This window comes from Akebia trifoliata, chromosome 4, assembly GCF_017979445.1.
Source record: "Akebia trifoliata isolate Shusen 1 chromosome 4, ASM1797944v1, whole genome shotgun sequence".
NCBI classification, from domain to species: Eukaryota; Viridiplantae; Streptophyta; class Magnoliopsida; order Ranunculales; family Lardizabalaceae; genus Akebia; species Akebia trifoliata.
Window position 1 is genome coordinate 2,211,926 of NC_141378.1, and position 69,450 is coordinate 2,281,375.

General features: G+C 36.3%; 9 protein-coding genes and 2 non-coding genes across 16 annotated transcripts in view; 4 read left to right on the forward strand and 7 right to left on the reverse strand.

The window, feature by feature from the left end:
- Positions 1–1,734, reverse strand: part of LOC147402886 (F-box/RNI-like superfamily protein) — a 1,916-nt gene extending 182 nt beyond the window's left edge. Inside the window, exons 1-3 of the mRNA XM_086438270.1 lie at positions 737–1,734; positions 353–633; positions 1–243 (exon numbers count right to left, since the gene is read on the reverse strand). The exon at positions 1–243 is cut by the window's left edge and continues 182 nt beyond it. Of these exons, the coding sequence (XP_086294396.1) occupies positions 7–243; positions 353–633; positions 737–1,484 (1,266 nt within the window). The 5' untranslated portion in view covers positions 1,485–1,734 and the 3' untranslated portion in view covers positions 1–6. The remainder of the gene's footprint in view (positions 244–352; positions 634–736) is intronic.
- A 2,501-nt stretch (positions 1,735–4,235) lies between these two features.
- TRNAE-UUC (transfer RNA glutamic acid (anticodon UUC)) lies at positions 4,236–4,309 on the forward strand. Its single transcript has one exon. It is a non-coding gene; the product is annotated as a tRNA-Glu (tRNA).
- A 1,587-nt stretch (positions 4,310–5,896) lies between these two features.
- Positions 5,897–11,972, reverse strand: LOC147402888 (hydroxyproline-rich glycoprotein family protein). 3 transcript variants are annotated; one of them, XR_015177351.1, is made up of 6 exons: positions 11,570–11,972; positions 9,290–9,399; positions 8,830–9,201; positions 8,054–8,744; positions 6,872–6,992; positions 5,897–6,661 (listed from the first exon to the last, which is right to left on the reverse strand). XR_015177351.1 is itself a non-coding variant. In XM_086438271.1 (5 exons), exons 1-5 carry the CDS (start codon positions 11,820–11,822, stop codon positions 6,570–6,572), a joined length of 1,518 nt encoding a protein of 505 aa, XP_086294397.1. In that variant the 5' UTR covers positions 11,823–11,972; the 3' UTR covers positions 5,897–6,569. The 3 variants fall into 3 exon arrangements, 1 of the variants encoding a protein (XP_086294397.1); XR_015177352.1 differs by having other exon boundaries at positions 6,862–6,992; XM_086438271.1 differs by lacking the exon at positions 6,872–6,992.
- Positions 11,973–15,836: 3,864 nt separating this feature from the next.
- On the forward strand, positions 15,837–15,908 carry TRNAQ-UUG (transfer RNA glutamine (anticodon UUG)). Its single transcript has one exon. It is a non-coding gene; the product is annotated as a tRNA-Gln (tRNA).
- A 244-nt stretch (positions 15,909–16,152) lies between these two features.
- On the reverse strand, positions 16,153–23,583 carry LOC147402890 (TRAM, LAG1 and CLN8 (TLC) lipid-sensing domain containing protein). The gene is made up of 3 exons (XM_086438272.1): positions 23,300–23,583; positions 18,582–18,859; positions 16,153–16,570 (listed from the first exon to the last, which is right to left on the reverse strand). Exons 1-3 carry the CDS (start codon positions 23,544–23,546, stop codon positions 16,277–16,279), a joined length of 819 nt encoding a protein of 272 aa, XP_086294398.1. The 5' UTR covers positions 23,547–23,583; the 3' UTR covers positions 16,153–16,276.
- Positions 23,584–25,765: 2,182 nt separating this feature from the next.
- On the reverse strand, positions 25,766–27,728 carry LOC147402891 (NAC domain-containing protein 2-like). Its single transcript, XM_086438273.1, has 3 exons — positions 27,475–27,728; positions 27,076–27,356; positions 25,766–26,729 (listed from the first exon to the last, which is right to left on the reverse strand). Exons 1-3 carry the CDS (start codon positions 27,635–27,637, stop codon positions 26,322–26,324), a joined length of 852 nt encoding a protein of 283 aa, XP_086294399.1. The 5' UTR covers positions 27,638–27,728; the 3' UTR covers positions 25,766–26,321.
- Positions 27,729–33,425: 5,697 nt separating this feature from the next.
- LOC147402892 (auxilin-related protein 2-like) lies at positions 33,426–41,904 on the forward strand. 3 transcript variants are annotated; one of them, XM_086438274.1, is made up of 9 exons: positions 33,426–34,368; positions 36,257–36,662; positions 36,758–37,858; positions 37,935–38,073; positions 38,201–38,298; positions 38,542–38,607; positions 38,828–38,917; positions 40,391–40,567; positions 41,436–41,904. In XM_086438274.1, exons 1-9 carry the CDS (start codon positions 33,719–33,721, stop codon positions 41,472–41,474), a joined length of 2,766 nt encoding a protein of 921 aa, XP_086294400.1. In that variant the 5' UTR covers positions 33,426–33,718; the 3' UTR covers positions 41,475–41,904. The 3 variants fall into 3 exon arrangements, with proteins under 3 accessions (XP_086294400.1, XP_086294403.1, XP_086294402.1); XM_086438277.1 differs by having other exon boundaries at positions 37,962–38,073; XM_086438276.1 differs by having other exon boundaries at positions 36,275–36,662.
- A 1,137-nt stretch (positions 41,905–43,041) lies between these two features.
- Positions 43,042–47,332, forward strand: PTAC6 (plastid transcriptionally active 6). 2 transcript variants are annotated; one of them, XR_015177353.1, is made up of 7 exons: positions 43,042–43,709; positions 43,793–43,861; positions 44,011–44,115; positions 45,137–45,256; positions 46,482–46,571; positions 46,654–46,901; positions 47,024–47,332. XR_015177353.1 is itself a non-coding variant. In XM_086438280.1 (6 exons), the coding sequence occupies exons 1-6, from the start codon at positions 43,221–43,223 to the stop codon at positions 46,768–46,770; spliced, it is 990 nt and encodes a 329-aa protein (XP_086294406.1). In that variant the 5' UTR covers positions 43,042–43,220; the 3' UTR covers positions 46,771–47,332. The 2 variants fall into 2 exon arrangements, 1 of the variants encoding a protein (XP_086294406.1); XM_086438280.1 differs by having other exon boundaries at positions 46,654–47,332.
- A 3,508-nt stretch (positions 47,333–50,840) lies between these two features.
- LOC147402894 (F-box protein At5g39450-like) lies at positions 50,841–55,335 on the reverse strand. The gene is made up of 2 exons (XM_086438278.1): positions 54,992–55,335; positions 50,841–54,848 (listed from the first exon to the last, which is right to left on the reverse strand). The coding sequence occupies exon 2, from the start codon at positions 54,791–54,793 to the stop codon at positions 52,859–52,861; it is 1,935 nt and encodes a 644-aa protein (XP_086294404.1). The 5' UTR covers positions 54,794–54,848; positions 54,992–55,335; the 3' UTR covers positions 50,841–52,858.
- A 2,058-nt stretch (positions 55,336–57,393) lies between these two features.
- LOC147402895 (Lung seven transmembrane receptor family protein) lies at positions 57,394–63,178 on the reverse strand. Its single transcript, XM_086438279.1, has 5 exons — positions 62,723–63,178; positions 60,958–61,894; positions 60,768–60,863; positions 57,927–58,063; positions 57,394–57,838 (listed from the first exon to the last, which is right to left on the reverse strand). Exons 1-5 carry the CDS (start codon positions 62,953–62,955, stop codon positions 57,661–57,663), a joined length of 1,581 nt encoding a protein of 526 aa, XP_086294405.1. The 5' UTR covers positions 62,956–63,178; the 3' UTR covers positions 57,394–57,660.
- A 3,459-nt stretch (positions 63,179–66,637) lies between these two features.
- LOC147402896 (Acyl transferase/acyl hydrolase/lysophospholipase superfamily protein) overlaps positions 66,638–69,450 on the reverse strand; it is a 5,606-nt gene continuing 2,793 nt past the window's right edge. Inside the window, exons 4-7 of the mRNA XM_086438281.1 lie at positions 68,285–68,390; positions 68,102–68,198; positions 67,615–67,710; positions 66,638–67,529 (exon numbers count right to left, since the gene is read on the reverse strand). Coding sequence (XP_086294407.1) covers positions 67,386–67,529; positions 67,615–67,710; positions 68,102–68,198; positions 68,285–68,390 — 443 coding nt within the window. The 3' untranslated portion in view covers positions 66,638–67,385. The remainder of the gene's footprint in view (positions 67,530–67,614; positions 67,711–68,101; positions 68,199–68,284; positions 68,391–69,450) is intronic.

Below are 69,450 nucleotides of genomic sequence, written 5' to 3' on the forward strand. Positions count from 1 at the left end.
ACAGATTTATTCGATCCGAACTATCTTATGGTTCATGTATCTGAACCTGCAAATCTCCTCAAAAAAGTCATCTGCAGAGTTATGGGAGTTCTTCATCTGAAGAATCCTAATCGCCATCTTCTTTAAGTTCTTTCCATACTTCAACAACGACTCGAGAGTGCTAATCTTCTGCTCAGCATTTAGCGGCGACCTCACAGTGATCACCACCTCTTCCAAACATGGAATCACAAACCTTGAATCCACCTAGAAATTTTTTTTCTTCTCAAATTTCAATGTATATATGAATTGTCTAATAAGCCAAATGCAAAATGCCAAAAAAAAAAAAAAAAGAGAGAGGAAATTAAGTACTAACGCTTCTTAAGCTGTTCTTCTGGCACAAGGCAGCAAACATGGCTCCATGGATTTCAAAGCGTTGGAGCTTCGGATGATTATTAAAGAAATCAACCAAATCGATCTCCGGAAAGGGTTGAAGGGTGTCAAAATCCCCGGTAAATTCAATCTTCATGACCAAATTTTTAACTTTATTAGCACATTGAAGGATAGTGCTCACAGCATCCCAACACCATTGAACCCCTCTGATGGACAAGAACTCTAGAGCCTCAAGTTTCCTAAAATCAACCTTGTAAACTCTACCTGTGAAGATATTTACAAAAAAAAAAAAATCTAATAAAATCAGCAAAAATGGAGATAAACCCTAACCCCATTAACAAAATTGATTTTCTAAGTTAAAGATTACCTGTATTATTGGCGATTGAGAGATTTTTTAAGCAATGGGTCTGATTAACTCGAATCCAACTACAACCTTGGACCTCAAGAACTTGAATTTTGGGGGAATTTAAAAAGAGAGAACAATTACCCAACCCATAAAAATCCAATCTACACTGCTCCAGCTGTTCCAATTCAATCGAAACAGATCGTAACCCATCGCATCCAAGCAAAGACAAATTCGTAAGATTTGGGCAAGCTCGAATCGCATCAGACAGTGGAGTATCCTTCAATCTCGCCCCAACAATTTCGAGACTGCGAAGCTTTTCAAAAGAACCCCAGTTAGGGGAACAAATCATGAGGACACCCCAGAGCTTCAAAGACTCCAAAAGTTTTCTTGAAGAATCGATGCAGTCCAACTTTAAGGGATCTTGGTGAGAATCACCTTTTTCAGAAAGATTATCCATGCGAAGCTCGAGATGGCGAAGAGAATGGGTAGTTGTAGACAACCAGGAAGCAAGACTTGTGCTTGAGAAAGGGCAATAAACAACGAGATCTTCTAAAGAAACGGTTGAAGCTATCATTCGACCAACAATGGCGTCTGGGTTTTCATCTATGGAGTTGAAATCGTCGAAGGAGTTGCGAGGGAAGTAGAGGCTATGGATGTAAGGCATGGATTCCTTCCAACGTTTGGAGACACAGTTGCAGATTGATACATCTCTAGCGTTCTTCATGTCGGAGAGGATGTATTGGAGGATTGCATCTGGTAGAGAATCCATGAGAGAGAGAGAGAGAGTGGCTGGACTGTTGGAGGGATTATATGAAGGGGGCTTGAGGGTTAGAGCCTTTTAGACGCTTATTTGATTTGATTTTTCAAAATTCAAAAAATTTTCTCTAACGGGAATTTGACAGAGGGAGGCCCGCTTGTTTCAAACTTTGAATTTTATTGAGTGATACAGTTTTGCGCTCACTTCAAGGTTTCAAATGCTTGTTTAGGGTTTTTGTCCGCTCGAAGCCGCCTCACCTCACCAACTTTCTCCCACAAATCCTTGAAATAAAACTAGAGTAGTGGGACCCACATCTTATCAGATTTTCTATTGCCATGTAAAGAGCCACGTGGCATAGATGTGGGTCACGTTTTAGTGAAACAATGGGCGCAAAGATGTTAGAGTAATGCTGACCTTCCTGAACTTGGTAAGATTTCAAATCCTACTAATGGCTGTTGAGCTCACCTTGTGGCATTCATAGATGATGTGATGCCACAAGAATATAGAAAGACAAAATTCTATTAATTTTAAAATTAAAAAAAATCATTTTTAATCATTAAATTTTTATTTTAAGTTTGGGAGTTTGGCAGTGATGTATTTTCCAAATCTAGGATCAAACCCCCAAGATTTTTTTTGAAAAAAAAAAGAGAGTAGAATTTGAAATTTTCCTTGAAATATAAAGGACTGTGGTGTTGAATTGCTAATGTAATAATTCATTTCACCTCAATAACCCTTTGTAATAATTGAACTCTCACTAAGATAATAAGGAAAGTATTTTTCAAGATTTCATACGGTAGTGGCTCTCCCCTACACCATCCTTCATGATTTATCCCCCAAATATTGAAGTAGGGCACATGAATTGTTTCTCAAAAATTGATCTTAACTTATGTACTTACATCTTTGGGGTTAGGGCGTAATAGAGGAAAGACAATAAAATTATAATAATATTATAAAATAAAATAAAAAAACAATAAATTTAGAAGAGTATTATTAAAAAAATTGGAAGATAGAAAAGACAATAAAATTGAAGAGTATTCTTGGAAGATTCGTGATAAACTAACATTCTGTATACGCTCTCTTTATGTGGAAATGCATAGAATCGTAAATCTTTTTTTTTTTCAAGATACACAAAGAAAAAAAGATCTATGATTTTGTTCACGTGCCACATTATAAATCGTTAGTTTTTAGAAAATCAACTTATCAATAGTATTCTTGGAAAGGGAGGATAGGGAAGGGAATAAAGTTGAAATTATTTCTTTAATTACGTATGGGATTGAATCTAAAGCACATTTTATAGGGGAAAACAACTATTGTGTTTTATTATATGGATATTTAATCAGATCACTTGTCTGTATATTTGTTACTAATGTTTTTTGTCAAAAATGTTTAAGTCGATTACGTACCACACGATGATATCTTCAGCAAGGTCAATTCATTTTTATTGTCTTCTTTATCTTTGAGCATTGATTAGGGGTGTCAATGGGGTCGATTCTAATTCGATTCCTAAGGATCTTAGAACTGTAAGCATTATATTTATTTCGATTCCAGGACCAGTTCTAAAACAAATGGAATCGAAGATCGTCAAAAAATGTAGGTACTCATCGATTTCGGATCTTAAGAATCAAATGAAAAAAAAAAAAAAAAGTATTTCAAATCTTTAAATATAAATAAAAAAAAAAATATATATATATATATATATATATATATAATCATTTCAAAAAATTAACATATTATCCATAAAATCATTAACTTAATTATAATTTGTAATAATATAAGTGATTTTTTCTAAAAATAAAATTCTATCTTATTTAAAAGTAATAAATTTTTAGAAGAAATAGCTCGTATTAAGTTCCAATCAATAATTTATATATAAAAAATTGAAAAACTTTATATAACATGCACTTATTTTTAAAATAAAAAGATACCTTAAATCATCTAAAGTATAAAAAGAAATGACAAAATAAATCGGTTCCGAGTACCCATAGGTTCCTCCTATTCAATGGAACCTAACGGTTCTGGTTCGTATAAGTTTGATTTCATTTTAGACCCAACTTTGATCGATTCCATAAAAAGAAAATCAAAAGGGAAAAACTATCACTTCTTTTAATGCCTGGATAAACTACGATCATACACATGTCCTATCCCAAAACAACCTATTGTCTCAGGAAGGGTCCTTTCCATGACAACCGTTTAACGATTATGTGATCTTGTAATAAGATAGAAGGCAAGTAATATACGCATATGGTTTAGGAAACTCATCTCAATCATGCACTTCAATTCAAGCTGGTTGACACAAATACCACTTGAAGTCGAACATGGTATCTATCTTCTTAAGATGGTTTACTTGGCCGATTGTAATCAACTCGAGAGATGACAAATAGTACTTAGTATTTGGAAAATCACATCAAAACAATGATTCACTTTGATTTGTAATGAAATAGGTTCCATGAATGAATTATTGGTTTTTGTGACTATTATCCTTTTATGAATATGGGTAAGAGGTAAAAAAAAAAAAAAAAATTATATATAAAAATTGTATTCATGTTTTCGAAGTTTTATTTTTATTTTTTTTACGAACATAAATCTGTCCAATGAAAAATCTTTAGTCCTATTTGAGTTGATTTTGAAAATATTATACCATAAAGCAATGATAAAAGTAGAAATTTTATGACGCTACAATATAAAAAGGCATGTCAAAAAATGACATTGTCACTCATATAGGTAAAAGCTTTATTAATATAAAACCGTTATAATAATCACAAATCCATTGTCGTCTAGTCCGGTTAGGATACCTGGCTTTCACCCAGGCGACCCGGGTTCAAATCCCGGCAATGGAAGACTCCGATTTTTTTTTTAATTTCTAATGTTTGGTGTCCACACTTAAAACGCAGAAATCAGTTTAATTTCTAATGTTTGGTGTCCACACTTTAAACGCAGAAATCAGTTTGATATCATTGGAATTGTAGCTCACTGAAAAACAAATCTTTGGCCCACTTTTATTGCATAAAGTCAAATTGCTAAGCAACGTAGTTTAAGTTTTTTTTATCAGGGCTTAAAGAGTCGTGATCCAAAACGGGTACATGACTTGCATAGGAGTTAACGTGTTTTAAACACCAACCAACCAGAACTTAACACGTAGACTCCATTTCGATAGAACATAAACAATCGTTCTAAATCCTGACTCAGGCCTAAACCCTAATATGATCTATCGAAAATGATCTCGTAAACAGGCTCGCTGGTTGAACACAACTGAATTTTATCAAAATTTACCTAAAGGTGGGCCAGAAGATCATATGGGGCAGTAGATTCAATAAAAATGGATTACGTGGAGCAATATTTAGAGTGACTAAATTGGTGGCTCTGAAACGCGTTGAGTAATAGCTGACAGCGAGGTTCATGGAAAGTAATGTGTACCTAAGAGGTGTAGACCCATCTTATAAGTTTGACTTGTATTCATAGATATTAAAGTTAGTTATAGTTTTCAATCAAACAATCCAAACCCTCGTGTATTATAGTCATCAGAAGTCAGCTTGTTAGATTACTACTATTGATTGGATTTGAGCAATTTTTAATCGTAATCCTCATGAATATTGTGGATATTATTTTTGTCCCTACTTGAGTCATCCCATGTTAAAAATGCATAAACCAAATGATTCTCTCCAGATTCCTCCAACAAACATTCATTTTAGGGATCAATTCTCTATTAATTAAAAAACAAAATACAGTATATTTGAAAAAGAGAAAATTATTTACAAGGTTCATCGCAAGTCTGATGTCATTAGTCTTGAAAGTCCAAAGAGCCCTTCCACTAATACCCAAGCAATGTTACATGCCTCTCTTATTCCACCTCTTTATATGCGAATTGCTATTGGCACCTCAATTTTTTACTTATTACACTCTAATTTCTTAAATTATTTATCACATTTTACTTAAAGATTAAGAAACACCGTTCAAACATTACAAAAGTTTGGTCGAAGTTATTACTTAAACATCTAAAAGTTTCATAACACATTCAAACAACTTCAACAGTTGAGGAAGAGAGATTTTTTTATTCATACCCCAACTTTTACTTATTCTAAGCCATTGACCTTTTTTATTATTATTTATTATAATTGGGATGTTTAAGTAAAAGTTGGGTGCCAATAGCAGCTCTGCTTTACATTCAGATAAAAACCAGTCCCAAAAAGAACGTAATCAACCTAAACCAACGCAAATCTCAGGATGGGCACTTAGATTATCCTTGGACATATTGAAATATGCACAAGACCAATCCTAACATCGAGATACACACTGTGAAGTCACATGCGAATCCAAATCTACCATTTTACAAACCCCCCCCCCCCCCCCCCCCCCAAATAAATAAATAAAAAAATCAAATTAATATTATTTGGTTGGATCCCAAGGTTTAAATAGGAAGACCATCATGAGTAAATCATCATCAAATCCTTATCTCAAAAATTCATATTGCCTAACAAATCTTGCATCTCCATTAATGACTGAATGAAAGAAGAGAAAGAACAAGATTCATTTCAGAATGGTGTACCAGGTCAATTGAACTTGGCCCAGTTTAAAGACTTCACATTTTTCAAAATAGAGACAGAAATGCACAAAAAATGATGAAAAAAAACTTGCCACTTTCAGATTTTACACTTGAACAAGTGGTATTTCTTTCTTTCTTTCTTTTTTTTCTTTTTTTTTTCCCTTTACAACTTCAAAAGATCAAAAGCTTCTCAATTCATCATCCCCTCAACAACTATTCCCCTTTGGGAACAACAAGTTTCTTTGGACAACATAAGGTAGGACTGAAAGAACTGAGGCCTACCACCTTTGTGGCTTTTTGACCTGAAGAACAACATCCTCCAATATATACACAAAACACATGTAAATTGCTTACCTAGAAAGACCCCCTTTTTCTTACCTCCATGGGGGTTTCTACCATCCAAAGCTTAAATTGATTCCAATAACTACTGGAGAAGAGCAAAACTGTTTCTTAGCCTCAAACCTTACTTCCATACTCTGCAGTGCTTACTTGCATGGGTGGTGGCCAAAACCTGGGACTGAATCGGAAAGCTTGATTATAACAGCTGTGGAACTGATCTAACAATATGGTCTGCAAAGGAGATGGAATATCAAGAACCCCAACAATCCAACTAGCCACACCACCTTGTAAGGCCGATCAGCGACAAAAGCTGCAGCAAACCACACAGGAATATGAATAAGACTTAGCAATCAACGGGAAACCCACTTCAGCGAAATCTTGCAGAAAAGAATACACAATACATTTGTCTTTTATCTTATAAACAAGAACTTAAACCAGTATATGGACTAGAAACACTAGCAAAAGCATTCACCAACTAGTGAAGGAAAATCAGCTACGGAGGTTTCTCACGGAATCATACCAGCTAGAACAGAGAAAGTCAGTCAAGACTTTAGATCAGGTCCTCCAACCAGATTTAGCTTCAAATATCTCCAGGTTGCAGATCATGCTCACTGTGAGAACTACTCAAGTATCCATCCAGGCTACACGTTTCATTGATACGAGAAAAATATTATAGACAAAAATGGGTGCCAATTGCTGGATTCGGAAAAGTCTCAAAAGGGATTGTAAATAGTTCAAAGGGAATATTATAATATTAAGGATCATAAACAGGACATATCTTATGAGTTGAATCACACACCAATGGACAAAGAATATATGAATGGGTTTTAAAATTTCCAACAAGAAAATTCCATTGGAAAAGGTAGGGACTCCCCATATATGATGAATATTAATTAATGTTGTGAAGGAGGGGGCAGATTTGGTGGTACATGGTTTGTTGTATTGTACGAACCCAAACAAACCGTACGCGAACCAGCTCACTTTGTACCGGTTCGCAGTTCAGTGTACTTCGAGTGAATTTGGTAACTTGGTTGCAGGATAATCCAGTAATGTAAAGGTCTCTTTTAAAGATTTTTGTTCTTAGGTGATATCTCTCGGGTCTCCCCTAATTTTTTCTGTGTATGTGGTATGCCTTGTTCGTTAGGTTGTTTTTTTTTTCTTCCATTGGGATTCATCCCTTTGATAAAATTATCCTTATCCAAAAAAAAAAAAAACCAAAACAAAAAGAAGAACAAATAAACCCTCAGCCTACTGAGACACAATTATATCAATACCAATCAGAATAAAATAAATCAAGTGGAGATGAATGCATTAATCAGTAAAAGAACCTGATTAAATGCGATAAAAGATAACACCAACGATCTAGGCTATTTATAATGTTTAGCTTCAGATCACGGAGCCTATCCATCAGCCAATAATGTACTGGCCTATGGAGTGCCTGTTTAACACTCTTGGACATGGCAAACACCCGAGCCTTACCATGTCAGGCCCAAGCGGTCTGTGATAAATATTAAAAATCACAATGATGGGAATATGTTTTAATTTATCCCATACAATATTTGAAATTATTATGTGGATCACTAAATGAAAGAACAAGGACAATCGGTGAACTTGATAGGTAAATATCCAATTTTACAAGCATAACTAAGATAAGCATCAACTTAAAGAAACAAGAAAGAATATATTGGCAGTAGTAACTCACAAGATGAGGATGATGATATTGGGTATGAGGCAGAGGCAATTGACGGAGAGATGGAAGCTTTTCCACTTCTCCTGTCCCGACCTGTACTGGAGCCAGATAATACAGTAGGTGAAGGCGAGATATCTGGAGCCAACTGCAGCGTGGGACCCAACGGAGAATGAGTGGTAGTGGCATGAGGAGAAAAAGCTGGAGCAGTCAGAACGGGGCTTGGTGAAATTGTGAAACCATGGCATGGACTACGTCTAGGTGGATGAGTAGTAATCACCGAAGGTGTTGGAGGTTTTGAAAGTGAGGGTGAAGGTGTTTGGGGCCCAATTGAAGGAACTGGAGCATACGGGTAGGTATCATAAGATGGAGATGGAGCGGGGTACGGAGAAATATATGGTGCAGCGTAGTAATTTTCTTCTGATGGAGATGGGGATGGGGATGGCGAAGGAGTTGGAGAACCCTGAGACGTAGTGAGTGTACGATTTAGAATGGATGATAAACTAATCTCCTTCACCTTACCAAAAACTGAATGATCAAGGCCAAGATTCTTTGCAGAAGGAGATCGTGTGATGATCTGAGCCAGCTGTTTCAATCTTGCTGGCACAAGGATACGGGCCTCTCCACCTGTTAGAACAGATGCTTGCACTACAACCGGGGGATCCAATGTAGAACCATTTTCATTCGTCAATTGCACGTATACATTCTGCATGCAAAATAGAAAATTAGACATTTTGGTAGCCAATTGAGTGTAGACAGTTTAAGAGATTATTATCAAAAAAGGGTAAAACCTCGTAAGGCTTCAAATGCAACCCAAACTTTAACTCGTCCTTCAACTGGTCAAAATATTCTTGTATTTGAGAAATTGAGTTGTTTAGTGTGAAGTTGAAAAGGATTTGGGGCATCTGCCATAAGGAAGCAGATTGCACAGGAATCACGGTGATCCCTCCAGAGAACTTCAATATCTCAAAGGAAGATGGCTGCCCAAAAATTGTTGTTGTCAAGGATAAATTCAAATGTTGAAGGAACAATTCTAGTAAAGATGATCTCAGCACACTTAGGGACACGGGATTTATTGGAACATTCTTTGGATCTGGAAGGACACCAAACACCACATCAGTCCAGTTTGATGTACCAGCTTGGTGCACAGATAGGATAGAAACCTGTCACAAATATTTTTGTTGTAAGATTGATAGTTCATCGGTTGAAATGGATACAATGAAATACATAATCTGAGGCTATAAATAATACCTTTGTGTTTGGCACACCTATTTCTCCCAAGATGTCATTTTCTAGTGTTTTAGCGCGTGCAACAAGCAGCGAAGCTTCCTTTTGCAGTCTGAAGCTTGCTTGCACTGTAGCTGAACAGAAACAGTTTCAAAACAGGAAACCAAAACATTAGAAAAGTTTTAAAAAAAGAAGAAGAAGAAACTCCCTCAGCTCAAAAGACAAACAAATGGAGCTTGTAAACAACCATGGTGAAGAACGTTGAAAACAGATCAGCCTATTTTGATTTATTATCTTTCCTTTGTTTTTAAGAATGCGCTAATTCATTTTACCTTTTTATTCGAATTTCAGTTTTGAAATTGGCTTTGATAATAACGCCTCTTACCCAAAACCAAAAATTGTGGTTCACAGTTACGCACACAGGTAATTTACTATAAAATATCATAAATTAACCTTCAACCAGAATAAATTATTTACTACACCATCTCCATTTCCTCTCCACTTGTTGGATGGCCTAATCTTCACGGCCACCAACCATGAGGATGGTGATGGAGATCGGAGACAAATGGAAATTTCACTGCTTCCTTCACACTCCAGGTAATAAAGTGATCTTTTCCCCTTAATTTCTAGGTGTTTTTTTTCTTCTTCTTATTCAAGTTTGCTAAAACAGCGAAAAACAGAAGAAATTACATTGTATAAAACAAATTTTAGTTTTCCCTATTGCTGCCCTTTTTGGGTCACACTATACAAAAATATGTATATATATCAGATGGTTGAGACTAGAAATACACATACCATTCCTTATTTCCTAAATAATACACCCATATAATATGTTTTTTCAGGAAAAATAATTGAAAAACGATTGTATTAAATGTGAAGTTGCCAATGAGGGTCCCATCCAAGGGAAGCTTATTTGAAGCCTTATTAAATACCCAAACGATGATAGTAACAAATTTTCTAATGACATTGCTTTTTTCCCATTATTGGATCCATGAACAGATTGTACATCTTGTAGGAGGCATTATTAGGCCTTATCCAACTACCCATCGTAGTATCAAAAGGTCAAATATTCACGCCAAATACATTGTTAACCAAAATGAATCAAATTCAATGAATTTTCATTCCACAAACATACTTAGAAGCTTTGGTATGAGACGATCCTCTTGGTGGTAGATCATAAGAAAAAAAAGTATCACTTCCCTATATGTATCACAATCCTCATGAGCTCTTCATCCTTATCTCTATTATTTAGTTTATTTCTTGATTCTTTATTTATTTATTTATTTATTTTTATTTTTATTTTGCGTCGTGAGCAATAGGGCTTTGGTGATGGATCTTCTGACGTAGAATTCTCAATTTATAAGATGTGTGGTTTGTGGTTAATTCACGTACGAAAACAGCTCGGTGAAGGCATGGTTCCAAATATCGTATTGTGTCGGAATGTATCGGTCGAGAACGATATGAAACATTGAATGGTTTGGGAATGTATTGGTCAAAACAGTCTCAATTTTTCTCTTGACCAAAACATTTCATCGAGACAAGACTTTAAACCTTGGGTGAGAGAGGGGGATCGATCATCTCATTGAATGCTCAAAGAATATAACGAAATATTGACCACCTCAGCAGTCGGCACTAACACATGATTGTGACTAATCTTCCAAAAGCTTCCACCTTGCAACAAAGCATTACCGATGCCATTAATTTTTGTTCCAAAATCAAGACAATAAACTACACATATGCATGGAGAACTCCTCTTCTCCATGAACAAAAATTCAACTCGCACTATACAGAAACAAATGATTTTTTTCCCTATTTTATTGTCTAACACATAATATTCATAAATTAATATACTGGAAAGAATGCCATCTACAAGTACAGATGTGGTTCATGTTCTCTCACTATTAAGCATCAATTTTCAACAAAATTGGCCCCAATTACAAGTTACAAAACTACTATAACACGTTTCATAAGTGGATGACAATAATTAGGTTTCAATATTGAGTTGGATTCAGCAGAAGAACAAACCCTAATTCTGTTGATCAAAAAATTATAATAAATAAAGAAAATTCTTATCTTAATAATAACCCTAAAATCACTAACATCCTGTCCATTAATGCATTACCAAAAATCACATTTTTTTCTTCATAAAGAAACAAATAACTAAAAAACCATCTCCAAAACCTAGAAGAAGGATGAAAAAACGAGTACCCATCTCCCCAATCAGACCCAAAACCCTAGTTACAAAAGAAAGAAAGAAAAAAACCCATAAACAAATTAAGAAAAAAAGAGGAGAAAGAGTTGTACCATTGAGTTTATCTTCAACATTAGCATCGAACTCAGATTTAATTCGATATAAAGGAGGAAGCCAGAAGATCGCAGAAAGGAAAAGAGAAACGCTGAGAATCAAAACTAAGAGGCATTTAAAGCTGAATAAACTCCAGAATCTAAGAAGACCAATCGAACAACTCTCGCAGAAGATCCGTGAAGAAGAACTCTCCGTTTGTCTCTCTTGAATCTGCTCTTGCAGCTGCTGCTGTGTTTGATAGATTTTCCCCATTTACAAAGCATCTGTAACAGATCTCTCTCTCCCCCCCTATGTTTGATAGATTTTCTCTGCAATTTAGGAGAGACGACGAGATGGAAAGTTAATGGTGGAGACCATGTTATTGTTATTTTACGTTGTATTTTTTTTTTTTTTTTTTGCTGCGTTGGGGAGAAGCAAAGGTGAAACTGTGAAAGAGAAAGTAAGAGAGAGAGAGAGAAAACAGAAATTTAAATGTAGAGTTCCCCACCACATGTTGTCAGTTTTCAGTTCTCAATTATTTTTATATTTAATTCTGTGCTGAGTACAAAATGTTTTGAGTTGCTTAGTTAGTGCTAATGATGATGCACCAATGGGATTGGCCCACCCGTCATGATCAGAACCATTCACTTGGTGGGCCCTCATCTTAAATAGGGGATAGTTTGTAGAATTTCGTAGAGATGTGTAGTAGTTTAATAGTGCCTTGTTGTGTCTTATCCATAATGTAATTTGCCCACTAACTTGGACGGTTGTAAGGGATAATGGTACGAGATTATCGGTGGGAATTATTTAAATAATATATTATATATTATAATGATTAATTCTTTATAATTTAAATATTTATTATTTATTCTACAAGGTGGCATATGCCATGTTCCAATGCTATCGAAAGGGTTTATCTGTAATTTTTATAATAAATAAAATATTTTATAATTTTAAAAATTAATCAATGTGATTCTAAGGTTCAGACAACAATTTTCTTGACTTTTTTATTAAAATGATTCTGATTATATTAAATTTAAATGTAAAGGTCGAGGTATTTGAGAGATTTAAATTTGGTGTCGTATCCCTTCTAATCCACCTTTTCTCATTATAATAGTAAAGATGGAAGTCTGATTTTGTGACAATGCATACTAATCCACCTTCAAAATAAAAAAAATATTTAATACACCCCATAAGTTTAGGATGAAAATAAATCAAGTTAGTAAAAAAAAATTCAACTACAAATGTCACTAGCACTTTCACACACAAATTACACGTCAAATCGCATGTTTGATGCTTCTCATCCAAATCTACCTAATGCATTTTTATTGATGGGTATTTCAAACTCGAAAATAATTAGGAGTGGATCATCTGTATCATGTTTTTCTTATAACACCCTGTAACAAGATTTTAAATCTTGTCTGAGACTGAGATGATTCGTCCGATACATCTTAATATCGTCCATCAACGTTCAATGGGCCCAAGAAAAGTGCAATTTATCTTGGTATGGCAAAAGATCATTTATGGACACAACAACAAATCTTTTTATTTTTTTTCAAAACACGATACATGAAATTAAATACAAATGCTCTATGTGCAAATGATTTTAAATTTTACTCAAACTCTAAGACTATGAATGATGATATTTGATTAAGAATTAGAAAGTTGAATTTTTGTTGGATTGATTGCAACTGTTTCCTACTATTCCAGTATTATTTTTTCATTTCTATTTCAGGTCCCAAGTTTGGTATATTTGTATCTTTGTGTGGTATGTTAAATATAATTTAATGAATTAATGTGTTACCAAAGAGTTGGTGTGGCAATAAAAACTTTCTGCAACAATTATTTTAGTACACACTATTTTGAGACATGATGGAATCCATACTTCCATTGATGGACCATGACCACTTAAACAGCCCCAATGGAGTCCGACTTTGAAGTGGACAGACCGCTTCAAAATTTGAAGAACCCTCTTTATTACAAAACACGTGGCTTTTTCAATTAATTTCAAACCCCTATGTTTCCATTCAAATTTGAAATGCACCTAAAACTACCACGTGTAATCCAATGAAGTGGGTTTCTTCAAAATTTTGAAGCTGGTTTCCACCTCAATGTGTGGGCGGATTGATGAGCTTGGCAGATGGGGTGAACCAATAAGGGAGTAAAGTGGGTGTCCTTAATGTATGCCTCTTCTTCAGGGTCTTGCACATGACATATAATGCACTCAGTCCAAGAAAAATCTGTGTGGGATCCTAACTAGCATTCCCAAGTCTTAACAATTTTTTTTATTGCAACTTGTTATTTAAGATCATAGATTTAAAACTTATTTTGATGTCTTGTCTCATCGATTAATGAGATCGAGTTGTCTCGAACGAATTTTCTTTGAATCGTCTCATTCAATAATGAGAAAAATGAACTATGATTTTAAATCTTGTCTTATATGTTTGACTTGTCTATCCATCTCATTTATGGATAATATTGAAATGAATTGGACAAGTCGTCTTGATGTTGGACGAGATTTAAAACCATGTTCACGATTGAATCTTAATAATAAGACTAATGATAAATCGACACGGTAATACATACGTGATCTGTACATTGGTGACGTGGCAAGGGCACAAAAACGTTGATCTTTTCCACGTGCATCCCGAAGAAAAATATATATGATTCTGTGCCCTTGCCACATCAGCTGCATATGTTTTAGTGTGTCGATTTATCACTTTTAATAGATGTACTAGTTGCAATCTGATGATAAATCTCATAAGAAAATTATTGTATTTTATTTTTCTCATTCTTTTCTTATTTATGATATTATCCCTTTAATCACAGAATGTAAATGTCAAAAAAAAAAAAAGCTAATATTTTTGTACACATGCAGACCAAAAATTAACTTACTCGATTATTTTTAAATACAATTTTCTTTTTTTTTTTTAAATTCGTGCATTTTAAATACTTGTGTCATGATCTTATGTTTTGTCTTGAACGTTTTGCCGTAAGTTTGCATGTCATAAACACTCCAACACTCAAATTAGACTATACTTTTAATACTCTTTCTTAATTAAAAATTGAATGAATCAACAACATTTATCCTATATATCTTATATACTATTAATACTCTTTTTTTGTTCCACATCTTATGTACTAATTGCCTCATATTTCAATGTAATAAGTGCATAATGGTGGGATAAAGTTATATTTTTTACTTGTATATTAACCATTAGATTTGAGTATTTTCTCCTCTGGCTTCAAGCACATGCACGACGAAAACACTCAAATCAAATGGTTATAAACCGCCAATGAGACTACTTTTTGGTGCATAAATCCACCAAAGAGTGGGCAACCATTATTGTAATCCGTGGAACCAATCACTTGGCGCGCAAGTCAAGAGGAAAAGTCATTAGATTGGATGATCACGATCAACAAATCAAGTCAAGGAATCTACTACAATAACCCATAACTCCCGCAATTCTATATTATTAAGTTATCATAATTTATTGTCTCATACAATCAAGAAGTACTTAAAGCCAAGGTGGTTGATCTAGAAGACCTTCACATCAAGGAGGAAAGAGAAAGGTAAACCATATATTGGTAGAACTCCTCATAAGAAAAATCCCAACCACCAAGAATTTGATTGAACCCGCCTTGTAAGGGTAGTTGGATTGTTGAGCTATGTTTGTCCTATCCAAATATTCAATTCCAACACCTAAATACCTAGTTTTCTAAGTTGGTGGCATGGAAACTTTTAAGGTGAGACTCCATTTAATTTAGGTTGTCGAGACACATGGCAGATCTACTTAGAGGTAACTCTTCTTTGAAATACTTCACGATCACCCTAGTTTTTTAATGTGGCCATTGGTCCAACCATTCAAATGGTGGACCAACCACTCTTGATGTAGTTTAATTACCTTAAAAATTCCAAAGGATATTAGGCATCCGATAGATAGAAATGATTGGAACCAAAGGCATGGTCCACTAACATGTGCAATATCATGGTGATTAATTGATGGTGGTAGAGATTTGTGCACGAATTGTAATCTCAAGAAATATGATCCAACCAAGTGATGTTGTAACCCTAAATGCGGTAGAATACTTAAAAATTTGAATGGCTCAAATGTGTAGATCGAGTTGAAAAAATCCTGACCGGAACGTAGTATAAGGCATTATCTTAAAACAATTATATATATATATATATATATAAAAAGAGAAGAGTCAAGGGAAAACATTAGAATGCTTACATTCAAGAACTAAGCTTAAAATAAATAAACTTAGAGACCATCGTCAACTAAAGGTTCTATGGTGTAGTGGTTAGCACTCTGGACTTTGAATCCAGCGACCTGGGTTCGAATCCCGGTAGGACCTTTTTAAAAGCTTTATTTTTGTACTTTGTTTGGGCAATACCAGAAAAACTTTTTGTCACAAAATATAATTATTTTCATTTCTAGAAGATGTAATTACACACTCAAAAACATACAACAAATAATTATTTATAATTTTTCCTTGTCATCTGTCGTCGCGATTGTGCTATCTCCTGTGAGCTTTCAAGAGGTCCAAGCCAACCTTTTGAATCCTTATTTACTACTTTGTTTGGTAGTTGATGAAGTAAGGTCAGAACCACATTTTTTTGCAATCAAACTATAATAATTTTCATTTATAGAAATTGTATTCACAGACACACATACAAACAAATCTTTCTTTCTTTTAAAAATAAAAAAATAAAATCAAAAAAATCAGTTCTGATGATTGTGCTCTCTCTTGTAAGCTTTCAAAAGATCCAAGCCAAGGAAAACGTTAAGCAAATTCATTCCAAACATCCCGAAAAGGGCAAGAGGGAGCTCGATACCCTTTCCAAATTTGTCAGCATCTCTGATAAGCTTGATCGTGATTAAAATATGAGATCCAAGCCTCGCTATGAAGAACAACACCCAGTTTAGCACCCATTCAGCTCTAACGATTTTGCTCTTGGTGTCTCGTAGTCCAGCCATCCGCTGAACTTTCCTCACATGTAGAGAGATCGAATGCAGCTGCATATAATATAAAGATAAGCTCCTCAGATGCAAACACATCCTTAACATAAGTACATTCAAACACATCCATGTCTAGACATACTCCAATCTAAAAGATAAGAAATGTGTACAATGTGTGGTCAATTCTCATCATCTTAAATGACCCACTTGTTTTTGGTGCACGGGTTGAAACATGAGTAGATTTTCTTTTTCTTTCTACTTATTTCATATAAAATAAAAAATAAAAACCTTTGACAGATTGGGCAGTAATGAGTTGGGTCAACTGAATGCTCAGCTAAGATCTCCAGATTCCAGATACAGATAATGATCCAAACATTAATGTGAGAAACAGCTATAGAAGTCCCAATTTTCTGAAATCCAGGATATGAATGTACATACTGGCCTCACATTCAATACCCAATTTCATTTTCTTTGAGAGCTGATATTGCCACCCCAACTTTTACTTAGTGCACTCCAATAAATAAATAAATAAATAAACTAATTTATTTTTGCTAGCTTTCAATTTTGAACGAGTGTAATCATAATTGTAAATGACTACTGCAATTGTTTGAATGAGTGTTATAACGTTTTGTAATATTGAGATTATAATTTGGGTCAAACCTTTGTAATGTTTGAATAGTGTGTTTTAATCTTTAATTGGGGTGTGATAAAATAATTTAAGAACTTGAGGTGTATTAAGCAAAAGTCGGGGTGCCAATAGTAACTCTCTTTTCCTTTTTATTGTATACACCATGATAAATTTAATGAAAAATCAAATTCTTTATAGTCTTTTGACTTAATTATTTTTTGTTGTTGACAAAACCAAAAGTATTACATTAAAAAGTTCGGGAAATAAAAAGTATACAATGGGATATGAGGAAGAGAGCTTCTATTGCCACACCAACTTTTGCTAACAGCACCCCAAGATATGTGTTAATTCTACGGTGATTTGCATATGAATTGGGAAACTGTTAGCAAAAGTTGGTGTGGCAATAGAATCTCTCTATGAGAAAATACATGCAAACAATATGCAGCATTTGAGACCATTATCATTATTGTAAGGGTATGTTTGATTGCATGGAAAGTGACTTTCCATGGAATTTGAAATCCATGGAAAAATAGTGATGGAAAATAGGTAGGGTTGGAAAATCAAATTCCATTGTTTGATTTTACTTGGATAAAATCATGGAAAAAATATGAGAAAAAAGAAGAAGAGAAAATGAGGAGGAAGAGGGAGGGGGGAGGATGTGGCGGTGGCGGCGGCGACAGTGACAGCGACGGAAATGGTGGTGGTGGCGGTGACGATGGAGGTAAGTAAGAAAGAAGAAGGGAGAACGTGATGGTGATGGTGGCGGCGGCGGAGGCGGAGGTAAGTGAGGAAGAAGATGATGAGGAAGATAGGAGTAAAACGTGGTGGTGGTGGTGGCGGATGAGGTGAGGGATGGAGAAGAATAGAGAGAAGGTGGCTAGAGATGGTGATGATAGAGACGGAGACGGCGACGGCGACGGTGACGGTAACGATGACGATGGTGATGACGATGACGATGAGGTTAGTGTAATGGTGGTGGTGATGATAGGAAAGAAGAACATATGAGTGGGGAAGAATTGGGAATGGAAAATATGGGTGGATTTCACTTTTCCACCCATATGGGTGGGAAAGTGAAATCCATGTTTTGATGGACTTTTTTATTAGAGTGAAAAATGAATTTCCATTTCCATGTGCAATCAAACACTTAAAAAATATCATTTTCCATGGAAATTGATTTTCCACCCTATTTTCCATGTGCAATCAAATATACCCTAAGTGTTAACGGTACCTGATACTAGTATCCAGTCAGAGCTACATTTTTGTCTTAAAACAAATTTACTTATAATGTGGTATTATATTACAATTGAAACAGGTTGAAAAGATACAGCCACTTGTGTTCTCTGACTGCTCCGCTTATTTACAAAATTAGTGAAAGAATTTTGAAGTAAAAATAAAAAAATCAGTTGGGATAGGTCTATGAGTAAAGCTATGAGGACGTACCTCACATATGAGGGTGAGAATAAGGTAGTTGATGGTCACATTGCGATAGAGCGCCAATGTAAAACACATCAGGAGGATCAGATGGTGTACAAGGATCGATGGGATCCAGCCACTGTAGAGTCGGTACTGGAGCATATCCCACTGGTCATATGCAAAGTAACCGCATGAGAAGCACAAAGCTGGGTATGCCCCTGGCCACGTTCCCGCAAACAACTGCGAGTGCTCAAACATCTCATCTGGACCCTTTGCAACCCACTGATTAACAAGAATGAGAATCACTGCACATGACATCGACAGACACACTAAGTTATCAAGCCTAGCAAGGCAAAAGTAAGAGAAGTAGTAGAAGATCAATGTTCCAAAAATGCAACTAAATCTTCATATAGAGTAACCCACTTAATTTAACTACAAAAGGAAGGAGTTCTTAATCATCATAGACAATAAAAGTATATAATTCTACTTATATTTATCCTCTAGAGGGGGAGAAAAGGGGGTGGGTACTCTTGGCTTTGACTATTATCACTTCTATAGGAGCTACGATGTCATCCCCACAAGTAAATCTCTTGATGAACCTCTTCCTACAAAATCAGCATAAGCAACATCTTTTACATCCTCGCCATCTAGCCTTTCTGTTGAAAAAATGTTTATATCTATGACGCTCTTGATCTTTAGCTACCAATTGCGCATATTTAGGTAGACATTGCAAATAAAATAAGTGATCTCCGGCTCCAAATAATCTCTTTATTCAATATTAAGCTCGGTTAATAAAAGAATGTGACGAGCCTCCCACTTCAATCTATCATGGAATTTCAACTCTTCAGACTTAATTGAAAACTCATGATGTATAATGGGTTTCTCTATCTTATCTTCTATGTATCCTTAGATCCAATAGTCTTCGTTGCAGTCCCCTCATTCCTCTGGAGGCTGTACTAGTTGATGTGTTTGTTGGATATGTATCTTCAAGAACATTCTGTCTTTATCAGTCGTTGCATCTTCCTCCATTGTTAAATATTTTTTTATCTATCACAACTCACTTAGTACAAAACCAAAGAAGAAGGGTGGAGGTACGTGGAGGTAATATAGAAGCTAACATAATTGTATTTGCATCATATATGCTCCCCACCTCTCACAAACCCAACCAAAGATTCCTTAGATCAGTTTTCTTTGGCCTGAGCAAACATACAAATGAATCAGATATTCAGATCTATATGGGTGTTTATAACTTCTCCCTTCAATATATTTTATGAGGATCCAAAAGTAATAATTCCCATGACTCCTTGTTTTTGTTGCATTGGAGGCAAGTGATGAGGAAAATCACTGGTCCAATGCCATCAAAATGTAGTCTATAATAAGCATAACTCCCTTACAGGTTAGCTTATCTTTGGGCTTTCAATTGCAAACCCAATTGGTTCTCCAAAATCTAGTAATGAGAATATCTGTGAGTGAATATCTTCTTTTTCATCATCTCGTTTGATTTTGTATTGAGTGAGTTGTGATAGACAAAGATTTACAAAGGAATAATCATAAGCTATATCTTATGCGATTTCAGATATTTACCTCAAACTTTAATAATGGAGGAAGATGCAACGACTAATGAAACTGGAATATTCTTGAAGATACGTATCCAACGAACACATCAATTAAAAAGAAATGAATTTGCTGCTTTTCAGATTTTATCTCTACTATGGAAACAGCTAAAGCAGAGATAAAATCCGAAAAGCAGTAAGTTCATTGTTTTTTTCTAATTTTAAAGCAATAAATTTGCTGCTTTAAAAATTATTTCATAGAATTTTAAGAAAGTTGTTATGCTTGTATATTTCCAAGCTTACAACTAAAAGAAGTCATGAAACTCTAGAAGCTGTTTTGGAGGATAAAACACATCTTCATTATAAGCCTTAATGCCACTTTCATAAATTTGGTTACCAAGAAAAGGAAAGCCAAAGAGCTCAAGGATTCTGGGTATATTAGTTTGGTGTGAGTCTACACATAGTCTTGGCCAAAGTTCTTGGCAAGATTTTTGTTTTTAAGATAATAAAAAAATAAAATAAAATAAAAAAAGAGGAAAGAGGAAAAATGTACAAAAGCTCAATGAGAAAACAAATGAGAGGGCTACCATACTAGTTTAAAAGAAGGGTAAGGGAGCATCATATATTTGCATGTGATCATATTACTCCAATGGTAAAAAATTTGACGATTGGAATATTGAAACATTAAGTAAATCTTTTTAACCTATCAATTCCTATAAATACCCCATTCCCACCCCCCTGCTACATAACTCTAAGCTATTTATTTCTCTCTTCTACTCTCGCATACTCTTTAACTACTCTTCGACAAAATGTTGAGTTTATGCATTCTAAGTTCTTACAAACTTGATAAACATGCAAATAAAATAAATTATAATGAAATTGATAATAAAATATAGGAATAATATTTCTCAACAATGCTATATACACCTAGAGATAAGTGTATGAGTAGCCAAATCTTCTTCCACACGTCTTGCATGGATATGGCACCAACCAATTGTACTCTGGCTTAGGCTACACATAAAGAAGAAAAGAAAGCAAATAAGAACTAGAGTATTCAAATAAGTATTTTCATAAGTTCTCAAGATTCACATTTTTTGTTTTTTTTTTTTTTTTTTAACTAGAGACCAACTCCCTATTTATAAATTTCTCAGGGGCATTTATTGCATTCAACTTTTAGGAAGGAATCAGGAAAACTCTCTCTTGGGATTAAATACATCACATATCATTTTCCATGACCGTGTTAGATCCTTTCCTTTCTGCTCTAAGACTCCTCATGTCCTAATAGGAATTAAATTACACCACTACCTCCAACAAATCCACACCGATCCTTTCTAATTTCAATTTTATAATGAGCATCCCGAAAAATCAACCCAAGAAATCGACTAAGCAACCTTTCAAAGAAATCGGGTTGAAATCTAGGGTTTTTGAGCATCTCAAGGTGACATATGGCACCTTGTGGTAAAATGACAATTTTTTACATCCCACAACTACGCTCTCTTGGGATATTGAGAACGCATGCCTTGGATGCTTAGATTTTTTTTTTTTTTTTGCCATGTATCACTCACAGAATGAAAATTGTCTCGCCAACCATCTCCTAGCTCTGACAAGATATAAAATTAAGGCACTTGCCGTTATTTCACAATTGGGCATATCTCCTTCCATTTGACCATCATGGTCTTCTCTACGTCGTCTGCACTTTTCCCATGCTCCTTTTCTATAAATAGGGAAGGAGTACAAGACTTTCATAAACCTTAAATCCTAACTTGATTTCTTCTGCAAATTACTTGATCAAGTTCTTGCCCTGACTTTTTAGGAAGCTTCACCCAAACTAAAATTATAAGGGATAAGTACGAATCTCTAAGAGATAAGGTGGAATTAGAAACCAAGTAGGACAAGGAAAGGAATTCTAGACTATAAATGAAAAAAAAATTTGGCACGATCCTGCAAAAATACATGTGATGCATTTAATTAGAAATAATCCAAAAAGGAAATGTGCCAAATTACTTTTTTAAGAGTTAATGACAATTGTTTCCTTGGAAAAAATAAAATAGGGAGTTGATTTCCTTGGTAACAAGACATAGAACTTGAGAAAATACTTATTTGAATATTTTGCTTCCTTTTTTATTTTCTTTCTTCTTTGTGTGCAGTCTAACTTGGGCATCAAAGTACAATGACCAACTACCATATCGTAACAAGAGGCAAAGAAGAAGACCTAAGAATTACAAAAAAAATACCATCTAGTTATCATTAACAGGAACCAAGTGCGACGCTATTGAGATGCAAACCCATTTTCTCCATATTTGAACATTATCCAAGAAGCACCAATTAACATGGTTATACGCTTCGCATGTCACATTTGCCTTAAGTACCAATTTCTCGACCATCAATTCTAGAATCGATGCATGTGTTAGGCACAAGGACTTTATCAAGAATTTCATACCTTCGACAAAAGAAATTTAAAAGTATCACTTCTCCCAACCTAAGATATGATGTGGTATTATATTGTCTTCTTCTGTAGTTCCATTTTATATTTTGGGGGGAGGGGGGACATATTCTCATCTCCTTCCTTGAGCCACGCCCCCCACCCCCCCAGAACACAACACACACACACAAAAAAAACCTTACCCACGCCCATCTTCCATTTAGAGAATAGTCTTTGAATCATACCAAGAGTGACATTATCATCATCATCGAAACCACAACCCAAATTTGGGGTTGGCTGACCCTAACATTTGGGATGCATATATATAATGATTATGAAGATTATATATTTGAAAAAGATATGTTACTCGTTTTAGATCATGTTAATTGAAAGACCACAAAATCCCTTACTTAGCAGAACTCCTTTTGAGTTAAGTTTTCCAATACCACTTCTCTCGTTGCTTCTAATCTAAACCCACTAACATTTACAGCACAGATAGAATAGAAGCACTAAAACCAAGGGCAATAAACACCTTATCAAAACTAGTATTTCACAAAACAATTACACAGTTTTCTCAACAACCCACTGAAAGTTAAGCCCATATCTCTTTGGGGTCATAAAACCCACCTAAGATTAAACAGAACACCACATTCATCAAACCAAGAGAACAACAAAACCCTGACCAACAAATGAACATCCACAATTTCATACTAGCAGAAGAAACGTATATATCAGATGATAAGACTTAAGAGATAGAGAGAAAATAGGACCTGAAACAGAGGTAATGGTGGAATGAAGAAGAGAGACGCTGGTGTTGACGAATAGAGGGTCTCGAGAGATAGTAGAGCGGATGACCCAGTTTGCAGTTTTGTAGAAACAACAACCAGCAACAACAGATATAAGCTCTGTCCTCTTATTGAACACTATTTCGAAGATTACAGAGACGAACCAGAGTACTAAAGTTGCCACAAAGAAAGCTCCACTGTTCTTGTTTTGGTAGCTTTCCCCTCTCGCCATCCCTCCCCCCCTCTCTCTCTCTCTCTCTCTCTCTTAGTTTTTTCTTTTTTTGGGTTCAATTTTTATTCAAAGAAGTTTTTTCCAATAAAAATAAAAATTATGAAGTGGTCCAATAAGATGTGTGCGCGTGGGAAGAGACAGACCGACCAATTTTTTTGACTTTTCGTTTTTTTTATTTAGGCATTGGGTTCATAGTGAGTGGTGAGTTTCATTTTGATCGAGTGGTTATTGTGATTTTAAGTTTTGATTTACCTATTTTTTTGCTTGATTTCATATTTTCACCATCTAAAGAAAAATTATTCATTCAAAATTTATCAATGATTTGATTTTGAGAAAGAACTCCATCGACATCACCAGGACCATTAATGATTAAGAAATAAAGTTGAAAGAAATTTAATCTCAAATCTAACTGTTGTACTTTTATTACAAAATCTTCCTTGGAGTTCTAACAAGTCCATGTGAACCTTGCTTTTTAAAGTTTGTTACCCAAAAAACCTCACTTTATCAAGTTGGTTAATAGTAAATCATGGAGTGGGATCCACGTCATTAATTTTAAATTTATGTGATTAATTTATTATTATTATTATTTTTTTTTTAGTGGATTCTAACCGCATCAATTTGTGGAATCCAAAAACATTATCTGATATATAAAATAAAAAAAATTAGAGGATAAAATTCTAAGAATTTTGAAAAATGATTTTTTTTTTGTTAAATACTAAATTTTCATGTTTGAATTTGAGAGTTTCAATACCCATCAATTTTCAATATCTACGATTAAGCTTAAAAATATATATATATTTTTTTATTTTTTATTTTTTTCTTTTGAATCTAAGATTTTACATGAAATAGAAGTTTGTTTTGTTGGATTGCTAATTTGATAATTCATGTGGGCCCAATGACCTTTGTTAAGATTTGAAATCTTATCACGTTAGTCGTGGTAGTCGGATTCATAAAGTAAGGTTTGTGATGGTAACAAACATATGAAGTGTGATAGTTTTTTTTAATAAAATTGGAACAAATAGGTTTGCCTAGTAAATCTCTCTAAAGTCAATTCTAATTATGTCTTTCAGCCCCATTTTTTCTTTATAGGGGATTGCCATATGCAGACAACAACTTGGGATGGGATGTCCTCATTTAAATCTATTTATCAATCCCTTGTTTTTAATTTTCCATCCTTACAATTTAGGTTTCTAATTATGATTCAATGTATAATTTTTCATCTTGTGCGATTTGTTATTATCGTGATTTTTTTATGTTTTTTTTTACTGAGTCTAGATCGTATTTATCGAATGTGTAGGATTGAAATCCTCCTCCGATGCCTCAATACATGCATGGGCGGATTTACACGGAAAAAACTTTGAAACAACTTCAAAATTTTGAAGGAACCTTCTTTGTATCATGAGTCATGACATGTTTTCCAGTGAGGTATCCCAAATATTTATGAAAAAAGTAATGGTTTGAAATAAACTCAAAATGTTTCGTGTCGCAATTCGAAGGAAGGTTCCTTCACAATTTTGAATCGACCGGACCGTTTCAAAGCCAGACTGGATTTATTGTGGGGACACTTGCCTTCACAAAACTTAAAAAAATTTAGATTCTCCTCTTAAGAATTTGATATATCTTGCATTCCCCCCAACCCTCACACACAAATTTTTAGCAATTGCCCTCACCCCATTCAAGTTTATGGGCTTATTAAAACATTTTAATTGATTAATATCCGACTGTTGCCTTCACTCTCATTGATGACATTATTTCTTGACTTAGATCTTTTATCATAGACTAATAAGAAATGTCATTTTTTACAACTTTCAACGAATAACCCATGAATTTTCGTCTCAAAATCACATATCTTCATGTTCTTCAATCTTATCGGACAACTATAATTTGCCCTAACTACGGGAAAATATTTGTTCCACGTCTAAATACATGCCACCTAAGTCACAATTTAAAGATATTTAAAAAATAAAATGAATATAGAGACAGAGACCCATGTTTGACTTGGATCCTATTCGGGTCAAGGGACATCAACCCATATGTTTATTTGGATCCATTCCAATGGTCCAAACCCACTAAATTTGGATTTTACATTTGTAATTCACACTAATAAAAAATAATTGCAATCACTATTGAAAAATCTAAGTTACCGAAAAATGCAAGGAAAAAAAAGATTATTTAGGTAATTTCAAGAACATTATAACATCAGATAGGGTTGAGGAACATTAAGAAACAAAAATTTACTAAATGGGCTATCATGTTACAGTCCAAAACTTAGGGACTATTTAAAAAGAAATCCCTCCACAAGAGTCGTTTTAAGTAATTTTCCCATTTTTTTTGTTCGACATATATAAAATGAAGACAAAATCTTCTGCTATAAAACAAAAAAATTAAGAGAAAAAGACAAAAATAGCAAACGTACAAATATTCTCTCGAGTCGCAGGGGACCCCCTTGCATCAAATATCTTAATGACTAAGACTTGAGACCACATACAACGTATCCGAGATCAATCAACCACTTAATTTACAAAGGCAAAATCACAACCGTCCATTATATACAAGCAACTAGCAATATCATTGAGATTCGTCAGCAAAACCCTTCAGCTGTCTTAGCTCCAAAGATCAACGACGCATGCTGCGCCACGCTCGCATGTGCACACTCACAGACTTCCGTCTCGTGTACTGCGTGCATTCAACGCTACACGTAAAAGCTACAACGAAGGTGCGACACGGATGAAAGATGGATGGGACTTATATTATCTCAATTTTGATTGGTCCACGTCAGAACGGCTTCTGCAGTTGCATGAACATGTCACCTAAGGGTGAGAGCTGTTGGTTATCAAATTGAGGAAAATAGATATTTTCAATGGCAATGTCGTTATTTGTCTCTATGTCGAGGGCTCTTTCCCAATCTAGCCACTTAGGCTCGCTTTGGACTTCCCTCTCGCACGTCAACTCAGAAGACACCACGTGCTCCGAACAACTCGAATCGGTGTGTAATCTCGGAATCGAATCGGACGGGTTGAAATAAAGAAACTCGTTCATCGCCGATGACGCCACTGTTGGTGGAGGCATCATGGTTCGGTCGTGTTTCAGAAATTCCGGCTTCGAATCTTGAATTTCTACGTCGAATTGCTTCCTTGTGTCGCCTTTTTTGTTGTAAATTCGATATAAAACCCAGTCGTCTAGCTGCACAAGTCATGAATGTCAGATATACTTAGTTCGGAATCTGACAACTTCACCGGAAGTTGGAACGACTTCCGGTAGTAATTGGGCCAGGCAAGATTTGGTTCGGACGTTAAATGGGTATATTTTCATCCGTTTTGAAACCTAGCCTAAACATAATCCATTTAACAACGTAACATGAACCAAACCGAGTCTTATAAAAAATCCAAACCCGGATATATTTTACAAGTGACATTTCGATTGGAATAACAAACGGGTAAGACGGGCCAGGTTTGGATCTTGGCTCAATAATGACCGGATGGGACTGAAAATGTCAAATTAGTAATTTCATCCCCCTATTAATTAATACCTTTGATGAGCTGCTGTTCTTCCTGCGAGCAGACCTATCGACATTAGCAAGTCGATACTCGTGCATGATCCAATTAGTTTTTACCCCTTTAGGTGCTTTTCCAGCATAGAACACCAAAGCCTTCTTTATCCCAACTGGTTTCGGATTCCCAATTGGTTTGTCCGCTCCAGTTGCCTTCCAGTACCCAAACCCAGCGGTTCGATTCGGTCTTGACCCGTTCGGATACTTCCGATCCCTAGGAGAGAAGAAATACCATTCTTTCTCGCCGTATAAAGCCATGCCTGCTCAAATAAAAAATAAAAAAAATCCCCCAAAATCAACACAATTAAACTCTGATTTTAAGATCAAAAGTTGACTTTTAAAAAATCAAAATTAAAAGCAAATTAAGTAAAATATTACCTGGAAGTTGCCATGGATCGTATTTATAAATATCGATCTCTGCAATTATTGGAACAGCAATCGACATAGAAGCGCATTTACGACACAAGTAGTGCATCACGAGCTCCTCGTCCGTTGGATGGAATCTAAACCCTGCAGGTAACTCTAAATCACGACCCTTCATTTCTTTGATCTACTTTCTCTTCTTCTTCTTTGATAAGGATACAAGTTAGAACGATCAACGATGGAACTTTGGTTGAAACTTGGAATGCAAGATAGTTTCCAGTATTTATATATTCAATCGGTTGGTCGGCTGTTTCTGGTCATTCGTTGTTGATACGTGAGGTGAATGAAGTAACACACGTGTCTTTGCTTTGTAAACTTACACTGAACACGTGTCAGGAGATAGCGTTCCATATCTGTCACTCTGTGCGTCACCTGTTTTGGACGTTTGTACAGGTTCGCTTGACCAATTGTCCATTTGGAAGGTGTCAATTCTCGGTCTTCGTTATTAGGCATTCGACGAAAGATTATGTTTACACGTCAGAATATGCGTGTACACGTATGCTTATGACGTCATATGAAATCATTAATGCTTTTATGCAGGAGGAATTATCTAGTGTATCTCTATACATTGAAACTTGGATGCGTGAGCAGTTTTCTGACGTCCATATTCTTACTAGCACAATCATTCAATATATTGTCCTATTATCTTCTAGGACACAGCCTGGTCCAAATAATTAAAGTCGTGTACGTCGTAGGATATACTTTTTCATGTAAGGTTGTGACGTGGCGTAAGGTTAATGTGGATAAGGATGAGCAAGGCCAGTGGTCAGCGCGATTTTTTTCTTTTCTTTTTCGTTTCTCTTACGTTGCAAAATATTCTTCTCAGATGAAAACTATGGTGAAAGCTTAGCCACGTAGAGAAAAAGGTACAAACTTGGGGACCCCAATTCGGGTTTGGGTTGGTTTGGATCTAAATAATTGAATCCAAACAGAATTTGGGTTGGACTTGGATTAAGGCCTTGGATGAACCGAACCAACCAGAACCCAATTGTATCTGATTACTTTCGTGATGGAAATTTCTTTAGGTGTCAGGTTATCCTCTTGTTTACGTTTCATACATCCAAAGGTAAGATTGATGAAATACTTCTTGTGCTTTTTCTCATTCAGCAAATATATTGGCAGTCTTGGCACCTAAAATAAAAATAAAAATGGTATGCAAGAAATGGTGTTCATTTAACCGTTTCGCATCAAGATGTCGTTGCTTAATCTTTTATTTGACTAGAATGTTGTAGGAGGAAAGGGTTGGGAGAAATTTCATGTGATTTAGTGACTATAATATACATTTTCATCATTGCTAAATCGATCAATAGGGTTTGCTGAAGAATGAGCCAATATAAATGGAAAATTAAAGATGCTTTGGGATGTAAATGAGGGACTGTTTACAATACTTGAGTTTGGTAGGATACACTTTGAGGAATTTTATAGGTTTATTGATCAGGGATTAACGAAAAAACTTTATTAAGTTTTCAAACATTGAAGGTACGAATCAAGGAATAGAATTTCAATTGTTTATGGGAACATGTCAATTTGTAGAACCCTTGATAAAAGAAAGAGTTGTTGTGTATGAATTACTCACATATTCTTCACATTGAAGGATGAGAGCGAGAAGACAACCTGAAAGAGCATAGTAGATTAAGATAGTAAGATTATATATAAATAAAATTGTTATAAAGGAATATATAACTTTAGGTAATTAAATGGATGAACTATTCATTGTTGTGATTTATCTAGTATTATTATTGGGCTTGGCCTTCAAGAGGTAAGGCAGTATCAATTGGGCCCATGCAAGGTTCGGGGGCAGCGATCCCGAGAGGATTTATTTTATTTTATTATTATTCTTATTCTTATTCTTATTATTATTTTTTTTAAGGGGACTAGGGGGGTGGGGGGCATTTTTGTATTTTCAAGTAGGGTTTCTTATGTGTTTTTTGCTCTGGGAGGTTCCTTGTGGCTATGGACAGAGAGTCTATAATCTTTATCGTTGATAGTTGATTTTTCTCCCTCTCCTTCATGGATGTAGGTAATTTCTTGAACCACGTAAATCTTGTGTGTTCGTTTTGTAATTTTTTTTAATCTTGTTACACTTCTGCACGACACATTCGAACCCAAACTAAGCTAGAATGAATATAATGTTGCAGTAGTAATCCAACATATTCCATTGAGAGGTGTTTGATGCAAACTCCCTTATTTAAAAGAAAAAACAAAAACTATCCATAAAAGATTTCTCACATATGATGAAGAGAGAATTACTAAATAAGGAAGATGTGAAGTCAGGCAAGCTCTCCTTTAAATGTAAGCTAATGTTGGTTGATAATTAGTGTGCATGCGGTTGCTTGGCCTTCTAATCTCCTTCCCGGCCTTCCAATCTTGATCCTTTTCAAGCGAGCATCTAATTCTCTCAGATCGAAGGGATTTTGTACATTGTTAGTAAAAAACACATATATCTACCACTGTGGTCTCAATCTTTCAAGGTTTTAAAATTATGACTGCACAATCATGCAACAAAATCATTGTCTCAGTACTTCCCTATATTCATAGTGTGAGCAATTCAGGTCCAAATAACTTTTATCGGCATTCTCTAACTCTAATGATGTGTTTGCAATTCCAATTCAACGCTAAAGTCGATACTTTTTTCAATAAATATTAACTTATATGGGAGGAGATTGCATACGTTGGCTTTTAGTTGATAACCTATTGGATTATTCTTCTATCGAGGATCCCTCGTACTTCATGCCTCATGCATGCGTAATCTCACACTTTGGCTTAATGGTAGAATGGCTCTCTATTGAAGAGCCATTATCCATATGTCCTATCCCATCTCATTTGGTGAAGTCAGGTTCATCTCTATCATGAATGTATGATCGTATCTAGAGATGACATGTTTCCCTTAATGACCATTAACCCGTTTCACCCCCAACAATTTCAATGGTATCGACACTCAATCAATCCTAATTTGACTTCATAAATCCACTACAAGATTGGATAACAAAAAATACGTAAAATTTACTTGATAGAACCTACAAGAGACATGTCTCCAAATGCAATCATAATTTTAAGTGGTATCTTAACATTCCAATTACTTAAATTTATTTCTTAAAAGGCCTCATCTCTATCACCTCATAATTCTTTGGTTGGAGAAAGTTCGATGCAAGTAGCACTATATGAACTGAGCATCCAAGAAAGTACAGTCGTGATAGGGTAAACCACTTACTGAAGTTGAGAGAAAGTTATTTTTGCTGTTACTGAATAATCTTGTTAAGTGTACTGTTTGGTAATCTATTGTATGATTTTTTTTTTAAAGTAATAAAATTATTTTTATATAACTTATGAGGTGTTAAATATAAATACAAAAATAGGATTTATCCCACCTTAAAAATTAAAGTCATAATTTTAAAACTCAATTTCCATTGGATGTCGAGTCAAATAAAAAACTCTTGAGTCAACTCAAAAAAGTAATATAAAATGATTACATTCATAAATAATTTAAAATAAATAAACAATTATTTTTTGCTTCCAAAAAATATCATATATCATTGCATAACTTGATCAAGTTTTTTACCTCCTGAGATGCATTTTCAAGTTAACTCAATCAAATTGACTTGATGATTGGCCAAGTTGACTCAATGAGCTTGTTGCATCAAATTTTGGGTTCGAGACATCTTGGACTTCCAATCAAATCGATTCATCCGAATTCCAAGTTTACTCAACAAGTTTTAAAAGTATGCTAAAAACCAACTCTCTTTTTGATAATTGTCTAGGTGGAATCAAATGGCAAAACAAATTTTCATGAATCACCTAGGTGTAAGATTTTAGGTCGTTGACCTCATCTTGTGGCATCCAAAAAAACATGATCTCATGCCACAGGGATGTAGAGGACAAATTTGGGAGTTTGGTGTGAGTTTAGTAGCCTTTCAATTTCAAAACCTTGGATCAAGATCAAAACAAAATATTTTATTACTTTTTCTCCTCTTAAGTTTTTTCAATGAAATCTACAAGGTTGTGACTTCAGCATGCCAATTTTGCAATCCAATTGAGCTCAATGACCAATAGTTAGATTTGAAAGTTTACTAAGTTGGTAAGAAAAGTTTTTCCCTTTTAAGATAGTGAAACCCTTTCCTTACTAACATAGTAAGATTTTGAGCCTTACTAAGGTATTTTTTTGCTAAGATGAATTACCATATCAACAATCGAATACCACAGCCCTCTAAATTTCATCGAAAAATTTAGATAAAAGAAAATAAAAAAATTCGAAAGAAATTTTTTTTTGAGCTTGATCTAAGGTTTTGAAAATGGATGGCTATCGAACTTTCACATAACTCCTAAACTTAAAATAAAAGTCAACAGTGAAAAATAATTTTTTGTTAGATTTCTTTCAAAGTTTATAGAATTTTGTCCGCTACAACCTTGAAGTATTTGATCATGTTTTTGGATGCCACAAGATTAGCCCAAGGACCCTTAGTAAGGGTGAAATCCTTACTAACCTAGTAAGGCCAGTCAAGTTCTTCAAGATAAGTCTGCATCTTAAAGTTTGAATGGGACATGAAAACTCTCTACTATTTTAGAAGTTATGGCTTGATGGTGTGTCGAAAGCCGATCGGTTCGACAGAAATGTAGCCGAATGCTTTCTACACCCAACATAAATTTTGAAACGTCAAACACGCTGAACGGGTTGGACAACTGCGTTTGGCACAATTTGCACCCTCCCACAACGAAAACAAATAGAGCATAAGTAAGCATAGTCAATATTAGGACACTAATACCCACAAGCAGAGACAAATAAACTCATGGTTCAATAGTAGAACATTCATCTAGGCTAAAGGCCCCAACATAATAACACAAGACATTAATGACAATTTGAGTTCTATCTCATGCCAAATCCATGACATTAAATGTGATATTTGAAAAAACTTATCAAATAAGGAGAAGACATGACATTATCATACTGACTCAACATTAAATACAGTAAAGCACTATTAATCTAATTCAAATATCACCATTAATGAGTCATGCACACACAACTCAAGAGTCAAGTCACCAGGCTTCATCTAGCTCACATCCTACCTGGTATTACATCTAGACCAACTGTGTGATGACACAAATCCCAGATTTCAACTATAAAAACCATCTCAAAGATTAAGAGAGGGTTAAAAACTTAAATTCTCACACATTTTTTCTTTCTCTTTGAATATTCCATTTGTTACCACTCACTATTTATCATTTAGTCTAACTATTTAAACTTTGTTATTGACTTATTCATCAAAGAATCTTTGGCAAGCTTCAAGTCTTACTTTCTTTTGCACTAGAAACGGTGAAAAAGTAGTACCAAATCATCACCAACAACAAAAGGACCGTTAGATCAAGATCAAGTCATCCTCTGAAGAAATTTTTTACCTTGAGGAGTGGAAGCCCGAAAAAGCTATCCACAATGTTCAAATACAGAGATGGATGATTGTAACAAGGTTGCTCTCAACAATTTAAATGTTGATATTATTGTGGACCGTCCATTTTTTATAAATCATTTGTGACGGGATTAGAAGTTTTGGAATAGACTGATTTTTTATGATGATGATCTCCTCATCACACAAAAATGGTTGGGTGCTGAATATTTCCCCAATTTAAATGTTGATATTAATGGACTCAGCTTCAACCATTCTGATCGGTGACTTAAATTTTTGATTCCAACTATTGTAAAATCACAAGCTCCACGTTTTGAACAATGTCAATCTCAATGATTTAAATTGCCATTTAAAGGTCGACGATTTAAGCCTTTTTACGGTGACATGGATGTTCAATTGACTTGATATTACTTGGGAAGAATTAAGTCGGCCGACTCAAACCGGAATCACCGGTCCAGTTCGAATTAGGCATCCGGTTCTTTTAAACCATTACAAACCAAATTACCAAAACGAACAAACATCCTTCTCTTTCAGAGCAGTGAAGACCCTGTAGAAGAAGAAAAACCACGAGTCCGAAACTTTCATGCATCTCTAATGGTTCTTCACCATCGTCTTTCGAATCTGACCTCCACATTCTGATTCATCTCCAGATCTCGATCTTCATTGTATCAGCTACGATCTATCGCGCCACACAAATTTCATCACCTCTTATCCGCCCTAATTCATCACAGAAATCTACGATTTCGATCAAAGATCCCTCTTTTTTTTCTTGCTAGATCTGAAACTATACAGAAACACAAACCATGGACGATTTCCCTGGTTTGTTAGCGAAGGATTTCGGGTTTAAACCACAAGGAAAACCGGTTCCAACGGGGGCATCTAAGGGCACCACTAGCAGTCGAGGAACCCTAAACTTTGGTATCGGATCGGTCGATGAGACTAGATCATTCTCCTCCTCTTCGAACAGAGCGCGACGGGATTGGAATTCGAACTCGGTTGGTAATTCTTTACTTGACGATCACGACGATCTCTTTGGATCGACAAGTAATCAGAAAACGAATGATTTTGGGGATTTAAGTGATTATAATGATGTTTTTGGTGGTCCTACCAAGTACGCGAATCCACCAGAATCTATATTTCTTGGATCAAAGGAATCGGGTGCAAATACTTCATCTTCTCCTGTTTACAATAAACCTGTTTACGACGATGATATCTTTGATGGGGTGTCGGGTTTGAAGAGCTCATCGTCTGTTAATTACAAAGACGTGTTCTCATCGATGGCTACGCCCTCTAAACAGAGTGCCAATTTCGATGACCTGCTTGGGAATTTGGGTAGAACGGATGCAGAATTGAAAAGTTCGAGTGGAAGTAGATCGAAAAAAGTGGAGAAGAATTTGTCTGATTTCGAGGATTTGCTACCTGGGTTTGGTGGGAGCAGTCCTCCGAAAAACAGGTACGCCTTTGGCTCTTTTCAGATTGCACGTGTTAGTGATCCAATTTTTTTTTTTCACATTGAATTTCAATTATTTAGTTATTGAAGTTCTAGTGCATGCTGATGATTATGTCGACATTTCTGTTGAATACTCAATTGGCATCATCTTCAGTGCGGATTTCTTGGGAAATCTAGTAAATTTGTACTATTGAGAGTTGAGACTTCTCCATTTCTTTTTATCTTATAATCCATGAATAAGGGTGCGTATTTCTTCCCAAAAATTGTTAATTTGGTGATTATTTGGTGGGTTTTTGCTTGAGTTCATTGTAGAGGCCAACATGTAAAACCAAATCTCTTCTATGGTCTGATGAAAAAATTGCTTTCATACCTCTTGATGCAAGTGGTGTGTGACTCAATGTTTACTAATAAAAATTTCTTATAGAAAGAATCTCCTAAAAAGTTCCTGTGAGGTGCTAATACAAGCAATTCTTAGAGTTCACAAAGGAACAATACATAATCAAAATGAAATTTTTTATTCAATAAATCCCTTATAAAGTGGTCTTGCATTTGAATTGGTCTTAACCTCATTATTTAATGTTAGACAATTTTTTATGGTCCCTAGTTTAATTGCTTGGCTATTGGTAAGAGTAGCCTTTTAGACTGGGTACAACATCGACATACGCTTACAGTAACCGTAATCCAGTATGTGTCAGATGCAGGTGCTCCATCTAAAATGGCATGGGTGGACAATTCAGATGATGTACGTTGTGTCTAAAATATCATTAGGTATTTATGCAATCGATCCTATTTTTTCCAAAATGAATAAACCACCTGCTTAGCACAGGTGGTGAGGCGTTCTGTTCCATTTTTGTAGATCGTGGATTCAAATCTCCCCTAGTGTGGTCTTGCCCGGTAGAGCTAACCCAATTGTCTTTGTTTGGCATGGAGGGTTGCTTTCCTTACTCGATGCAGTTTTTCATTGAGAATTGGTTGGGTCGGGGGAGTCATTTTGTCAGGGCTAAATGCATTCTTTGGGGTCTTCTTCCTTTCGCGGTTTGCTGGAGCATTTGGAAGAAAAGAAATAACCGGTTTTCGAGGGAAAGGAGTCCGAGGTTTCATGACCTTGTGGTGGAAATCTTAGCTTTGTTGTTTTTTTGGTGTGTGTGTTGGGGGGGGGGGCTTCTTTGAAGATTCTCTTGTTTGGTTGGATAGGGTTTGTAATTTAGTTATGGATTAGTTGGGATGACTTGGGGTTATTTTTGGTTTTTGACAGATTTGGTTGTACCTTTTGTACCCTTTTGGTTGGTCATCTTGACCTCCATTTTTTCTAATGAAATTATCTTTACCTATCAAAAAAATCATGCACTCACGTTTTTCTTTTCTCATCGTTATGTTGTTTCATGTTGATCATCATTTTTCTTTCATGAATAACAGTATATTAAGCAACCAGAAAGGAGGTAGAGAGACCTGCCTACAAGAAAGATAAACAGATACCAACAAGGCCATACCAGCTCAAAAAGAGAACCAGAGTACCACATTAGATACATGATCCCATCTAAAAGGAAAATCCTAAAAAAAAGTCTTTAAAGTTCTCAATGATTTGCACCAATAAAACAGGAATCCAATGATGTTAATATGCTACATTTTCTATTCCTATAAATTATCACAGAAGTTGTTCTATGTGGCATGCATGTACCTTGGCACTTGGAATGCTGTTCTTTTTAGGTTATATCTCCAAACAAATTTCTCATGCAATTGTGGCATTGATATCTTTCTTATTTGCATGTATGTGAGTATTCACCTTGTGAACAATTTATCTTAGTGAAACACTTATATTTGGTAGCCAATTTCATGTGAAAATTAAAATATTAATTGATTTAAGCTCTGCAACATAACAATTTATGCACAGGGCAACTCGAAAAACCAGTCAGTTGCAGCAACCAAGTGTTCCTTCTACTAAATCTTCTTCCAGTGTGATGGAAGATCCCTTTGTAGTTTTAGAGTCAGCCTCGGTCCCGTCATATGTGTCCTCGGGGCTTTTCACTGATGATGGATTGGAACAAATTAACAAGCCCAATAACATTAGAAGTGCAAAATTTGATGGTTCATCTGTTAGTGGAGTATTCAATGACCTGGATCCCCTCGACGGCCTCACAAAATCCATTCCTTCATTTTCATATGACATGAATAACAGAGGGAAGGATAAGAGCCCTTTAAAGAAAGGGACAAAAACAACCCCGATACATGCATCTGCTGGCGAAGAACCAACTGAGAAACCTTCATTGAAAACCACCGGAAATGCCTCCCAGAACAAGGTGCCTAATCCATTTCAAATTCCTGCTGTTTCTTCAGATTTTTATAAATATTTCAGTTGTAAATGCTAATTCTAATGATTTTTTTTTTTTGGTAGGTATATAAGTCTCCAAAATCTGAAGACAATTTGGAACCAGTTGATGATGTATGGCTCACTGTCTCTGAGATTCCTCTTTTCACTCAACCTACAAGTGCTCCTCCACCTTCAAGGCCACCTCCTCCTAAACCAGTACAAGTCTCAAAGGAAGATAATGGTTCTTTTTCTGCTGTAGATACAAAAAAGAAGGTTAACAAATTCTCAACTTTCCAGCATTCCTCTCAGAACTTCCAGAGTCCCAAAATTGACTCTGATTCGGTGAGGAACGCAGATGCATCTTCAGTAGATGAACTCGAGGACTTTTCCATGGGTGGTCTTCGAAATAATGCTGATGAACGTTCAGATGTTCTTTCCAGCGAAGAAGAGTTGGACACAAATCCAGCTGCTGCATCATCTGCGGCTGCTATGAAGGTGGCTATGGATAGAGCTGAGGCAAAATTCAAGCATGCTAGGGAAGTAAGGGAGAGAGAAAATACAAAAGTTGGTAGAAGCAAGGATTCTTCTCAGCAGGAAGAACATGAGAATGCCATGCAAGATTCTCAAGAGAGAGATCTCAGAGAAAAACAAGAGAGATTAAATAGTGAACAGGAACAAAGAGAGAGGGAGGAAAAAGAGAGAGAGCAAAGGAGGCGGGATATGGAAAGGGAGAGAGGAAAGGCCAGACAAGCTGTGGAGAGGGCCACAAAGGAGGCAAGAGATAGAGCAGCTATTGAAGCTCGTGTTAAAGCTGAAAGGGCTGCTGTTGGGAAGGCCAATGCTGAAGCACGCGGACGTGCAGAACGGGCTGCTGTTCAAAGGGCACAAGCCGAAGCACGTGAAAGGGCAGCATCAGAGGCAAGGGAAAGAGCAGAAAGGATAGCTGCAGAATCTAAGGAGAGGGCAAATGCAGAAGCAAGAGAGAGAGCTTCTGTTGCAAGGGCTGAAGCAGAAGTACGTCTTAGAGCAGAAAGAGCTGCTGTTGATAGAGCCGCTGCAGAGGCTCGAGTAAGGGCAGCTGCTGTTGCAAGAGAGAATAAAAAAAAGAATGAAAGTGATCTTGAATCCTTTTTTGGAATGGGTGCTCGACCAACTAGTGCACCTAGATCAAGAACTACAACTCCTGTAAGAGCCTAGACCAGATCCAAGTTTTTGTAATATTTGTTGATTATGTTATTTACTTCTTGACTTTATGCTTTAGGATGCTGGATTTGATGGCCTATTTCAGAACAGGGAAGTCCCTGAAGTGCCCCGGCGGCCATCCACAGGAACCCCATCTAGTATGAGGAAGGCTTCTTCCACAACGAAATTTGGTGATGACCTTACTTCAATATTTGGAGGTAACTCGTTAGAAAATGAAACTTTTACATCTGCTACCGTAAAATTCTCCCCTGATAAACTGATAGGAGAAGATCCCCGGGCATTTTCTATGATGCTAATTGGTTCAACTATCTTTGTTTGTGAAAGGTACTCCATCATCTGGAGACTTTCAAGAAATTGATGGGGAAAGTGAAGAAAGACGAAGAGCCAGATTGGAACGCCAACAACGGACTCAGGAGCGTGCGGTGTGTTTTTTTGTCTATTTCTTTTTATTACTCCTTGTTCAGCCGTCCCCAAATCTTTTGAGACAAGGCTTTGATGGTGACGACGATGCATTCTATTACTCTTTGTTTTCTTAAATGTAGAATAACTATATATGCTATTCACTTGCAGTGAAACTGTTCATTACTCAACCTTGTGATTTAATTTTGTTTGATCTTTTCACAATCTGGTTATATTGTTTTTTATTATTGAGTCTGTATGTTCAGGCACAAGCACTAGCTGTGAAAAATCAGCGTGACCTTCAAACTCAGAGGGATCAGGCAGAGAGACATGTAAGTCATGTGAATCATGCAGTGTTATACTGGCATTGTGTAGTATGGGAGTTAATTTAGCACTGGCTTTCTCTAGTATGCATTGGTACTTTCCATCCTCATCATATTTGCGAGTGTTGGGTTTAAGTTTGGTTTTCGGTTACTCCTAGCTACATGATACCTCCTTCAGCGCACTTGAATTAATTGTCACTTCTCTAATTTTGCTCCACATTGATTTCAGAGAATTGCAGAGACAGTAGATGTTGAGATAAGACGGTGGGCCGCAGGAAAAGAAGGGAATTTGCGTGCTTTGTTATCAACTTTGCAATATGTGCGTTTTTTTTAAATGTTTTATCTTTTGTTTATTGCATCCTATCTTATAGCATTTCCTTTGGTTGAAAAAAGATCTGCATTCTTTCCTCCCTTTGTTTTGTGTCTTAAAGATGACTGTTCTTCTAATGGTATATATTTAAAGAGATGATCTAAAGCTCAGGGTGGCATGTCTGATTTATTTATTATTTTCCATCAGAACCCATTAGCAATGGCTGCTCACTACTTATTTACATCAGAAATAGCAGCAAGAATGTTATATATAGACATACATGTTAAAGTAAAGTGGGTGCATTTATTAATTATAGGATGGGAGAGGCAGGTGTACACCTTCACCTAAAGGTGCTCAAATGAGGCCTATGCTGTTTGAATGCCATTGATTCATTGCGTACACATCCAATGTCTCTGAGTCTTTCAGTTGCGCTTCAGGTCCCTGGGTGCACCTCGTCCTGAGGGACTTCTTGAGGCATACAACCCTATGGCCTTTCAAAACACTGATTAATATCATAATAATCAAATATGAAGCATCATACCACACACTAGTGTACCATCACAAAATGCATAATAATAAACACTAATTCAGGAAATCACTTTTTTTTCTTTTTCTTTTTATAGGTTAAGTGTGAAGGAGGGATTTTGAACCCATGTTTGTGGTATTATCACATAGACTTGTCCAAGGAAAATAATGCAATTTTGGTTTATATAGATGTACTAGACAACATCCTGTAGAAATTCCTAGTTGGGTTCAATTATGACTTGCCTTGCTTTCCTAATACAAATGCCTTTTAGTTATATGAGTTGAAATAAATACTTCCTAAAACTAACAAAACCATCTTAGACTGTAATTTTTTTTTGACTTAAAGCTCTTAGAAAAAGAAAAACAATTCAAATTGGTAATCATGCCATGGACAAGCTAATGGAAAAAGCTTCCTATTTGCAATACAAATTGAGGCATGTAAAGATTTTTTACCCAAAAGATCATGACCGTGAGTAATATCTTTTTCGTTGCATTTTGCACAAGCCATTCATGTCTGATGCACGTGATGCCGTCTTCCTTTACGTATCATAAGATGATTTGCTCCATCCTTTTTGTATCTTTGTGTGTGTGTGGCTGCATCAGGGATGTTGCAAAAAAGACCGTGACCGTGAGTAATATCTTTTTCGTTGCATTTTGCACAAGCCATTCATGTCTAATGCACGTGATGCCGTCTTCCTTTGTGTATTATAAGATGATTTGCTCCATTCTTTTTGTATCTTTGTGTGTGTGGCTGCATCAGGGATTTTTTTCTGATTGTAGTATGTTTGAGTTTTTGGATTTTGTTTGATGAACCAAATTATTTTCTTTCTTGAAATGATTTTCAGTTCTTTTTGTCCCAAGTAACTGTAAAATTCATGGTTTATCTTAATCGTTGTGCATATACCTATGTTTGTACACACCAACTAAGCACCTGTATACAATGAATACCATTGGTAGGTACTTTGGCCTGAATGTGGGTGGCAGACAATTTCCTTAATTGATTTGATTGCCGCTACTTCAGTGAAGAAAGCCTATAGAAAGGCAACCTTGTGCGTCCATCCCGATAAGGTGCAACAGAAAGGTGCCAGTATTCAACAAAAATATATAGCAGAAAAGGTGTTTGACCTCCTTAAGGTATGTTATTAGTTTAAAATCAAATTGAATATACATTTAACTTTCACCAGTATTTATTTATGGTCACAGAAGACCCTATTTATCAAGTGCTGTTCTACTACACTGATGAAAACAGGTATTAGAGGTTGAAAAAATAAGACACATTGATTAACACCAAGGTTGGTACCTTGTTTCGATGCAATGTTTCAATTAGGAAAAGGAAACTGAAACTTTCCTAAAACATTATGAGACAATGTGAAACTTTCTTGTCCGAAACATTCTAGAATGACACGAAAAATTGAACCATGAATAGCGCACACACACACACACACACACATATAGATAGGGAAGGATATCGTAGTACTTTTGAGATGAGAGCCCATGTCAATGGTGGTTTCTTATTACTATTTACTATCTCTATCATCCAATGATTCTTTTCAATTACAAGAGTTACCCAAGTATTTAAGGATGAACCTTTTGGGAAAAGAGATGTCCCGAGTTCTTTTGACTGCAGAACTTGTTGATTGAAAGAAATACTCCCACCTAATGATTTGTTGATTATATAAAATGGGAGTGAAATTTGACCAGGCAAAAAAAAAAAGGTGACCATGCGCAGAGAATTGGAAATAAACGGTTAGTGTTATTTCTTTAGTAGAGTAAAAAACACAAAAGATCATGTAGAGATCCTCCTCCTGATCTATGGCTTATTCCAAATATTGGGATTTGAAACATTTATAGATCATCCAAATCCATCTTCATCATCATTGATGCATTTGTCCTGCAATGAGCATTCAACATTATAGCCCTTGTGATGATTATGATATTGTCAAATACAATTACTTGGGTTCAATTTATTGTGTTTGCCTTCACTTTTTTTCCATGAAAACAGGAAGCCTGGAACAAGTTCAATTCCGAAGAGCTCTTCTAAATTGATAAATGCATGTTTTCCAAGCTTTACTTCAACAGCTAGGTGCACGAGTTATTGCGAAGATAATTTCACGAGTGATATCAGCAGAGTTGTTGCTCTGTGCTGCCACTATCTTGAATCTTTGGCTGTGTTGCATTAAATCAGTTTGTAAAAGGCCTTATTCCTTCCTAAGCTGTTGTGCAGCTCAAAGAACTCTTTTTGTTTGTCTGTAAATTTCCCAGAAAGGTACAGGTTTATAGGTCGGTTTGTATTTGGAAATAGAATGGTTGATTGATCATAGAGTAGCATTATCGTGGTGACGTTCATCAGCCATTCCGGTCGAGTTGAGATCGTTATGTGCTAATTCTTTATTTTGTTTTTTTTCTCTCTGTAAGGTCATGATCAATGAATATCATAGTGGATGCAGCAATATATGATTTTTAACTTGAGATTTCTTATGTGTTATTTGGAGGACAATTAAAGGAATCCTACCACAATAGTTTTTGGCATTACTGATCAATTATTATTAGAGTCGTGCTGGAGTAACATTGAAATGTACCTCGATTCTCACATCGCTGATGTGGAGGTGCACACGTAATCATAGATGCTTTTCACTCGTATCTTGATGAAAAACATTTATGGTTTTACACATACCTCCATGTCAGTGATGTGAGAATCGATGTACATTTTAATGTTATTACAGCATTTTCATTATTATTATTATTATTATTATTTTTTTTTTTTTGAGTGCCTGAGAAGGGGAGGGTAGGCTATGAAACTAAATGCATGACCCTGGATTTTGCTTTGTTTGATTCACGGGTGGTGTAATTATTACCACAGTTATAATGGCCTTAGGTTATTATTATGAAGCAATCATTAAAGTCATTTTGATGTAGATAGTGATAGATAAGGCCTTATTTTACAAACTGAGTTGAGTTGAATTTACACCAATTGCTTTGCAATGTGTCAAACCGACAAACCTATGTGCCTCAGCCCAAAAACAAAATTCACCGACAAACCTATGTGCCTCAGCCCAAAAACAAAATTTTCCTTTGTTGTTTGTTCATATTTTTATGGGATTTGCTAATAATAATAGAGAAATTTTATTGCCACACCAATTTTTACTTACAACACATCAATCCATTAGAAATTAAGCACTTGGCACACTTACCTTTTCCTTTAATATTGTCTAAAAGTAACTCCAACGCACTCAGATTCAGACTCTGCATCCTCTCCTAATTATCATTTTAGAGAGTCAGAGCCTTTTGACAGCACTCCAAAGTACTTTGCATCGGACTCTATATTAAAAAAAATTAGAGAGAGAGAAAGAGGGAGAGGCAAACTCTCCCCCCATCGGTTCATGATTAAAAAAACATTGAATTTTGTGTAGAATTTAAAAAAATTAAAATTAAAATATTTGTGAAGAACGATTTTGGTTAGTACGGTTGGAGTACAAAAAGCAAACCCATTGAATACGCAATTGTGCGATACATAGCTCTCCATAATAAAATGCCTAGCCGGAATGGCTATTTGCGTTGAAGTTGCTCTAACAATTGTTGCTTTGTCTTTGGCAGCATAGATTAGATTAGACTCTGCAAACAGTAGTGGATCATTACTGTCCACTAGTTATATACAGTAAAACATCTTTAGAACTGTGGTCCCACCACCCCAACCTTTCGGAATCTAATCCATTTTCTTCTTTCGATCTTCCCGCCCCGTGAGAGTGTGTTGAGTAGAGTCAATAGTGTAAAGAGTTGCAAACTTGCAATGAGAAGTTTACTTCTTCTCCCACCATGTCCCTGTACTCCCAAATCCATCATCATCTCCTCCTCACATCTTCCTCACTTCTCATCTTTTACATTCCCATCTCTCACAACTCCAAAACCCTTACTCTCCTCTCTCAAATTACACAAAAAAGATTTTAGGGTTAGGGCAGACGAAGGAGATGTAGATGGAGGAGGTTCTGATGAATACGACATGGACGAAGAAGAAGTCGAAGAGGTCGACAACAAGAAGGATTACGATGTCGAGTACGATCGCCTCTTCTCCATCACCTCTACTTCTTCTTCAACACCCGAAGACGACATCGAGATGGTTCAGAGTAAAAGCTTTGTTTCTACGCAAGGTTGGGATTCTGAAATGGTGGTCGATTACAGGATTAACGAGGATGAGTTCCATAAGATTTGTTTGTTTGATTGTGATTTCTTTATCAGAAAGCCTCCTGACCCTGATAATGATGTCTATGATTTTCGCGAGGTTAGAAATTTGAATCCAATTGATTAAGCTTTTCCCTTAAAGAGGTTTTTTGGGGATGAATTTTGAAGTTTTTGTTGGTGCAGATGTATGTTACTCCACCAGATACAGATATTTATGCAATTCCGAAAGTTCTTGCACCGATGCCTCAGAAGGTATTGGTTTTTTTTAGTAAGGATCGTATTTGATTTCCAATGTGATATATAAACTTAAAAAAAAAAATAAAATAAAAAAGATCTTTTTTATTTCCTTTTATGTAATTCTGTACTGCCTTTTAATTTGTATTTTGTTATGAAAAGTGTAGTATATTCGGTGTGCAAAAAGTGATTATGGGTGCTACAATGTTACCGAGCCGCCCATTGATGCACCTAGAGATCCACTTTATAAGTCCGAAAGGGAGATAATGAAGGTATTAATAAAATTCTTTACCTTCTAAATTGTGTTTCTATTGAGATTGACATCAGCTTGTTTGTTCAATTGACTTGGTTGTATTGGCAATTAATTATAGTTTTTTTACTGTTTCTATGTTGAATTCCAAAATCCAAAAATTGGCTTTTGTGATTGGAGGGAGGGGATTGCATTCTATAATATGTACAACCCCTAATATCCTTATTAATTAAAATCAGAAACATTTTCGGGTAGAAAATGGTGTTGCAGCCACAGAGGAAAGTAAATATTTTGATGTAATCTTTTCCTTGTTAGATCCCCTGAAAATTTGTGTAATTTCCAACAGCTAAGTGGTTAATCTGGCCAGATAGAGAAATCATAGAGCCTTGCAATCGACAACCATCTTGGAATCTCTGTGGAATTGTGGATAATAATACCTATCAAAAACAAGAAAAAGAGTTGTGGATAATAATATACCTCTGTATTTTCTGCTCAGTGATTTGAAGACTCTAAGAATAGAATAAAACAGGAAAATGAGCTCATTTGAGGAGTCTAGGAATAATTCCAATAGGGAAAATGATAAAGTCGATGGAGACGGTTTGAGTGTGCACAACAAAGGCTAAAACTATAACTAGTGTGTGAACAATTGGTGGTGAAACAAATGAGGCCCTTGTTACAATAGATTTGCACTAGTTGGTCAGCCATCAGTCTATCGATGCACTGATTGCCTTTTGTGATGGCCTTGCTTCATGTTATTTGCAGATGCTTTAGCTTTGGTTGATTAAGTGAAAAACTCAAAACCTTTGGTTGATTTGTGAATGTCTCTCAAAGGGATGAGATGTTAGTTAAGATTGAGATTGGTGGGAAAGAAATGCCCTAAAACTATCACTTTCGTTCTCTTGGCTCAATTATCTTTGAAGTCAGTGATTGAAGAGGACTGCAAATATCCTATGATCTTAATAGTAGATCTGAAAGGACTAAAAGCTCTATTTGATGCTTTTCATTTTTGACTTTGAAGTTCATTGACTTGTGTTCTGTAACAGGTTTTCTTGACAAAGCACTACAGAAACAGGAGATCACGTGACCCAGAGTTTGTACTAGATTTTGAAGAGATCTATGTTATCGATTCAAAAACAAAGTCAATCACCCGTGCAAAAGTTCTGGTGAGGCTTTTTTTTTTTTTTGTTAAACAACATTTAAAAAAAAAATGCATCTTTAAACATTCAGTTCATGATGTGCACAATTTGACTTTCACCTTTCAACCTTTTAGCAACTTATCAATTTATGGCAGTCATTGGTTTTATAGTTCTTTTAGAGAGTTTATATTGACACACGATTTTTTTTATAACACCATTTACTGAAGCTATCTATCACACTCCAAATAAGGATATAAATGACCCCAAAAAGGTTCTGAAACAAAGGGGAAAAAGAGAGCAGCTGTGGCGGCAATCCAGCTAATGTTAATTTTTTATTATTTTTTTTGATAATGCTCAATTTCTTCTTTGATCCTATCTTATAACCAGTCTTGTTAGATTTTGAAGAGCTTTTTCCACGTGTAGAAACCCAATTGAAGAAGCTTGTTCTTCAAAGAAATAATGGAAAGGGGATGGGATCATTAAAAGATAGAATGATTATCCTGGATACAAAACAACAAGAGAAAAGCAAGCAAACAGCTCTTAAAGGACAAGGTCCCCGTGCATTGAGAGGAGAATTAGTTGATTCATTATATACGGATTAGCATCCTAAGTAAAGCCCTATTACGGCCAAGCACCGGCAAGCAAGAATGAATGCTGGGCCGTACGTAAACCTCTGAATCATCGCATACCTCAAATGAGATATAGCATGCCATCCATTTTACAATATTAGGGTTTTGGGAATTCTGTGGAACTTCACAACCCAATTCAACCGCCTTCTAGTTCTCTGCCATTCTTGATCATTGAAACTGTGAGACTGCTGGAAACCTCTTTTGCCCAATAGTCAAGGCTAGTTTATTGAACTTTAAATCACCGCCTTTATGCATGGAAGTGATGGAATCCATTGTACTTTTTTGACATGAAAAGTTTTCTGGCTGAGCTTTGGTAGACCAAGTGGAGTGACGTAGGAAAAAGCCAACAGAACTTCAAATGTTTTTAATGTTAGATTTGACAGTTGAATAAATTCATCTCTCCTTCCAAGATTAGATGGAGTCATTTTGATTCTGAGAGAAATATTGCTATATATACATATATATATATATATATATATATATATATATCTTCTTTGAAATTATATGAAATGTATGGGTGGTTGAATCAATAAACGGTTACTTGAAATGTTCTTTGTGTTTATTATCCTTGGCTTTATGGTTGATATGTTCTAAGTAGGGATGCCATGTCTGCTTTTTAACAGGTTACAGTTCCAGGTGGGAGAGAGAGGGATAGAAAAGGCGATCTGCTTATTATACGTGACAATGGAAACTCCTTCAAAATAATTCCATTGGTGATCATCTCAACTCCTTTTACCCTGCAAATTGGTTCTGCTTTCCATTTGCTAATTCTGTGGACTTTTTTTGGTACTTCAGAATCAAAGGGACGATCCCACTACCGTTATAGAGAGAGAAGAATGGATAAAAACAAGACAAGATATGGAGAGATTCCTCAGTAAGCTTCGGGATTTCAGTAATTCAAATTGGATCTAATAAAAGTGGCATTGACTTCTGGAGGTCTCTTAATTAAAAAAAGAGAAAGTGCCAGGTAGCCTTATGTAAATCACATATCGCTAATTGATGAAGAGAGTGCATGGATTATCTGTGTTTTGTTACAAGGCAAGGTCTGTGTTTTTTATTTACTCAAAAGGTCCTTGAGTTCAAATATTTAGTATTTGCTATACCAACAAGGTGGGTTGGGATGTTTCTGATTTTTTTTGATTGCTTTGATGCGTTTTCATGCCAGAGGGCTTTCATCAGGGGCTATTATGAGAAAGCTACACTCCTTGACCTTCGAATTTTGGTCTGCTATTAATGATGAGAGGTAATTAGTTTTACAATCTGGTTTCTGTATCATTGACGACCTCAATACATCACCCTAGATCTATTATTTAACCGAGGAAGATGATGGTGTCCCTTGGAAGAGATGCATAAGAACAGGCAAACAGCTTTATTTTCTGTAATAAAACAATGTGATTGGGCTCTCTTTCATTACCAATTTTCAGCACTCAAAAATGTATGTTATATCTTTTTTGGGTAATGTTTTGATATACCATCCGGATTTTGCTGAAAATTTAGATAGATGATCAATCCTGGGTTTGGTGTGCCATGGGAGGCTAACAGAAGCGTATTCAATTGCACAAGCCCATTGTCTTGAACCTCTTGGGTTTAGTATGTTATTTTTACCTCTTGCTGAAAACTCTTGAATTGCCTTCCTAATAGTCTTCAACCTCCTCAGAACCCGCTCTCTTTTGTTTTGAAGGTTGAAGGATATTAGATCTTGATGTCGAAGAAGATAAAATTTATAGCTTAAGTTTAAGAGAATATAGGTTTTTTGTAAAAAAATAAATTCGCTAGTCTCTCATACAAGTCCCAAGATTGACAGAAGAACCTAAGATACATGCAGTTTGGTTGGTTGCAATTGATAAGTGGTTCAATATTTCAGTGAAACATCGGATAAAAAGATTTTGGGATTATATATTGAAGAATAATGCTCAAGTGACCTGAGTCTGGAACCTCATGTTGCATTTTCTTGACGTGAAAGCACAAGGGAACAATAGATGCTTTCCATTGAGGTACGGGTGAAAAAAGATTCTATATTGAATTGTCTTCAGTCAGTCTTGACTTTATTGACATCAACCAGTTCAGGTTAAGTCCAGGGTGTTCTTTTTTTTATGGCGGCACTCCAGATAAGAGTATGTAAAAAGGGGGTGGTGTTCTATAGGTGATGGTATTAAAATTTTTAATCTTAAACAGTGCATTTTGAGATGGGGTTTTAAAATCCAAACCAACCTTGACCTGGAACATTGAATTTTTCAGTCGAGAGATTTTTGAAGAATATGCTACAAAAAGTGTTTGGGCATTCAAAGAATTAAAAAGATTTTCTCATTAAAAAAGTCTTGCATTGGGACAAATTTGACCAGTTTTTACTCAACTGCATAAGAAAAATGAAAATAATCTCCTCAACTGAAATATTACAAAACATTCAATGTTTTACAGAAAATTCCAGTGAAACATAATTATGAAAGGGTATGTACTCTTTTGAACTATGAATAGGGGTTGACAAAGTTAAGTCGAGATGAGGAACTTTCAAGTAAAAGGAAAGAGACACCAACTCCTAGAAACATTAGGCACTGAGAAGATTTTTTGGGTTTGATAAAACTGAGCAATAGTGTGTTCAAAGTTAGACTACTTTGATTTGTGGAATTTTGAGGAAGCATAGTACTCAAGAAAGGCCCTCTTAATGATTGAGAGGACCATCCAAAGCAAAACAACAATTTATAAAACACACCCACCAGGTTGATGCTATGGCCTTCCCTCGAACAAAACCGAATCCTACCCTAACACAAAACTCCTACCAAAACAAACCCTTTCAATTCAGAATGTAGCTTTAGACTATAAAAGCAGATTGGCCTTGATTCCTTAAAAGATATCGTCAAGCTGCTCCTCATTCCTGTTAAGCACACAACCCCATTCCCATCAAATACATGACAATTGTCATCTTTCCAAATACTGTAGCATATAGCAAATAGGAGTTTTATCCACAAACTTCCACGTTTAGCTTTAAAGCATGACTAACCCAACTAGAGAAGAGACCCATCACCAAGGAAAGATCCAGCATATGGAAGAACGATAAGCATGGCCATATCAACCAGATAGATAATGAGACAATGCATTGATAGATGATTAAAATTTTCACCACTTGACGACTTACACACGTAACAAAATCAACGATTCTGTGGGCAATGAAGAATTTTGTTCAATTAAGTGAAGGTGCCAACTTAGCTAAGTTGGTAAGGCATGCAAAGTGTTGATCCCACGATGTAGGATCACAACTTGTTGAACCCACCTTCATGCTGACCTCTAACCTTTGCTTGCTAGCAAAAAATTTATCAATGAAACACACAAAACAAAAAGACCTAAGGAATTCTAAAACCCCGAATCATGGTACTCGAGCCAGCATTACCCATGGAATACATGGATTGAATTGAAACATACCATCTCGACTTTTTTTTTCTTCTTTCCAAACTCTCATGTCGTATACTGGGATATTTGGTCATCAGCTATAGCATTAATCAACATATAAACAAATTCCATTTTCCAATCATTTAGGTTTCTTCTAAGACCTAGATTCCAAGAAGTGCATACCTGAAGTCTGGATACGGTTTTGGATTAGCTGTTTTTTTTTTTCTTTTAAAGAAGAAATTTGATCTTTAGCGGCCTCTCTCCACTCCCCCAATCTTCTTTAGCAATGAATCATATTACCTGGCCCAACTTAAAACCTATTTCACTTTCAAACTACCTCACACTATTTTGAATTCCTCTCTACACTCCACATCCACACGCCTGCCGACATAGTGCTCCAATCAAATCTATAAATCCCAAACTTCTCCTCACTGACCTTCCTCCAAAGACTAACTCTCCCAAAGCCTTCATAACCATTTTCTACGAAGTGCTGAATAAGGTTTAATCTACTAATACCTAATCCTCATCTCCCTTCGGACATGAAAAATTTCTCCCATGTCATTAGATGAAATTGAAGCACAAATCTCGTTCCACAAATTTTTTATGAAAGATCCTCTCAAGTTTGATGGGCTTCACCACCACCTATGGAAAGGGAAACACAAACGTTTAACATACAGGAATGCAAGATGGGCAAGTTTTCAATAGTACCATCCTGCCACCTTCTTGAGAGTTATCCAGTCAGCCATAATGACAACCTTCTATTAATCTTTTCAATGAACAGATCTCAGATGACCTTAGATTTTGCCTATGAAAAAAGCCTCTCAATTATATCAGCCCTTTTTTTTGACGTCTTCTAAGGTTCTGCACTGTATTCCTCTTCCATTAGGTGACAAAAATGTCAGACCTCAAATAATCGTAGAGTCGACCACGGTGCAGAGGATGCTCTCTTGTATGGGTACGATTTGTGTTCGGTGCTCTCAATCTTCATGCACGTTAGTCATCTAGGGTTTTACTGTTCTAATTTCAACATTACCTCTTGTCAAAGAAGACAGCTTTCACAGCTCTCATATGGGTTTTGCTCAAGTGCGAAGCCACATAAATGTATACCACATTTATTATATTACCATAGAGGCTTCACCACCTCACCAAGGTGGCAGCTTCTACCAGAGTTTTTCTTTACCACATAAATGCCAAACACAGATTGAATATTTTCTTGTCTTTGTTCAGTGAAGTTGAGGATCACCTTATTTTCTCTCTTTTTCGCTTTTTGGTAGATACAAGGGTGAAGGCGAGGTTTGGATCCTAGGCCGTGGTATTACCACTACAGACCTTACAAACTCACCAAGTTGGCACCTTCATGAAGCTGAGTTTTGGCTTTAATTATCTGCCATCTAAAGTTGATTATGGTGGGTGTTCCAATTTGGTGAGTTGGTAAAGTCTGCGAGTGGTAATACCACAGACCTCAGATCAAACCCTACCTTCACACTTAAACCGACCCCCCCAAAAGAAAAAACAGTGGTGAATTACTTAGGCTGAGACAAGTTAACAATTGAAACAATGAGAATTCATGCCATAGTGCAACATGTAGGAAGCAAACATGAAATCAACAAGAAGTCCAAGTTATATAATAACATAATGAGAGCTCTCAATCACACATTCAAATCTAAACTTTGGAGTATAAAAGCTCCACATTGAGAAAAGGTAATTCTACAATCAACATTGAACAATGACAGAGCAACCTTTATTAGCTCTCACCAGATGCTTTGATACCAATGCACACCGAGGTTTTATTAAGATCGATCAAATAGATTTCTCCCATTCTTTGGCCACTAATTTAGAACCATCCTTAGCTACATGGGATGGGAATATTTGACGTTTATGGTCAATTATCTGGTTCTTAAGGGCATTATCTCATATAAGCTGTGCATACAAGATTAACTCACCTCGATGCTCACCAAGAATGGAGTCCCAGAATTTCTCGCAAAATCTTTGGCGATTGTGAAGAGTACTTGGTTCTTGATGGGACTTTTTGAGTGTGGGGAGTAACAAATTTCTAATGAGAGGACGAAAAAAGTTCGGTGCATTTGAAGCAACAGCTTTTGCTGAACAGCTTCTAAGAACCATTCCGACGGATGAAATCAAAGCACTGGTGATGCAACAAAGATACTTTGTCTGCAGACATTACACGAATCATTTTTTTTCCGATGGATAAGCTGGACTTGAACCCACGACCTTAAGTTACCTGTCATGAAGAAAGAGTGAATCAACATCATTAGATATATCTCAATGAGAACAATGAAACATTAGATCCTATCTAGTAGAAATGGAAAGGATAAAGAAGCACACTTTTCACTCCAATAGGAAATGGAAAATAAAATCAACACCTTAAGAAAAGTTGAAATCAAAAGTAAAGTAGCCACCAAACTCAAATTTTGTTGGGCATCATGTAGGAACTGATCGAGTTAACAGTAAGATACTTGAGAAAAAAAGGTGTCTTTCGAAACAGAGCATGGTCATTAACATACTCCGTCCCAAATATTTAAGGTCAGCGACATAAATCCTGCTCCGGCACTCCACTCTATCTAGATCTAAGGCAATATCTTCGGTTAAACTGTGCTTTTTCAAATGTTTTTCTTACTTCCACAACACAAGTCCTTTCTGGCCATCCTTCCATTCTCTTAGAACCTTCAACACACATTTTTCTTTTGGAGGTGGTGGGGATGAGGGTCAATACTCCTTCCAAGGTGGAAGCTTTTACATGGACGGTAATGCTGGATAATATTTTGATGGGGAAACACATAAATATACCTTTAATAACTCATAAAAGAAAAGAGAATAAAGAAAAATACAGCATGTTGATCATATCAAAACTCAGAGGCGTCAATAATCAAAGTTCCATCAAGGCAGGAACACTATTGCCAACAAGCATTCCCTCCCCATGTAACAAGTTTCACTCCAGTTTCCTGCTTTTATTTCGGAAAAACCCAAAAAAAGAAGAGAGGAAGGTTCTTTAAAACCAGTAATATGTTTACGTCACTGATGTTTGAACAAAAACATATATAATGTACTTGTTTTGATATTTGTGCCTGCAATTCTAAGTTCTAACAAATATAAGTGCATAGGAGGGAGATCACCTTAAGCTTCAAATGCCTGCAAAACACCATTGTACAGGGGGGAAAAAAAGCAAATAGAAAATTACAACTGAAGGAGTAAAAGTACATTGCAAAAAGATAGACAAAAGCTCCTGGCCTAGTACAGAATAAATAGATTCATTCTCAATCAGATAATAGTAATAGGCACAAAAAAAGGCACAAAAAAAAAAGAGGAAAGGAAGAAAAGAAATTTTAGGTAACAAGAATATCATCACAGGAAGATACATATTAACATTTGAGAAATGAATTCAACTAAAGTTCTATGGAAAATTCATATCAAGGCATATAGAGAATTAGGCTACAGCTTGAGTATATTTATCAACCTCCGTTTTTCTCTATAAAAAACTGTCATCTACACTTGCAAGAATGAAATAAAAAAAATGGAAGTTCAAGAAGCAACTAGTCATACTCCATCTAACCCTAGGAGGCAAGCAAACAATCCAAACCAAAAGAAATATTTTAAATTATAGAAGCTGGGGATGATAAAGAACATACATTGGGGAAGAGAAGCAATGTGTAGTGTTAGAGAAGCCTGCGAACACATTTGAATAGGACTTGGTGAGATATGAAAAGTTCATAATCGGTGGTAAAGCAGGCACCCTTTCACCTTTCTTTAATAACTCTTGCAGGTCAAGCCTCTGCAAGGTCAAGACAACCTTAGATTCCGTCCAAACAAATGCAAGGAGCCCATCTTGGATCACAAACAACGAACCAGGCTTAGAGCCAGGATATCTAAAACCATATCCATTTGCTATACCCTCCCCATTGTAAGCATTCTTTACTTCCACAGGAAAGGAATCTCCATCAGTAACCCATGGAAATGGATCCGAAGACAACTCGCTGGTCTTCACAACAAACATCGCCGAACCATTGGGATGAAGAACATAGTGGGTTCCTTCTAATATTTTGGTCGCAATGAGAAGTTGTTGTCCCTCGGACTCCTCATAAGAAAGTGCAAGAAAGAAAAGGGCCTTTCCAGGCTTGACTTCAGTAGGCCTTCCCGGAGGCCAACCAAAGGATCCACCCCACAGACCAGCGTATTCTTGACCGGCGGTTGGGATCTGCATGGGCAACTTGTACAATGCAAACCGGTTATTATCATGCATGTTTGGCCATGCTCGATAAGTAGATAGCTTCACAGTTGATGCATTTAAGCTCAACCCAATTGTGTCACCTGACCTCAAAAACTCATGAAGCTGCGCATGCTTGTTCTCACCACTCGAACCATTCCTCAAACTAGCCCGACTATCATTTACCGAATTAGACCTCCCAATTATCAGTTTTAAGCTATTCTTAAAGTAACCTGCAACAGTTTTTCGCTTGGTGGTGCTGCACAAGTGACCCCTATCCCCATTAAGGGAGCTATGACCACCAATTGGGCGATCGAAAATTTTCTTTATCTTGCTTAATTCCATCTGGGTAGGATCGAAAGGCAGTCGGAGTGCTTCCTGCCAATCAGTGTAGTCCTCACCAAGCTTATACATTCTCATAAGTAGAGATCGACGCTCTGATAAGAGCACCAAATCCTGCTGAGGGCTCTCATCATTCTCTCTCAATTGTGGAAACATAGGCCCATTCGCCAAATTAGGAACCTTTAAACTAACTTGATCCATGACAAGCTCTAGCAATTTCTTTCTGTCTGCAAAAGCTAAGCGGCTAAAGGGAACTACAGAGTTGCTCGGTCCAATTACTCTCTGAGACCTTGAAACCCCACTATCTGACCTACAAATCCGTCTTGTAACCTCCCAATCCAAATTGTGATGAGCAAGACTCTTGCTATGAAACAATAATTTGCCTCCGCTAGTTTGCCGTTTTGGCTCAACCTCAAGTAAGAGCACATTGCAAGCCTTGTCAACCTGTTTGAGAGAACCCGGATAGAAGTAATCGCAATCCTTCTCTCGCCCATGGAGGAAGAAAGCCGTTGATCCGTCGGAATCACTTATGATCTCAAAAACTGGCGCCCACAACAAAGGTCCATCCTCAAGGCCTAAAGGGCCAAGCTCTTGCGGGATAATGCGGATCCCAATGACAGATAGAAACCCGGGCATCACATAAACTACATTTCCGAGCTCTGGGTTCTGATGCACCCAAAGGCCAATTAAAGGGCGAACTCTGAAAATGAACCTACAAAGGGACTTGTAAGAGGAAACCCCATTCCTCCACTCTACAAGATCTCGTGAGCCGATTAGGTCGACATTCTCACACTGTGCTAGCCAGACCTTGTCGGAGGATGCCTGGGAATTGAGGCCTCGGCAGCATATGCTGAGATTGCATACGTCCCTTGGAGTGAGAGATCGGGACACAACGACGAATACATCGTCGGGTAGAGCTAGAAGTAAGCTCGAACCACAGGGATCGGATAGGTTGAATAATTGACTAGTGCCCGAACCAGCCAACATAACGAAATTTGCTTGATTGGTATTCGGATTTTGGAGCAAATTTCAATATATAATTCTGCAGAAACCCAGTATTTTTAACTACATAAAAAAAGGCATTAAAACAATGGGTTGATACTTGATAGGTCATCAACACAAGAACGAGAAGGAACCATCTAAGCCCTATTTTCCAAAATTAAGAAAATGGGAAGAGATTGAAACCTGGAGATCGAATGGATCTTTTTCAGATTCTTCAAACCCCAAAGGCCAACACCAACCAGAGAGAGAGAGAGAGAGAGAGTTGCCTTCCTACTCAGTAGTCGTCGCTAAATCAACTTAGCAACAGCGATTCAGCTTCAGCCCTTTCCCTCGTCTCAAGAGTCAAGAGTCAAAACTCAAGGGAATGATGATGCGTGCAGAAGTCACAGAGAATCAAAGATATTGTTTTGGCATTATTTTCTTAGACTCTGGACTGCCGTTTCAAACTTTTTCACTGGTGTGTTGTAGTGATGTATTTCTTTCCACGTGGAGGGATGAGATGACGTGGTCAAAATCAAATGGTTGTTTTGCAATAAATGAGCACGTGATTGTAAATTTTTGTAGAAAATCATCTTCTTCACTACATTTATTTTCCAATTTTGACTGGAAAATAAAGCGTCGAACGCCTCAACCACGCGAAAACGACCCCTCATGAGGAAATTATTGCTCACCTGACTCTACTTACCGGTTACTATTGTCCACTAGTAAATTGCCACGTGGATTATTAGCATACCCAAAGGAAAGTGTCTAATCTAATGACATTATTAAGAGGACGGTTAAACTAGTTGAAGAATAAGGAGAGATGTTCGGTTAGATTTTGTAACAAATAGTAATTATTAAGGGTAAAAATTGTAAAACAGTTAAAACGTGTACTTTTTAAGATTCCACTTGGTTAAACGTAAAAGCGGCGCGAAACATGTTTCACCACAACCACGAACCAACGAACTAACGAACATAAACATTATCAAGGCTCGAGGGTGCCTGCCTGCCAGTCTGATTAGATTTTATATATAAGGTGCAAACATGAAAAATCTTAAATACATGAATCTCAGGGTGGGTGGTTTTGGATAATTTTTTAATTTTTTTTGTTGGAACAACGTTTCATAATATGCATTTGAGGGAGTAAGGGTGAGTCAGACCATACTACTTGATATCCAAAACTACTTCTTAAAAGCATTCTCTTCATTTTTTTATTTTATTTTTTGAGAATTGTGACTTGCTGTCTATTTGTTTCATAGCTTCAAATTTTAACTGTATTCTTTGGCAACCAGCCCTGATAGTATGGTATAGTAGTAACATCCAACCATGCAAACGTCTCCCAAGTATGAACAGAGTCCGTTGAGTGCATAAACTGCTTGAATACAAATTACAAATCCCTGCCCTCCCATGCTTTGATACCAACCATTTTTTTTTTTCTTTTTTTGCAAGGTTAACTTCAGCAAGATCTCATCTTAGTTAAAGCAGAAACAAATAAATCCATTGATGAGAGAGTTGAAAGAACAAACGAAAACCTCATACCTCCGTCAACAGTTACCATATGTAGGGGATCAAAGTATGATTCTGACAAGATAGGAACAAAGGATTTCCAATTTTGAGATTGTTTTGATGTGATAAAAAAAAATACTCTATTATTCCCATTAATATTTTACAATATTGGACCGCCAGTATCATCCTCAGTGACAGGAAGCCAGTGGAGCAAGACATAAAATTGCATCAATACCTAAATGAAGCTATGATGTGCTAAATATGGAATTATTATTAAGAAGATTACAACCTTCAGATAAATTATATTTAAAAAAAAAAAAAACTCCATGCATTGCCACCTTCATTATCACTTGATTTGTAGAATGCACTTATTTATTATAATAAAATGAAAAGAGATGCAAAAGGACATCTATATAAAGTCCCAATAAAAATTGATGACTTCGAAGCAACCCTATTATCCACAAAGAAGGCAAGACTAAGGAGGATGATATTAAATAAAATTAAAACTAGATGGTTAAAGTGGAAATATGCTTCTAAAGTGGACTATGCCACAAAGGTCCCAATCAAATTAAAATGAAAATTTTATAAAACAACAAAAAATCAACTATGCCTTACGGAGCTGCATGTTGGGAATCAAGAGACGACATGTTCATTGATTTAGTGTAATAGAGATGTGGATGCCAAGAAGGATGGGATGAGCGCAAAGACAAAAAATGATGAGATTAGAGAAGAAGGTGCATTGGTGAAGTAGTAGCCCAATAAATGATAAGCTAAAGAGAATGTTGATTGAGAGGATTTTGGTTGTTGGGCAATAAATGTCAGGTACAGCCACAATCAGAAGAAAGAGCATGTTCAGTAAGAACAAAAACAGAATGGATAGAGGTAGTGAGAGCTGATGAACACATTTAACCAGGAGAGCCCTACCCTAGAGTCAGCACTGTTGGATTATCTTTGTGATTCACTACATGTGAATCACATTAACCATCCAACAGTCTGAACTTACAGATGAGATCGCAGCAGTGCCGAAAATGAAAAATCTAAATATAAAGTTAGCTTAGTTGTTTCACAAAAGGACGAAGAGCGTTGAGCCGTTGAAAACGTTTGAAAAAGTCCTCTGAAGATTGCTGATTCATTAAAGGGGTGAATGTATGATACACTAACATTGCATTTGGTCAAGCCTTCCTGATGATGAAATGCAACTGATAACATTGGATCTTAAAATGCAATAAAATTAAGAATTGCAATCATAATGATGACAGGAAATTTCCCCCAAACCTTCTTATCTTGTGCTTAAGAACAAGTGATTCTCATCGCACTTGGCATGACACTCCACAAACAATGGACATCTGTAGATGAATTCTTTGTGATCATTCCCTTTTGCCCTCTTCTGTGTCGTCTTCCAGATCAAAAACACCGGTGTTTCCAACATTCTTGTCCTTCTTCTCTTGCTTGACTAAACTTAGATCACCTTCTGGTGCTCCTCGGGTTAGCGATTGAGCTTCTTCGTCATCAAAATCTTCCCCTACTTCTTCTGAGTAAGCATATCTGGTTTGAAATGCAAATAATAGTTGTAAGAAAGCTGGTTAAGGGCATGTCTTCCAACAATTTTGAATTTATAGAATCATAAACAAACCGTTGAGAACTCTGAGAAGGGGCCCAAAGATAGCACATAACACAGAGCAATGCAAATGCAAGGACGTCCCAGAACGCAGTGATGATCCAAGCGCTCTGCCATCGTTCACTGAATGGATCTGTTGCCTTGAAGTAGACCTGTGAGAGGGGAGAGAGGTTTATTTAGATCAAAATGTCAGAGATCTTTCGAAAGAGAATTATAGATGGTGATAGCGTTGAGTAGCTCCACAATTTTACATCAAATTTCATGCCAAGATTGTTCCTAATCCTGCTAACCATGCGATACTCTTTAGAATCTCAAATTTATCTTAATGTTTCCAAAAAAAAAATCAGAAAATGAGTTAACAGACCAAGTTCTCAATTTAGGCCAATAACAGACCATAAACTGAATAAGCTGGTCGTTCCTTGTCATGATGACTGTAACTTATATTGGTAGGTCCAAAACTTCCAAATCAAGTATTCTGGAGATTTTCTGTTTCACCTCACAAATTTAGGAAGGAGGACAAAGAATTCAAAATTAGTGCAAATGAGTACAAAGGAAAAGGGAAGAACAGAGGAAGTCCCTACGATATTTTAGTGAGAAAGCAGAACATTCTTCATTTCCTAACATGACCCAAAATTGATTGCTGTTAGAAGGCATTGAAAGAACTAAATGTTTCAGACTTGCATATAAATTTAGCATAATGATTTTCTGACGCCCCCCTCTGACATAGGCCCCCCATCACAGAACCGTAGATCATTTGCCTCGGGATATGCAGGACCATAAATCTTTTTCTTGTGTATCCTGAGGCAAATGAACTACGGTTCTGTGATGGTGGTGTAGGGGGGCAAATGTCAGAGGGGGGCATCAGATTATCATGACTCATAAATTTAGACTCATGGTATAGTATGGCCTTCACATATATTTTCAAGTCTGGCATTACAAGCTTAGGACAAGAATGGAGTGGTACAATTGGTATTTGGTTTGGAACTTCGTTTGGCCTCCTGCATCATTTTAAATAGGAAGGTCTACTCGACTTCGTTTCTTTGTATTCCTGTCTTTTGCAATAAAATCTCTTATACCTATCACCATCGTCGTTGTCATAAGCATCATCAGAGTAAAATCTCTCATAACCATAAAAAAAAGGTGCAACTATTATTTTATTTTATTTTATTTCAACTACTTGTTGTTGGTGTAGAGTCACACACTTCAGGTAGTTGATCAATGATAAATCATTCTAAGCATTTTGTATATGCTGAATCCAAGTTCATTGGTATCAGAGGTTACCTCCCCAGTCAGTTCTATTTTTCTTCGAGGGTTGGTTGTTGCTCGGTAAAGATTTTGTCAGGTTCAAGAGGACCTCGTGGAGACCAACAACTTTTGCCATATGTTGGGGTTTATGGAGGAAAAGAAATCACCATGTTTTTTTAAGACACAGAAATCAGTCGAAGAGATCATCTTTTCTATTATTAGAATTATTGATTATTATTATTATTTATTTTTTTGGGTGGGGGGGAGGGGGTGGTAAAATTCACAAGCAATCGGTCCAAGGACTCCTTAATTTTTCAAATTTCAGATTTAGACAAGAATGACATGAAATTTCACTCATACCAAAGAAAATGTATCATCTCAACAGAAATTAATTTTCATTTCAACTGAAATTTTGAAGGGCATCATTATGACCATTGCTTTTTTGGGAAAGTGGATGTGGAGATTTGGAATTAATCGGAATCATCTGTGGAATTGGGTCAATCGGGCCAGATATGGTGAGGAGCGTTTTGGTCAGGAGCTCCCAATGATCAATCCGTCTTTCAGGAGAGAGTGTAGAAGGGGATTCAAAATTCCATGACTTGATTCAGGAAAAAATGGTTCTCAATGTAGAAAAGGTGTTAAGGTTAGAATATGGGAGGACTGCTGGTGCAGTGATACTTCTCTTCAACCCAGTTTAGGCAATTCATATGATATTTCTAACCAGAAGATGAATTGAGACATTCTGAGACAAACCCAAACAGTCCTCTGAAACATTCATTCTGGAATGTTCAAATTGTCCAAAACCTTCTCAAATGAAACGAAGTTCTTAACCTTGGTTGTTTGGCCTAAGAATGCCTTAGATACCCATGGAAAAATGTAACCAAGATATCAATCTCCATTTCTGCACTCAATATAATTGTCTCCAAATCCTAAGTTAGAATGAAAAAATGTACAATACTTCATATAAGTCCACAATATTTTCATTATCTTCACGAAGACTATAACATTTCCACACTGTTCAAGATATTTCCACAAAGTATTTCCACTCCTAAACTGACTGAGATATACTCAGAATTTCATCCTTGCACCCATTAGACATCTCACTGGGCAATCAAGGTTCTCTTTATGACAATGGTTTGACCATCTGTTTATGGATGATGGGAGCAGTTTTGTAAACTTATTCTTCAATAAGGTATGTCAAAAATGACTATGATACATTAGATCACAATGACCAACCACCACAAGAATTAAACATACCTCATTTCGTTTGCAGCACCACCCAACACAAAGTTCATGAAACTGGAGTTGTTATATAATAAAGTAGTGCGAGATTGTTATAGAATAGGAGCCAAGAAATTGGAACCGTTAAAAGCAATTCAAGAACTAAGGAAAAATGAAATTAACTCATTTTTCTATAAGAGTGTGCTATACATGCATTCATGTCTGACTTAACTGGTATTTATTAGGACAAGTGGTGCATACTCAACAATGAAAACAGAAAGAATTTCAATTGTACCCACTTTTTCCATAGTGAAATAAGAGCTAAGAGAATCAAATAAAGAGACTTTCATCAAATTGAAATATAGAAAAAGATATTGCAGGAAAACTTACCTCATACCCAATCCAAGCAACTGAAGCAATCACAGCTACTACTAAAGCATTCGAAAATTTCCTATAAATATCCAGTTTCACAGAACTCCTTTTTGTCTGTAAAATATAAAATAAAAGCCCACTGAAATATCAACTGAAATCCTGAAAAACAACCACTTCTCTCATAATTAGGAAAAAAAAATTAAGCTACCTGTAGCTGCTCCAGAGTCTTTGAAAGAGAAGTGAAAATCCACAATATTAGAAATGCATCCAAGAATGCATCAGGAAGAACCAAGAAGAGTCTTGCTTTCCCTGAGATATCATTGATGGTCCCTACATTCTCAGCAATATCGAGTAACTCGGATGCCACGAAATAGGTTCCTCCAAGAAGAAGCACCTTTGAAGTAAGACCACCAAGAGTGGGTCGTACAACACCGTACCCCATTGAAATGGAGAGTATAAGCAGACGAGAAAGTGTTTTTCTTATAGCTCCAATTGTCACAACCCAAGTTGTAATTCCAACAGGCCTCGTTCCCGTGCTATTAAAATGTGCATACTCAAAGTACCAAAGAGTCATTTCAAACCAACCAAGAACAATAACAAGGGTGATACAGTTCTGAATCTGCAGTATATCTTTCCAAAATCTCACATACTGAGAAAACCAAATGATACCGAGTAGCACATATGCGAGAAACATAAATACATAGAATTTCATTAATGGGGCCATTCTTCCCGGTAAATAACCATTGGGGTTCTTCCACAATGTCTTTCCACTCATCATCAATCCCTTTAGATTTGGATCACAGGATACAAAGAACAAGTTATACATTCCTGTCTTAGTAATGTAAACTTCTGTTGGTTTCATTTTCACAGATAAGTGATTCCCACTAAACTGCGTACTTAAAACAATAGGCCACTCAAGATCCCCGGTAGAAGGTCTTCTAATGAGTTCCCCTTGCTTACAGCCTTCAAGTTTTGCAAGATCTGGGGTACAACATATAGACCTTTGTCCACCATATGCAGAACCACCAATATTATCCCGATCAGCCGCTTCAAAAATAAAAGCTTGAATCAGCCCGGAACTATGTTCCATACTTGAATGTTGGCCAGCAGCTTCTTTACCCCTCCAGAAGGTGATATTCTCAAACCTGCTCAAGTTTTTTTTAATAAATATTCAAACATGTTTAGTGGTATAAAAAACATAAATATAGGACAGAATACAACGATGATTTTTAGTATGAATGAGAATAAGCCTTTTGTATGAGTAGAGGGTTTTAAGACGAAGAGATAAAATAACATGGACAGAAGCAATAAGAGAAGATATGAAGTAAAATTCTTTAACTAGAGATATGATACCTTGTAGAGTTAAACAGTGAAATAGGATTCATGTTGTTGATCATAGAGTAATTGTGATAAAAACAAATCCAAATACTTGCAAGACTTCACAAACTACAGATCTAAGCTTATAATCAGAGGATCTCTGCACAAATATGATCTAATGTGTCAATGAAAGAGATTGTGCCCTTAGTAGAGTGCTCTCGATCGTCTTTCAGAGAAGAAATCCCCGCCACAACCAACAAAAAAAACTCCAAACAATTGCGAGCGTTCAAGACTTCACAGACTACAGATCTAAGTTATAATCAGAAGATCTCTTCTCAAATCTGATCCAAATGTTCAGGAAAAAAAAAAACCACCAAGTACTTGCGAGAGCACACAAACTTCAAACACCTATACATATCTAAGCAGATAATCAGAAGTTCTCTGCTAAAATCTGATCCAAAATATCAAAAAACACCTCCAAGTACTTGCGAGCGCCCGCAAGACTTCACAAACTACATTTCTAAGCTCATAATCAGACGATCTCTTCTCAAATTTAATCCAAAATGTCTATAAAAAAACACATCGAATCAACGAAGACAAAACTACCGACTTCTCTAATAAAGAAGAGAGGGAGAAGAAGATTTTGGATAGATTACCTGATATAAGAACGACCATCATGGATCCCTGAGCCAATCTTCTCTGGAGAAGAAGAATCTGAGAGAGAAGAGAGGATGCCTTCACTTCCGCCAGAGAGAAGATAAGCATTTCCTACTTCTCTGAAGAATTCTCCATCATAAACGTGGATAGAGGCCTCCGAGATTTTAATGGCGAAGAGAACAACAACCAAGGCGAGAAAATCGAAGAGAGATGTACGGATGGCGAAATCCATGGGAACAAACAGAGAGAGAAAGAAAGATCAAAACAGAGAGCGACGATGGCGGAGGAGGATTGTTAAGGAAAAGAACCCACAATCAAAGCTCACTCTTAGGCTTAGTTCGGTGAGTGGTTGATTCGTTCGTTGAGGATTTATTTTTTGACGTATCGAAGAGGCATGGCGTACCATACGTCTCAGTATTTGAGTAGAGCTTCAGCAACCAAGACAGACAAAGCTTCATTGAAGAGCTAGGAGATTGATGTCACCGACAATTTCCTTTCCATATCACACTTTGCTGACCTGGATGTGTGTATGGAACCATACTTTTTCATCGAGATAAGAGTGAAGATCATCTATGGATCTGTCTGTATACGTATCTCCACGTCAGCAGTATAAATGTTTGGTACAGTTACAAGTGATTGATTGTTTATTTATAACCGTTGGATCTGAGCATTTAGAATGATTAACATCAAATTGCTTTTCATTGGAGCCATCATTGGTTTTGGTATTCATTTATTTAATATTTTAATTTATTATTAGGTGCTTCCTTGTGGTTCGGTTTTATTATTTTGTATTTTGTTGATTTATATGTCGATAACATTATATAATAATCAATACCATTATAAAGATGGTCAATTAGAACCTTGGCAACAAGTGACACATTACAAGACGGATAGACATATGTTTCACAACTGGATTGAACGTTTCAATATAATCTATACCTTGTTATTGGTTAAATCCCTTGGCAACAAAACGAATTTTATATCGAGTGATAAACCCATTGACATTTTTTTTTAGTTTGAAAATTCACTTGCAACCCACATTGTTCATGAAATTTTTTGATGGTACAAAGTCCACGTACCATTTTGAAAAAGAGCATTGAACTCCACTACTATGGCCTCTTGCTTGAGTATATGAAGAAGGTTCAAGAACATTTGTTGATCGAGCAACAATGAATGCTTAAGGCAATGGATGTTTAGTAGAAGTAAACACTTTCTTCTTATAAGTGCCGACTTTGGAATGTATGACCATGGGGTAGACTTGTGTAGCCCTTGGAAGCTTAACTGTTTGATTATTTATGGAGGGTAAATGTTGTGGATTTGGGTTGGATGGGAATGGTGCAATAGGGATAGAATTGTTGATAGCTATACAAGGGGTATTTGTGAAAGAGGTGGTTGGTGGTGTGGGTGAGAAGATGGGATTTGTTGAAAGTTGTTGTGATGGTAGAAGAAGTGGATGTGGAGGCAAGGCTGAAGTGGTTGGTGGCGTGGGTGAATTATGGGTTTTTGTGATTGCTGTGATGGTGCAACATTGGGTGTGAGTACTACCCGATTGACTTGAAATTGTGATCTTGTAACAAAGATTGGAGGATCCACAATACATGGTGAAACTTTCAATGTTGGCATAGAGAGAGTTGTAGCACGATCTGAGATTGGGAAATTAATTTCATCAAAAACGACATGACAAGAAATAATTAAGTTTCCTGTGGAGGGATTTAAACACTTGTAATCCTGATGATGAAAACTATATCCCAAGAATACATGCTAAGAAGATCGATAATCCAGTTTATGTTTATTTAAAGGCCATAAGTACGGGTAGCATGTACAACCAAACACATGTAAGAGATTGTAATTCGGATTAAACCGAAATAATTTGTAAAAAGGTATATCATTTTGAAGCAAAGGTGTTGGTAACTTGTTGATTAGAAATACTGTAGCTGCAAAAGTATGATGCCAATAAACTTGAGGGACCATTACATGGGTTAAAAGAGAAAGACTCATTTCAACAATATGACGATGGCGTTGCTCAATGGAGTCATTTTGTTCATGTGTGTGTGGACATGAAACTCGATATTCAATTCCACATTGTGAGATAAAAGTCGAAACATTACGAAACTCACCACCCCAATCACTATGAAAGCGTTTAATGCGCCGATCAAACAAGTTCTCTACCAACAATTTAAATTTCTTAAATATCTGCAAAACTTCATATTTATTATTCATTAGAAAAATCCAAATGTACTTGCTATAATCATCAACAAAATGAAAATAATATTAATGACCATCAGAAGAGGAAATCGGAGAGGGCCCCCAAACATCTGAGTAAAGTAAATATTAGTGACTTTTTCCTTGTTGGCATGAATCACAAATTCAATCTATAACATTATTTAAAATAGAAGATTGAATCTAAAGAGAATTTGCTTGACTACGCACAGAGCTGGATTACCCAGATGATTGTGCCATTAAGTGATAGAAACTCGTTCACCAACTAGAGTTGCAGTAGAACCTTTATTGTTCTTACTTCTATCGATATTCAATTGGTACAAGCCATCCTTAGTTGTTCCTCGGAGTAGAGGTTTCCTTGTGTTGTGATCCTTAACATAAAACTGATCTGGATGAAATTCAAACATCGCATTATTATCACAAGTTACTTGAGAAACAGAAAGCAAATTTCGAGTGATGCTTATACATGTAAGATGTCCTTAAGTAATAAATTGGATGTAGGTGTAGAAATATAAGAAGAACCAATGTTATTTATGCGCAAACCTGAACCATTCCCAATAGTTACGTGATCTGATCCAACATATTCATGTGGAGATTATAGATTGGCCAAATCAATTGTGAGATGATTTGTGGCACTCGAATCAGGAAACCATTCTTCAATGTTGGGAGTCGTGGCTTGATAAGCAGCAAATGGTGATGGAGTTTCACCTTGATAGGTATGGTTGAAGCGATGCCGACATGTGACTGCTAAGAGCCCAACACGGTTGCAAAGTTGGCAAATAGATTTAAGTGCAGATGAACTAGCTTGTGATGGATTCATGTGTCTTGGTTGTTAGTTATGACTACCATGTGAGTAACCACGATCACGACCATGACCTCATCCACGGTAGGATTCATGCCCTCAACCACCATGAGAAGAGTGTTGTTTGTTGCTTGAAGTATCACTTGAAGTGAAGTTGGCAGTGGCAACAGTGAGATTAGGAAAGACTGTAATCTCATTATTATTTCTAATTTCTAATTTCAAAAGCATTCCATGAAGATCAATAAACGAGACATAATCGCTGTGAGTTGTGATAGATGTAACAAAGGCCCCGTAATCAAGACCAAGGACACTTAGAGTATGGAGGATAAGATCCTCTTTATTGACTGGTTTGCCCACAACAACCAGTTCATCAGAAAGCCCTTTGATTTTAAGCAAATACTTTGAAATTGAGGACGAGCCACGCTTCATATTTTGAAGCTAAAGACATAGTTGTATGATACACGCCTTGGAGTGACTCACGTAGGATCGTTCAAGAGCGATCCAAACATCATGAGAAGTTGAGAGGCCAACTATTTGTACATGAACATGTTCAATCTAAGAGGAGATAAACAGCTCATTAAGACCTGATCTTGTCGCTGCCACATTTCAAATTCAGGATTGATGACAGATACGTCGTTCTCAATGACAAATTCGAGTGGAGTTGGAGTCGTGCTAGTTACAGTCGATAGAGATCATAACTCTTTAAAAGAGGAATGAATTGTGATCTCCATAATAGGTAGTTAGACTCAATGAGTTTGATAGGAAGAAAATGAGAAAGGTCAAGGTTAAGGCAGATTGAGGTTTGATTGTTGGCTATAGGGGAAGATGATGATCTAGCCATTGAATCATTGTGCTTTGATACCATATAAAGTTAATATAAACAACCAGTACAAAGAAGATAAACAATATTCTATTGTGACTCAAGAATTATATTTTATCAAGCTCTCTCACTTACAATTTCTTCATGAGAGGCACCAATATATATAATATAAATACATCTTAATGTATGGCTCATATTTAGGAGCTGATTGGTATTATAGTACACAGATAATTCTCTAGATTATAATGAATATAGAAAGTAATACAAAATGAGAGGGGTTTTAGGGTAGCTAGGCTATCCAGTGCCAAATAGGAAATAAGCTTAGTAGAGAAAGATTATAGGCTAGCTGTGATATCCAAGACAGAATGGAAAATATTTTCTTATGGCTGTTTGGGGTAACTTTTGCTATTGAAGTGATCTAATGCTGCATGATGTTATTCCTTGACAATCTTGAGGAAAAAGATTTATGGTTCTAGCCCATGCCACGTCCAGGGGCATATGATAGAGGGGGCATATGACACACGCCCCTTGACATGGCAGGGGCTAGAACCATAAATTTTTCCCCCTAGGATACACAACTATACATCCCCATAAATATGTGTGGTTGTGTATACCGGGGAAAAGAATCTATGGTTCTAACACATGCCATGTCAGGGTGTGTGTAGAGGTTCTTTTTAAAATCTAAAAAGAAACTACTTTCTAAAAATTATTTTCTCAAAACTAATTTCTTGCGCAATTACTTTCTATCCAATGAGAGTCTCTACTGTAGTCGTTATCTTCTTGTATGCCATCTCGAGTAGAGTAAAAAAAGATCTTCAATTCAGGGACCGTTGCTGATGCTGTCATCTTCTACTACTTCCTCCACTGGATTCTGCTCAGCCCACATGGCTGCATCAAGATATCCAAGCTCAAAAAGTTTGTCAAGAATGTAATCTTCTGCTGGCTCCAACGCCCACTGAAAAAGCTGGAATTGTTGGATGTTGAATATTAGCACTGAGATATAAATTATGATCTTGAAATATGGTTATTGAAAATATTAATAATATTACCTCTCGGGGTGTAGCTCTATTCTCTGGATTGCAATCTGGACTAATCCCAATCCCTTCTAATCCCAATCGTTCAGCCGGGAAAGCACAAACGCGGACCTTCACAAGATAATTAGGTAATCAAAATCGCCTTCTCAATAAATGTTTAATATTGTTTAATACAGGAACTAAATTTTTATGAAACATTTGCATTTTAATTTTAAGTACATAAATATAAGTAGATTTATGAGGAGGAAGACCAAAAGATTTGATCTGTGTCTAACAACTCAATAAAGTAGTGCAAAGAAGATGAAACATACCAGCCCTGTTCTTATAAATCATCTACTTAAGGGGAAAAATGCTAAAAGCCAAACATGGATCATACTTTATTGAGTTGGTGTTGAATCAACACAGACAATCGTGAATGGAGCAAACTGTAGTTGTGAGATGTATTGAGCTCTAGAAATAATAAAAAAATATATGATGCTTCAAAATCATCTCAAGCAAATACCGTTTTAGAAGCTGATGTTGGAGGCATAAACAATGTCAAACCCCCATCAATGCAAAGTCGATTGCGAAAGAGTGTTGCAGGCCTTGGTGCAAGATACCTACATTGAATTGAATTAGTAGGCACTGTAGAGGGAAAAGGTACATATTACATACCCTAGAATGAAAGAAATTCATTATTAGATACCCTGGGATGAAGGAAGACGTGAAGACTGCATCGATCAGATCTTCCTTGGAGTCGAACTGATCCACAAGTAAACCCCTTGGCCTCCATAGGATCTGGGTTACGGCAACTACAAGAAAAAGGTTATATTATAGACAGAAATCAACTAAAAGTTCTTCGTAGTGACAAGAAGCACTTGGTATGTTAATTTAATTGCTTGTACCATGTTTATTCTAACTTAAAGTGGAATCCTGTAATAAAGAATGGATCTGGTTCCGAACGCATGGGAGACCATAGTTGACATATGACCATGGATAGAACGCAGTCATGAAGTAGTGTGGTACAGAAATGATGGTGATATTATAATAAAAACAATTATTATTATTATTATTTTTAAGTACCTCTTGCATGGAATCCAGTCCTGCTACGAAGTTACATCCATATTGTATCTAAATTGTCAACTGGAAATAGTGGTGTAAAAAAGACCTGTGGCCCAAACTGGTGTAGAGTTAGGCTAACAGGGGCCTTACTCTTGGAAGCCCAGTATGAAAGCAGCCCAACCTGAGCCTGATCCAGACCCAGACCAAACCCCAAACAGGCCTGTACCCAGCCCAGCTCGTCCTCGTCTTTAACCTGCTGTCAACAAGGTAAAAACCTTTGAATTTCATCTGCAAAACCAGTCATCTACAACCTTAAGATTCTATCTACTTCAAACCCTCAAACCCTTGATTCTTCATCATCTTCAAAACCAGTCATCTGCAACCTTAAGAACCTATCTACTTCAAACTTGTCATCTACAACCTTAAGAAAATGATGGAATTTTGTTATAAAAAAAAGTAAAAAATACAAGGAATTGAGGAGAGGTTGAAATTTGAAGACTGGAATTTGTGAAGAAAATGAAGATTTTCTAATATGGCTGGCTGAGCTTTGGTCTGTCTCAGGTTTTTCCATTCGGCCTGGTCCAATACTATTCAGGCCCGACCTGAAGTGAGCCTTATCTGATAGTAAGCAATTGACTAAATTGGATAGTATATAGTAGTTGAATGGAGGCAAAATCCAAAGACGTTTAAATCATTCAAACTGATAAGTGCTTCCCAAGAGAAATGATCCCACCACTCCACTGAGGGCATACTTGAATCTCTATTGGTCAATAACAATTAATCAAGGGGATGGGGACCAATATAAGGCCG

Bases quoted from the DNA above. Each gene is read 5' to 3' on its own strand.
- LOC147402888 (XM_086438271.1), bottom strand. From the start codon at position 11,822: ATGGGGAAAATCTATCAAACACAGCAGCAGCTGCAAGAGCAGATTCAA. The intron at 9,202-9,289 runs GTATTATTTATA...TATTTGTGACAG, and splicing joins TAGGTGTGCCAAACACAAAG to GTTTCTATCCTATCTGTGCA. The intron at 6,662-8,053 runs GTGAGTTACTAC...GGTTTGCTGCAG, and splicing joins AATATCATCATCCTCATCTT to CTTTTGTCGCTGATCGGCCT.
- LOC147402890 (XM_086438272.1), bottom strand. From the start codon at position 23,546: ATGGCGAGAGGGGAAAGCTACCAAAACAAGAACAGTGGAGCTTTCTTT. The intron at 18,860-23,299 runs GTCCTATTTTCT...TGTCATGTGCAG, and splicing joins CACCATTACCTCTGTTTCAG to TGATTCTCATTCTTGTTAAT. The intron at 16,571-18,581 runs GTACGTCCTCAT...TATTATATGCAG, and splicing joins TTCTCACCCTCATATGTGAG to CTGCATTCGATCTCTCTACA.
- LOC147402891 (XM_086438273.1), bottom strand. From the start codon at position 27,637: ATGAAGGGTCGTGATTTAGAGTTACCTGCAGGGTTTAGATTCCATCCA. The intron at 27,357-27,474 runs GTAATATTTTAC...TTATTTGAGCAG, and splicing joins CGATCCATGGCAACTTCCAG to GCATGGCTTTATACGGCGAG. The intron at 26,730-27,075 runs GTATTAATTAAT...TGACTTGTGCAG, and splicing joins AGAACAGCAGCTCATCAAAG to CTAGACGACTGGGTTTTATA.
- LOC147402892 (XM_086438274.1), top strand. From the start codon at position 33,719: ATGGACGATTTCCCTGGTTTGTTAGCGAAGGATTTCGGGTTTAAACCA. The intron at 36,663-36,757 runs GTGCCTAATCCA...TTTTTTTGGTAG, and splicing joins GAAATGCCTCCCAGAACAAG to GTATATAAGTCTCCAAAATC. The intron at 38,918-40,390 runs GTGCGTTTTTTT...TACCATTGGTAG, and splicing joins TGTTATCAACTTTGCAATAT to GTACTTTGGCCTGAATGTGG.
- PTAC6 (XM_086438280.1), top strand. From the start codon at position 43,221: ATGAGAAGTTTACTTCTTCTCCCACCATGTCCCTGTACTCCCAAATCC. The intron at 43,710-43,792 runs GTTAGAAATTTG...TTGTTGGTGCAG, and splicing joins ATGTCTATGATTTTCGCGAG to ATGTATGTTACTCCACCAGA. The intron at 46,572-46,653 runs GTGATCATCTCA...TTGGTACTTCAG, and splicing joins CCTTCAAAATAATTCCATTG to AATCAAAGGGACGATCCCAC.
- LOC147402894 (XM_086438278.1), bottom strand. From the start codon at position 54,793: ATGTTGGCTGGTTCGGGCACTAGTCAATTATTCAACCTATCCGATCCC.
- LOC147402895 (XM_086438279.1), bottom strand. From the start codon at position 62,955: ATGGATTTCGCCATCCGTACATCTCTCTTCGATTTTCTCGCCTTGGTT. The intron at 60,864-60,957 runs GTAGCTTAATTT...TATATTTTACAG, and splicing joins AGACTCTGGAGCAGCTACAG to ACAAAAAGGAGTTCTGTGAA. The intron at 57,839-57,926 runs GTTTGTTTATGA...ATTTCAAACCAG, and splicing joins CCTTCTCAGAGTTCTCAACG to ATATGCTTACTCAGAAGAAG.